This window comes from Helicoverpa armigera, chromosome 28 (genome assembly GCF_030705265.1).
Source record: "Helicoverpa armigera isolate CAAS_96S chromosome 28, ASM3070526v1, whole genome shotgun sequence".
NCBI lineage: Eukaryota > Metazoa > Arthropoda > Insecta > Lepidoptera > Noctuidae > Helicoverpa > Helicoverpa armigera.
Genome location: NC_087147.1, coordinates 3,895,691 through 3,967,779, shown reverse-complemented (window position 1 = coordinate 3,967,779; position 72,089 = coordinate 3,895,691). Strand labels below are relative to the sequence as shown.

Sequence of the window (72,089 nt, the reverse complement as noted above, 5' to 3'; positions counted from 1 at the left end):
CACTGGGGAGGGGTGAAGGGGGGGGGGCAATAATAACTTTTAAATTAATGTGACTTGTTTGTTCGCGGTGCTCTTTGCTTTTAATAATTGCACTTCGTTGGGTATGTACGTGTTTTATTAGTTAGGTCTGGCTAGTTAAATTATTATGATTTCTGGTTAATTGGCCTGATTTTTGGGGATGGCTGCTTAGTAACTGCTTTTTTTTTAAGAATAAAATGTTTTAAAATAGATGCCTACATAGTTTCTCCATGAAAAAACTTTCTTAGGAATGCTTTACAGTTAATGTAGGGTATGAAAAGCGCTAAGGCTCGAAAATCCATTATTGTAGTCATTGGGAGCGTTCGTGATGGTAACGATACATAAAATTACCATGAAATTCTTAACTTAACGAATTCAAACCTGAACCTTTTATAGCAGTAGTGTTTATTGACCAAGTAACTTCAAACTTCAAATATTTATTGCGATTATGAGTGTTACATAGGTGTTATAGAATGTAGAGGTACATACATCATACCCTCTTAGGATGCAGCAATACAATTTTAATTTAGAATGACTTACAAACTATTGAGTTAATCTTAGGTTTCCTATATATTTACTTTTGTATAGTATTACATTCATATATACCTTTGTTATTATCAACCAACGTATTATAGACCAACAAAGCAGTATAAGAAAGTCATAATAGGCAGCAGTATAGGAGTACTTTGTCATCCTCATTAAAGAAAAAACTTAAAGTTTACCAACAAAAATCTTCACAATACTGTCTTAATTTTCCCGACAATTAACACAATTACCCTCAAATATTCCCTTACCCTTTCATTTAGCTATAAGGGTGATTTTTAATCTTTTTCACTGTTTATTATTTACCCCTTTTTAAGGATTAAGTGGTTAATAACAAGCCAATGTTTTGAGGGTTTCCTTGTAAACGATTTTGGTAATGTTATACTTGAAATTAAGGGTTATGCTCAGCATCTGTTAAGTTGGTATGTTAATAAGTTTTTCTGAGTATTTTTGTGTGGTTTAGGAGTTATCTTTTTGTTTGTAAGAAGTTAATTTTTAGGCTTCTGTACCCAAAGGGAATAGAGGAGACCTATTACTAAGACGTGTGTTTGTTGCTTCATCCGTCTGTCATCTGTCTAGGCTGTATGTATCCTTAGACAATGTAAATTTTCACAGATAATTAATGAATGTCTGTTACCGCTTAAAACAAGAAATATGAATTGAAAAAAAAAAAAACTAGAATAAAAACGATTTTGCATATTACAGTAACTTACAAATGAGAATAACATAATATACAAGTTCATTTTATCCCGATGTGGGAATTGCTTCCCTCGAGGTGCAAGTCAAACCGTGGGCGGAATTTAGTAATAAAAATAAACATGGCGCGACATTTTCCAAAACCCAGAAATGAAACAATACTCATTTTCACAGCCATGCCAATAAAACTTTATCCCCCGTTAAATACTTCCCGTTTAGACACAAGTATTATAGTACCAGCACACTGCTGTCTTAACAGTTGACCCGATAGTAGTCAAAAAAATATTTGAACAAAATCTTGATGCCAACCAAAATTTTTAGTCAGTCTGATACCGGCTAAATACCTGTTCTTTGTAATGTGCGTACTGCCATTCTGATTTTTGAGTCCAAACTATCGGCCGACTAAGTTAAGGTTCGTATCTGATAGAAAATGCGCCAAGCGTATCGCAACTGTATGATCGACGCACTAACGTATCATCGGTTAGGAGTGAATGCTAGAATGTTGAAAATTTAAGTGTTTTTATTTACGTCGTAAATTATATTAATAAGTAAATTGTAATAGTCAGCTGTGTTGCTGGGAAGTTTGTTCTTCATCGCTTCTTCTTTCCAGCCATAACACTATGAAGTGGTGAAAGTAGGGTGTTTTGGGGGTGCTGTTATTTTTGTTATTTTGACGTTAAAAAGGGCTAATCTAATTAGCTTATTTAAATAAACGATTTTGATTTTGACTTTGAATGTTTTATAGTATATTTGTTTGTTTTAGCGTTACGCGTCCGATATACGCGACGTATGTATATTCTGTCAGAAATGAACTTCCCAAAAAGTTTTCAGTGTGCAGATACTCTAATACAGTACATCATAAAGAATCGTATGAAATACATGCCATAAAATAAATAGATTTACGAACCTCGTAAAATCCGGAATGAATTTCCAACGAAGTTTTATAACTGTAGGAACTTATGCGGATGTTTTATCACGTTTAGTGTTAGTCCGGTTAACCGGGTAACTGCGTGTGTAGGGTTCAAAGTGGGGGGTTAAACCGGTTGTATGTTAAGTCTTTAAGTTTATGAGTTGCAGGTTCTTTGGGTATCATGTATTTGGTTACAACGGTGGTATGACGTCACCTTTTGGTCTGTCCTTTATCCCTATGTAGAAACATAACAAACTATACAAACTGTATCCTCTATATATATATAAACTTAAGAAACTATGTATAAAATAATATATAAGAGAGTTTTACACATGGTAAGTATTTAGTTACATGGATGGGCTTATGACAGTAAAAGATTGACAAAATAGGTGTCGCGTTCGGTATATCGGCTCTCAAAACAACTACCAATATGCTGACAAAATAGATATATAACTTGAAGAGCTACGGTGCCCCAAACGAACACACACAACCACTCAAACTTAAAAAAAATCCTTAAGCGTTAAAAAAGGGAAGTACCAAATAGCATTTTTAAATCAACTTAATTATCTTTCCTAAGCCTGTAGGTGGCGTACATGGAGAACAAAATAACTAGCGGAGGTGCCATAATGGAAAATCTCCTAAGAAAGTAGCGCGTCAAAATGCCGGAGTGCGGGGGACGAGGCACGTTACTGTCTTCGCCCTTATACGCCTTCTTTGAACCCAACTATTTTTTGTAGTAGCAAATACCTTTGACAAATGTCTCAAAGAATCCGAACGCCTCGTTATTTCACCCATCACTCGTTTTTGTCATGCCCACTGTATGAATTTGACCTAGAAGAAGGCGCCTGACCTAGCTGCATTATGGCATCTCCGCTCATCTTTCCTTACTCCGTGGTGGCTTGAATTACCCGTAGTGATAAAACTGAATTTGCATACAAATTAAGGTAATATTATTTCGCGTGTATTTATTACATAAAAGACTTCTTGTTTGTTAAAGTCAATGTTTTTTCACCTTGGCTAATTTCTTTTGAGGAGTTGTAATAGCATCACGCTTGTTTTCAACGAAGAGTTAAGCAGACTTGTTACTAAGTATATTTTGTGAGCCTTGTTATGCCTGTTAGATTCCTTGTTAATGAAAAGATCCACACATATGTGGTTTTGGTTTAAAATATCGCCAGTCAATATGCCAATAAATATTCCTGAGATAAGCGCATTCAGTCAAAAAAACTCTTCAGCATTAAAGTATTAGTATAGATCTTAGTCCTAGTTAGTTTTTTAACTTTCATAGAAGCATTTATTATAAGTGTAGTATTAATTGAATTATGAAGGACATAATTGTCAGCAGACATTTTCATCAAAATTTCATTCGTATTTTCATCAAATCTCACCATTTCCAGTACATTAAATTTTGATGAAGTCGTAAAGTCATCGAATGTACATTTGACCCAAACGTTTGATTAGACCAATCCCACCATTACCCCCATGCTAATCTACTTCCAAACCATACCAAACTCTTTCAAATTCCATGAAACCCACTAAGAAAATTGCTTCATATACTTTTTTAGTGAAGAAAACTCAATACACCGCGAAGGCGTCTAGCAAACAGGAGTATATCAAATATTGTGACGTCACTTGACGGATGATCGGTTATATGTACTACCGGGTTCTGTATTTGAATATCCTTATAGTGTGATCATTGTTTTATTTTGTAAAATGTTTGGGGAACCCTAGAGTGAGAGTGTTAATTTTTTGAAGGTGTCAGCAGTATGGAAATGATAGTGCTGTGGTGGAGCAATTTTTATAGTGTAATTTAAGAAGGTAAAGAATAGATTTCTTGAAACCCTAAGAAATCGGTAAGTTTTATTCTGTTTTTTTTTTTATTCGAATTGCTTTGCGAAGGTTAGTGATTCAGGCTGTAAAACGGCGCACATTAGACGACGCTCTTTGGCGTATTGATAAACTTTAAGACATTTATGAGAACATACAAAACTAAAAGAGCCCAATAGTTGGCTCGATGATTGATAGGTACTTAGTTTATTTTGAAACCCAACAATCAATGTAATGTGCACAGTACCATTCATCTTGACACAATAGGATCCCTATCAAACTGTTCTCCAACTTAAAATTGCAGTAGGTACACGGTGCTCTAAAACAAACCAAATGTCCTTACAAACACACAGTTTAAAACGCTCCCGCTAGTAATTTCCTCGCTGTACTTCAAGTGATGTTTGCTGTTTAAACATAGGAGATCGTCCCACAATACTGCTTCAATACCTAGACTATCGTATGTAATAGTTACGGAGTAAGGAAGTGAAAGGAGATGCCATAATGCAGGTAGGTCTGGCGCTTTCATCTAGGTCAAATACTTACGGTGGGCATGACTAAAACGATCAATTACGAGTGAACCAACGAGGCAATCGGGTTCTTTGAGATACCTTTTTTTTGGGAAATCATCAAATGACCTCTCCGCAGCGTGAGGGAGTGTCAGACTCTTACTACATACCATGTTCCTTCTTAGACCGTTTATGCACCAGGGCAGCGGTAACTCTTTCTAACAATCCCGCAGCCCTTCTTCCAGACACCTGTCAACGATTTTTGGCATTACAAGAAATTATCGGGTCCAAATAAGGCGTATAAGGGCGAAGACAGTAACGTTCCTCGTCTCCTGCATTTTGGCGTTCTACTTTCTTAGGAGATTTTCCGTTATGGCATCTCCTCTAGTCATTTCGTTCTCCGTGGTAATAGCTCTGAGCTTTGCTGGGCGCCTGGTAGCGTGGTTACTATCTAGTTTATTTTAGAAAGCTCAATGAATTGCTTGCTATATAGAACTAGTTATTTTCTCTGATTTTAATGTGTTGGTAGAAAAGGAGAGGATTGGAAAACTGAACAAATTACAGTTGTATTGTATAGTTAAGATGAGAGTGAAAGTTTTATTATTCTGCTTTTTTTTCCTCTCTAGTCAACAAAAACATTTACATATATAATTTAATTAAATTAATTTTTTAATATATTGAACACATATAAAAGCAACTAATCAGTTCATTATTACTAAGAACATTTCCAAAACTTGACAGAACCATCCTCAATCCTGCGGAATCCATTGGAGCTATACCAAAATCTCATCTAATGTAGATGCCAATTGGGCACCCCAGGATTGGCGGAAAACGAATATCATTGAATTTCCATAGCCAGTAGCAGTAGTGATGGATTTCGTGGAACTGTAGGTAACAGAAATCTGGCGTTTGGATTCTATTGGGGTAATTCACGATTCAGATATCTATGAATTCTGGTGAAATCTTGTTATTGTTAGACTCTTTACTAATAAACGCGAAAGTAAATCTGTTTGACTGTCGTGATTTCATACCAAAACTTTTGATAGAACCGATTCTATTTTAATAATGAAATTGCGATTGCACTTTCGGCGAAAAGTTGCTAAAAAAATAAAAATGCTGATTTAGAAGTGACATTAAAATCGAACAGCTTTTTATTCTGGGAGAAGTAAAAATATACTGACCACGAGTTGATTATTCACATTTCTTACTGGAAGGAATAATGTTTAAACAAATGCGCTACAGGTATCGCATATATCAGAAAAATAGCCTCCTAGAAGTATTAGGATTCCTATTTTCTATAAATTCGATTTCTGTAGCAAAATCCCAGGAAAGGCGATTTGAAAAAAAAACTGTATTTTTTTTAGCCGTTTTCAGTCATCAGGATATACGGCTCGCAAAATGCTCTCCTAAGAACTTGAGCAGCAATGTTCTTCACACCGAGGCCAGTTCAGGCAGCCCCTTATCAACAAAGCTCTTCTATTGGTAAAAGTATCCGGCAGTCTCACCACATATTCTTACTTTTGGCTATTAATTCACGTACCTAATCATTTTTCGCATTGCAGCTGAAACAACAGAACAAAATAACATCGTAAGTGCACTTTTTGAACAAACACTTACACCAGTATACGCGACATTGACACTTGCATTATTTATTCCGTGTCGAGACGGCATGCGGTCGTATTGCGTGCAACTGCCGCTGCTTGAATAAAAATGTTTGTAGTTGTGCTAGTATGTATGTACGTGCTGAGTGTAGCTTGTTGCATTCGGTGAAAATGGTGCATTGTTATTTTTTTTGTAGGTTTTTTTGATTTTGGTTACAAAATACATACTATAGTCGTAAAGTTAGTAGAAAGAGCAATTAGAATTGTCCTTTACAAAGCAATAATTTGTGGAGAAAACTTCACCCATTCAATTCAAATAAGAAAGATCCTTATTTATTGATTTATTTAAGCTGTCTGCAACATTAACCATGTACATACCCAAAATTATAAATCCATAGGCATTCTTCTTAATCAACTTTTATTTTTACCGCCCAAAAAAGTTAAACTAATCGCCCAAATGCCTTATAAAATTATTTAAAAAAAAAATGCTCAAATTGCATTTATCAAAATTTTAATATTCAACCCGAAATTTCTTTTATAAATATTGGAGTCATGTACTAAAGCACAAAAATAAATCTTTTATTTGGCAGTAGTAACACGCAACAGGAGTGCACGGACTCAACTGAGAATGTATAATGTGTCTGTCGGTTTCGTCTAGTGTGGCTACACCTTTACTACGACAATACTGAATAGAGTCTTAAGTGAATACTGTTGTTTGGTTGAAAAACGGTTTTAAGTGAATTGTTTTAATTTGTCATAAAATTTATATATCAAAACTATATCTATGAGTACTTATATACAATTTATATACAAAACTATTGTATGATAATTAAATTAAAATATTAATTTTCAGTGAATTCGTTTCCTGCTTTAAATATTAACGTAAGAATGCCGTCAATTATTATGAAATCAGTGTAGTGGTTTTCACCAATTTTTGCATAGAAAAAAATAAAACTACTAACAGTCGTGTATTGAGGTAATCAATACCATAGCAATTGGATATGAATTGCAGTATACTCAAAAATAACATTTGATTAATTACCGAGTTCGTAACTTTTGTCTAAGTACAAGCACAATTTTCTGTAAATAACTGGTTCGATATATTTTTTTATTGACAAAACACAGTATATCAGTCGCAAAATATAATTTCATGCAGCAATTTTTAAAAAGACATATTCTGATTTTCTTTCATCCATTTCCTGAACTTCCCTAATCGCCTGTTACGATGCCAACATAAAAAAGAAGATGAAATCGCTTATTCAATACGCATAAACGATACGGTGATCCGTTCCCGCTTTCATTTCCAACTGAATGATAATCAACTTCAGTGCTCTTCATTTTTTTTTCAAATCCCCCATTAAACGGTACTCCATGGAGAAAAAAATGACTAGCGGAGATGTCATAACGCAAAATCTTATAAGAAAGTAACGCGTCAAAATGCCGGTGTTCGGGGGACGAGGAACGTTACTAGCTTAGCTGTCATACGCCATTTTTAGAACCCACACATTATTTTATATATCATATCAATAAAAACTAGTCTTTGTCAGATCCGTCTTGATTTGACAAGCATCCCAAACGCCTCGTCAGTTCTAGTAACTGATCACGCCTACCATACGTTACTTGACCTACAAGAAAGTCTGACCTACCTGCCTTATGTCATCTCCGCTAATCATTCCTTCTTCCTTACATCCACATTCAAATAATCGTAACTCATTTTCCTCGTTTAACATCCTTACCTTTTAATATTTCTGAATACAAAGTATACGCTTTCCGCATTATTCATGTAATCCGTCAAGGTATCCTACAATCGGACAGTCGTGAAGAGTGGTGCGGACAAAGACGCTACGAAATGGAATTTTCAAGTAGAAGCACTTGTGAGCGCGAATGTACCGCAGATGGATTACTCAGGAATTGTCGTAAGATGTAAGGTTTTAACTGGGTCGGTGATGTTGGGTGATGATATAACTGTGGATCTAAAGCTTTTATTGTAATCGTTCAAAAAAAAATAAATATTTAGACAAAAATTAATTGATCTGTCATCAATTTTCTAGTACCTATCATATTTAATTATTTAAGTTTACCTATATTATAAAGCTATGTAAATAAATACATAAGATTATAAGCTATATTAAGGCTTTTTACCTTACAATTTAACAGAAATTCACGGTAGATTTTTTTCCTTATTTACAATATTTTTGTAGGTAGCTAAGGTACAGAAAAAATATATGTTTACCTTCCTTCGAACTAAATAGAATTTGGTAGAAGTAAATAAACTTTAGTAGGAAATATTTTAAATAGCACCCTACAAAGGGCAGAGGAACAGAACATCTTGGTGTGATAATTTCATTTTACGAATGATTGTTCTACACTGTTGGGCTTTAAAAACAGCTTTTAATTTTTTTTTGTATAAGGAAAGAAAAAGGTATTTTTATCTAAGTAATTTCATAAAGTTCAAGGTTTTGATTGTATGAACTAATTAGAAACTACTTGACTGATTTGAAAATTTTATATGTGCTGGATACCCTATATTACGAAGAAAGTCTACCAAAACAATTTTACAAATCAGACCAGTAGCTTAGCGCCCTCATAAAAAATATCCTCAGCTTAATAATAGTACGTATATATTACCTACTATGAGCTAAGTTAATTCTAAATAGGCCCTCTTGAAAAAATCCTCTTAAAATCGAAAAAACAATCCCGAATGAATAGAAAATCAGTCACTACGCTAAAATATAACCGTCTATAGACAAAAAGGTCGTATGTTTGTTTGTAGTTTAACTCCCAACTCACTCTGATGGATGGGAGGTCGGTATGTAAATCAAAGTTTAACTATGAACCCCTTTTTTACCTAACGACGGGGGCGGGGGCCTAGTTTCTCATATTTATTGCTTGCTTTTTGTAAGTGGGGGCTTTTGGGAGATAGCTCGTAAAATGTTTGCTGTTTATTTAGACGGTTATATTTAGGATTGAAAAAACAAACGTTAATTTGGTTCTTTATGCCAAAATGTTGGTAAACTTGTTAATCATAGGCCGGCTTTACATTTTTAAGTTTTGCTTACCTAATTACAATTTTATAAATGTCAAAAAGTCACTTATATACAATTTTTCGGAACTTCTTACAATTTATGGAAGTTACTTAATTATTGCGGAAACAATTCACAAGTGTAAAATCTAAGAGAGTCTAAAGCTTATTTTATATTTTTTAATTGGAAGAAAAAAATACAAATTATAGTTTAAGTTAACTATAGCAACCAAAATAAACCAAAATAGGTCATATACCTTACTTATATTTATTTAATGTGACTTACACAACTACGCAAAAAAATACATTTTGAAAACGCGATTTCTATAGCCACACTAGTAGGCTCAGATAACGTACGTTGCGTAATGCGAGAAAGGAAATTAAAGCAATGTTGTGTTGTTTACTTTTATTACTTCACGAGAATTTAAAGTAGGGGCAAAAGGGAGGGGAGAAGGAATGAGGAATAAGATTTGCTTAATTCTGTGCTAAGATTCCGTCACGGTATCACTTTCCGTCGTGCTATGGAGTGACAATCTTCGTCAGTTTATAGCTAGAATGGTTGGAAGTCAAAGCATGTTTTGAAATTGTAATGAACTACGTAAGGCATCTTGCTATAATAGCTAAATTACTACTATAATAGGACTATAATAGGAAAACAATTGAATAGTAAAAGAGAGGAATGGAAGCGGAAAACATATTATGTCGATTCCAAAAAAAACTGGGTGCAGAGCAAGCATTAGTAGAACTGGGAATGTTTTCTCTTTTATGATAAAGTGTGAAATCCATACTATATCCATACATAGTAAAAAAGAATGCTAAAGTGGTTGAAATTATGGAATATTTTTTATCCAGATGTGGGATTTAGTACCCCTGAGATACGTACGAAATCACGGAAGAAGCTTCCTATAAATATGACAGGAGTATCATTGTCATACTTAGTAAGATATATTTTTATTATAATATTTTTTGTGTAGGCTGCCTCTTGACATGTTATCATCATCAGGTAAACAGGAAGTTTCCCCAAAAATAAAACAATACAACAAATCTGTTATTCTTCATATAAAAAAAAAAACAAAACAATTTTCCTTTACCTAACAATTCATCGCCCACCTAACAATAGAATGTGTATTATTCCACGCCACGGAGGAAGGAAAGATAGCGGAGATGCCATAAGGAAGGTAGGTCAGGCGCCTTCTTGTAGGTCAAGCAACGTACTGTAGGCGTGATCAGTTACTAGAACTATCGAGGCGTTCGGGTTCGTTGTCAAATTAAAACCAATCTGTCAAAGACTGATCTTGATTGATTGGTTATTTTATTTTGAACTACTTTATTACGCGACTTCGTTTGCGTGGAATAGTGACTTCCGGCAGATTTTTGGTTTGACCAATAGATGGCGCTATATGTCCGGAATAAACTATCCTATGTTCTTTCTCAAGTTCCAACTTATGTATGTCTGTACCAAATTTCACACAAATCGGTTAAGTAGTTTAGGCGTGAAGAAAAGACAGACAAACATAAGGTAGACAGACAGAGTTACTTTCACATTTATAATATTAGTTAGGATACTGTGTATAATGAGCGGAGCTAGTAATGTTTCTCGTCCCGCGAACAACCTCATTTTGGCGCGCTACTTTCGTAGGAGATTTTGCTATCTCCGCTAGTAATTTTGTTCTCCATGTTCCACGCCATATTATCGGGACCCCAGTCTCAGATTCCAAGGTTCCTCAAATACCCAGATTGTGGTCACAGAATTGCTTTATTAACTTCCAGATGTTTCCAGAATTTAGTGTAAGGTTCTATTGCTAAACCGCTACTTCGAGCTTTGAATTCTTATCAACCATTTAGAGATAATGTTTGGTTTTTCAGCGCTTGGGTCTTAGGTATTTCTATTTGTTAGGTTAAGTGTTTGCTGTAGTTTATTTGAAGTACTAAAGTGTGCTTGTTTTAATCGGTTTGGTGATATAAATGATAGGTGAATAGTGTCACGATGCGTGTTTGTCATGTCAATGTCATGATATACTCAAAAACTATAAATTGGATTTTCTTGCGTTTTTATTACCTACTAAAATGAAAAAGTGATTTTAGAAAAAGATTAAGTTATTCAGCGGGTCGCAAGTTTGTATAAATATGTATTTGCTTTTCACTCTTTTGGTTTATATAATAATGATGTTATTTTTATTTATATTATAATAATGTGTTCGGCGCTGCTAGGAAAGCTCTTTCAGGAACATCCACCGTGGCCGATAATCGATCTGGCCGCCATTACTATTACCTAACTTCAGCCTAAGTTTAGAAGTTATTTCAGACAATGTACTAAAAGTAAAGTAAGTAACACAATTATCTAAATATTGCTCAATTTACATACAAACAGCAGTTGACAATTAAAGTTTAAATGTAACCATTACAGTTAAACTTAGGTTAACGTTAACGATTGTTACATTGTCGTGGCGTAGTTCAGTTTATTATTACTTAATCGTTGTGTTTCGTAGTTAGATGACTTGAGTTTCTTTGTAGTTTGAATGTTTTTGGTTAAATTACTTGCTGAGATGGGGTTAGAATAGGGTTGAGTGTTTTGACTTTAGTTTTGGTTTTTTGGAAGGCACATTGAATGGGTAATGAATATGAGTTTTTTTATATTATTATTTACTAGTAGGTAAACTACATCCGTAAAGAGTAAATAATAAAATAATACATAGTATGGACTACCCGGTCCAAAACTACAAAATCGATAACCAGTCTCATAAAGGGGTATGTTGCCAAGTTATTACGACTGCTTACTTTATTATAGATAAGCAATACTTATACCCAATAGCCATGTTAAAGTATAGAAAATTAGGTACCTTATAACCAAAACCTTTCTAAACATATTTTTTACCAAAACCCCTGATTCAAAAAACAAAAGAGTAAAAAAATCTGAGCCTAACCTCTAACAAAATTCAGCCGGTCAATCATGACGACACTGAATATTGTCGCTACCATGTAACCGGCTTTATATTATATTTTTAAAAACATTTTCATAGGCGTTAGGGCCGCTACACGCTTGCGATAGGCCGCCGACACGACATCCGAAACAAATGTATGCGCATACATTATTATGTACTGATATGCTCGAGGGCGCATAAAATGGCGCTTTGAATTTGTTGCTGTTCATATTTTTTCGTTTTAAGGGTTCATCTTTTTGGGGTATGATGAGGTTTTAGGGTTTTGGGGATTAGATTAAAATGGTAATATAATGGGATTATATCACGTTGTTATATTATGTTTATCATTCAATAAATTATATTGGACGAGTAACTCGGCTGTAAAGCTACTCAATCAGGTGCTTATTTTAAGAACTATTAAAATAAAACATTAGTCACAAGCTTTAAAATTACTTATTAAGTGACCATTTCAAAACCAATTAAAATCCAGTAAACATCCAAGCATATATGTATTTATTTACAATTTCTCTCTTATTAATTTCAAAACCACAGCAGCATTTTACCACCACTGTCGCCGCCAAACCCATGTCGATAGGCTTCCGATCATGACCATGTCGGTTACTTAGAGCATTCAACTAACCGAACGTGACACGCACAAATCTTCATGCAAAAAAGTTTGTCAATTTACGTATTGAGAGCGAGACAACGTAAGTTTCTGCTGAGGATCGAATTAGGCTGGGTTATGCGCATCAGAGCGACTATCACTCTGTGCATGATCTACTCATAATCACATAACTATCCTTGAAATACAGACAATAGTCAAAATCAGCAGCCCCAAAAACGTCTGCCTATTTCCTACGTGTTCTGTGTCATGATAGCTAGATATCTTATGGATGATCTTATAGATGAAAATGAAAATGAATGCGTTTATTCATTACGCATTATGGGTATAATCTTATCACCCATATATTTATACATACGATCACTACAGGGGTGGTCTTATATCTTGGCAATGATGGTATCTTGTTGGGCGTGTCCGGTTGCTTCGGTGCTCTAAGATCGGTTAAAACAAAACAGTTGCGGTCGCATCTCCTTGTCGTGGGTGTGTAGCCGGCTTTATTGCGGTAAAAAGACGCGCGAGTTACACTGCTGTGCGGTAAATAGCATTGGTTTTATGGAATTACTGTTAATTGTAGTTTCATTTTAATTGTGTTTTTAAAGATGTAGTAACAAGTGCATTGACTAAGCTATTGAGTAATCAAATGAATAGGCATCTTAGCTATCATTGGGATAAACGACCATTTTATAGCCAATCTCAGCTTCAGTACCTTATAAAATCTTTCATCTATATATTATTCTTCGTCTGCAGCGGTTTTATGCCAAAACTACTAGTCTTAAATCTGAGAATGAACATAAGCTACTTTTTACCCTCCTACAGTTATAGTTGTTCAAGAACATAGTACAACAAGTTCACAATAAGCATCATCATCTGCCTAGCCTTTTCCCAACTATGTTTACCACCAGTGTTTTACAAGGAGCGACTGTCTATCTGACCTCCTCAACCCAGTTACCCACAGTAAAGTACAAAGCCAAACACAACACTAATTTCATACTCCATACGTGACTGAAAAAGACTCGCGCAGCATCCATTGTGTAGCCGCTATTGTGCTGTTAATCTCAAAATATGCACGCAGACAAATAATTGAGCTTTAATGGAAGATCATGAGTTATGGTTGAGGGGTGAAATGAGGTAATATGGGGGTTGATTTTTGTAGTATGTGTGTAAAGATGGAAAGTCTGTTTATTTGTCTACTTGAACGCGGTAAACTCAAGAACTGATAGTCCGATTTGAAATGTTCGTGCTAATCTCAGGAACTACAGGGCCGATTTGGAAAAATCTTTAACTGTCAAATAGCCATTTTATAAATGCATTTTTCAGTGTTGTAGCCAATTTATTGAGGAAGTCAGTTATTCTTCATATGACCCCAACAGTGTCAGCATTTTTCTTGTATATTATTTGGAAAATTAAATTACCTTTTTTGGTATTTCAGACTTTTAGTGACTAAAGCCCACCATGTTCTTTCTAGAGCCCTCTGTATACGCGGAACGAGGTAACTCTTTCAAACAATACCAGAACCCCTTAATAAACTCAGAAATACTAACCCCAAATAAACAGAAACGTGTCCTTAACTTTAGCTAATTTAAACGTCAACTATTTCACAGTAAAATCAAGAGAAATAGAGGTTTAGGATACACAAACTAAAGGCTTCATAACCTAAATACACTAAGAAAGTCAGTAACCAGCATCTTGTGAGATGAAACTGTTTAGAGGATCTCGTAATCCTTTAAAATTAATGTCTTGAGTAATAACTGGGTTGGTACAGGATGCTGTTTTGTGGAAAGGTTTGTTTTACAAAATATTTTTTGTTTGGTTTGTTTTAAGATGGAAAATTGTTGTAAATTGAATGAGAATCAAATTATATCATTTTACAACTTAGCTGTCAATTTGAATCTTTCTTTACATATATGTATTATCTTTGTTTTGTTGCACAATTTGTTAAATAATGCCAAATATTTTCATTAAAAGAAAATTCTCACAAAAAGCCAGTAACCAATAAAAAGCCATACAATAATAAACAATTAAAATTAATGACAGCGAAATAAAACCGGCCGTCTCTCGGATCGCGGCGGTCGCAAATGAATGAAAAAAATGCCAAAACCAAATTTATTTGAAAACAATAAAACAATGATAAATGCGTCGAATCTGCAGCCGACGCAATTTATGGTGTAGTTCACTATAACCCCATGGATTAAAGGGTTTGTACCACGTATGGTGGAATAGAAAATAGTGGTTTTTGTATTTTCACATGGAATAAAAATTCGACAGTCTTTTTTGTGAAATCTGCAAACGATTAAAATCTAGATTTTTTGTAACATATAAAGTGATTCTAGTGCTAAGTTTTTACTTATTTGATAAGATTTTATTATAAGGACGAAAAATGTGCACGTGCGTAATGAAAAAACTTAAAAATACTGGACTGACGCAAAAGATTTGGTCACTATACCCCAGCATAACATGAATAAGCTATGTTTTTTTTCCGTATACGGGAATTTGCTCGAAGACACGGGTGAAGCCGCGACAAACAGCTAGTATACATAACAATACCTATAGCAAAGCATGTACACCTAAGTGAAGCTTGAATTGGTGACTAATTCAAAAAGTAAGAAGTACATTTTTCAAACACGCTGTACCTATAAAATTGTAGGCCTTATCTAAATATTGAATTGTAAGTGTAGCCGACAATGGACTAATAAAATTATTGAACACTTGATTGGTCGAAAGATAATAATCAATAGATAATAATTAATTGAAATTCTAGTAGGAGTTCTCTTCCTAATTACATAATTTGGGGAAGTTTATTAACTTGTTCAATTATAATTGAAACATAATAGGTACCTATTGTATCTTAACTTATTTTTTTTTGTCATCGAAAAACGACTATTATAATATTAACATATTAAGTTTATTATACTTATAAAACAGAATAACTTTTTTTTTTATATTGAGAGTTTAATGTTTTTCGATAGAGAGATAAATTAGTCAGTAATTTCTTCAAAATTTTATTTTTTATATCTTTACTTTTATTTAATGATCGTAACAACCCCCCAACTTGTATTTTGTTTTTGTGTTATTGTGTTTGTATTTGTATTCTACGTAATTTTAAACGAAAACAAACCTACCTACAATACACAGCGACAATGACATGTCAATCGAAGCTCTAATTAGTACCTCATTAACCAGCCAGTTAGTGCGCGACGGACAATTGATAAACTCTAAGGACCTAACATATAGTCATTATTGTACCTACTATTATGTAGGTGACATGGCCTAGTTTTGGTTCAAAAATATTCTTTTATTTGTACATATAAATTGCAGAACAGATTTTGGTAAAATTATCTACAGGGCTGCCATTTATTATTGTGTAAATATAGGGCACAGAACTCTTCTTATACAGAGAAGAAAAAGTGCCTAAATTACCATGCTAGCTTAAGTCAGATAGACGATTTCAGTGTTTATAAATTCCAATTAAATAAACTTCATTAAAATTAATTCCTTCCTAATCTATACTTCCTTGCTTATATAATTACCTAATGTGTGAATAACATAGCAGTTTATCTATCATTTGCTCTTTGAGGTCAATACTGCTGAACCAATTCAAATTAAAAAAAATCTCAGGCTCTTGACTATTTGATTCGTCAAAGCCTGAGAAAAGATATCGGCTAGGCTACTTTTTACCCGGCTGCAAGAAGTAGTTCCCCATACATCCGAATGAAATAAGAGGGAATAGCTAGTTAATGATAATTTCCAAAACTAATTTGACCACTCGTTTTAAGGGGCGCACTCACTTGCAGTCTCCAATGAGATATAGCCAGAGGTCCTCTCAGGTCCAAGAGTTATAATTCTATCCCCAACACGGAGTAAGGAAAAATGAGTGGAGATGCCATAATGCGGGTAGGTCAGGCGCCTTCTTCTAGGCCAAACACGTACGCTTGTCATGACCAAAACGATCAGTCACGAGTGAACTCACGGGGCATTCAGGTTCTTTGAGACATCTGTCAACGATTTTTGGTATTATAAAAAAAATGGTCGGGTCCAAAGAAGGTATATAAGGGCGAAGACAGTAACGTTCATCGTCTCCCGAACACCCGCATTTTGGCGCGCTACTTTCTTAGGAGATTTTTCGTTATGCCATCTCCGATAGTCATTTAGTTCGCCATGGGTCCCCAACTTGGCTGTCTACCAAGTCCCTAATGTAAAAACCGTCGTAATGGCCTGAAGCCAATGTTCTGTACATCTTTATTGACTCGGAATTTAAGAGAAAATTAGTTTTATACTGAAGTTAATGTCTTGTGCGATCGTATGGCCGGTTTTTGGAGGCAAATTGTTTTTTTTTTCGGTATTGTTTATGTGGTGGTAGTCGAATGTTCTTTTAGGAAGTAATGGACAAACAGTATGTAGTTACGTAAATTAACTTATTGGTTACTTTATGAGCACTTACTTGAGTAATTAGAGCATGTTATTTTTTTTAAGCATCTGTAAACAACCTACTCTCGCCAGATATCTATCTATATAGAAAGTTTTATTGTTTACTTAAACAGGCTATCTTCAGGAACTATTACGCGATTTGTGAAAAAATCTTTCAGTGTTAGATAGCCTATCCATCCAGGAAACTATAGTCCACTTTTATCTGGATGCATGGAGTAGATTCCACGGAATACTGGTGAAATAGTTGATGAAAGTTAGTTGTCATATAACAGCCCTGAAATCGCTATATGAGGTGTTAACACAAAATGGTTTCGTTTCAAAATACTAGATCTTCTTGCTCATTACAAAGATATAGTGGCTAATTACGTATCCACACGTTATTCGAGGTATGTCCATTAGGTGTGAATTAAATTATTATTACGTACGTTAGTGCTTGGAACGGCACTTATGTATCATATGAGAATGGTGTATTGTTTACTTTTGATAAGAGATTTTATGGGGATAGGTAGAGTGTGTGGGTATATGCATCACAACACATTTTTTATATATTATATATTTTTATTTGTATCCAAAAAAACATTTTAGACATTTTCTTTTTTTGTTGTTAAATATTTTTATTGCTGTTTGTTTTAACAATGCGTCTATTTATCTATCCATATTCATCGGCTTAAACTGGGTTCAGGATGCTGATCACAATTTAACTTCTTGGGATGAAGCACCAAATAGGCAGAATTGAATCACGAAAAAGTGATAGCTATTTTAAATCAACGCTGTTAAAATATGAATGTTTGTATATTTGAACGTAAGTTACTCAATCACAGGAAGAAATCACGTGATTCTTACTCATATATTCCTTTCATATTTGAATCTGATTTTGCGTAAATGCGATTTTCGCCTTATGACATAATATGCAAAATACAACGAAAGTAAATAACATGTACCATATTTCCTTTTAACTTTGTCAGTGCCGTAAAACCCATAAAATAAAAGGCATAATTAATACATCTCTTTTGCAAATGTAAAACACGAATATGGAGTAAGAGCACCCGCATACTGTCGACTTTTAATCGGCCGATGGTTTGTTTGGGTCAAATCAGTATGAATATGAATTGTGGTACGCACATTACAAAGATCAAGTATTTAGCCGGTATCAGACCGACTTTAAACTTCGATTGGGAATCAAGATTTTCTTGAAAAAAAAATTGTAAACATTGGGGTCAACAGTCGGCCGACTTTTTAATCGTCAGTGTGTGGGAGCGCGAAATAATAATAAAGCCATATATTTTGGAACCCATAGCCACTTATAAACATAGGGTATTTCGTACCCCAAGGATTGTATATGGAAACAAAACCCATCCTTTGATTTTTTTTGCATATTTTATTTATTTCCCTACACAGAGGCTTTCGGGTGGAATCTTTTGGCGATATTGTTTTTCTTTTTTGTGTGAAATGTGTTATTCTTTTGTTTTAAGAGACGGATTTTGAGAAGTGTGTTTTGTTTCTGCGTTTGCTAATGAAGGTTTTTGGTTTGGTCATTATAGAAGTAGGTAGGTGAGTGGGGGAAAATGTTATTCTTCTATGCTGGAGAAGATTAAGTTAGTTCGGTCGTCCCTATGTACATAAACCATGAGTGAAATTGCTGATGATAAAATAAGTATCATGTAAGAGTAGGATAACACGACAAGAAGAATATTACCTATTTTAATTTCTTCAAAAAGAGCTCGAATACGGGAAGTTTTATCATAAGGTTAAGCAATACTTGGCGTGGTTGGTCTGTGGATGGGATACCATCTTGATTTTGGCCATCACGAGTTCATGCCTTAGGAAAAGGTTAGGCAAATCATGATGGTGAATAAAAATTTCACCAAGCGAAATAAAATAATATTATTTAACTCGAAGACGTTTCCAAAGATATTAAATTAAATATACCTAATCTAATTTGTTAAAATTCGTAGATATTCAGTGGAAAGGATATTGGCGTTGCGAAATCAAAGGAACAAAGTGAGGGTACCGTAATAATCTTATTACAAGGATTTCGTGAAGATTATAACGCTGTGGAATATTGAGATTTAATTAAGTTATTTTAGAGTATAATTTTGTGTGTGTTTTCGTAAGATTATTAATGCATAGTGAGGAATAAGGCTCTGATTTAATCATTTTAAATTACTAAAATCTGTGCGTCTTGATTTTAACGTATTTTTAGACAGTTTTGTACAGGATGCTTTCCATCATCAGAATCTGCCTAGCTTTTTTCCAGAAGAAGATGGGATTATCCAACTGAATACTGCTGACAACCAGTATTTACTTACGTGAAGTGACTGCTTAATTGACCCCCTTAACCTAGAGATCTGAACAGCAGACCCTAAGAATGCATGAAACAATTAAAAGAGACTAGTTCCAAAAGAAAATATTATTTTTACAGTAGGTAAGATTAATACAAAAACATAGTATAACACAATAATTCTACTTTTGCATCCTTCTGCAACAAATTACTCGTGCAACCAAAACTAAAACATTTACCACCCAATCTAGCGTAACAAAGAAAAACTATTAAAATTTTCATACGCGAAACCGCAAACAAATTCAGTATTCTCTTTCCGAAATCCCGCACAAACAAACATACATACAAACAAGTTTACTGTACAATTAGAGTACTTGCAGACTGCAAACTTTTTGTCGGCCGATAGTTTGTTTGGGCTCATAAAACAGTTTGAAGATGAATTACAAAGATCAGGTATTTAGCCGGTACCAGAACGACTGAAAACTTAAATAAATTGTAGCAAGATTTTCTTTAAAAATAAATCTAGTCATCTTGTAAACTGTCGGCCAGTTAACCTAACTATGAAACAAAATTCGGGTTACCAATATTTTTTAGGAAACCTTGTTTTTTGTCAATGTTTTCAGTCAGTCTGATACCTACTAAATTACCTGATCTTTGTAATATGCGCACTACCGTGCACCTTCATACTGATTTACAACCCCAAACAAACTATCGGCCGACTAAAAGTTTGCAGGCTACTAAGCGAAACTTAGTTTATAAACACATGTGTTGTGTACCGAAAATTAAGCCACGCCTTATTCCAAAGAGGAATTTAATCACACGATGAATGGGAAGAATGGAATAGTTTACAAGGCAGACTAACTTTGTGCACGTATTAAGTGTAGTGTTGTGTATAAAACGTAGAAGCGTGTTTTAGAAGATACATGTTTATGTATATTTTGTATATTTAGAGGTTTTGGGTATGGTGCTGTTTTTTAACCTCTGCCAAAGAGGGTGTTAAGATAGTTTGTTACTGTTACGGCATGTTAGTAAAGGATAATATGAACCGCTTTAGATGTATTATTTTGTTCAAATAATTTACGAATTATGACGTGAAAGCCTGACTAACAAACAGAGTTAATATTATGTAGTTAGGACAATGTAATTACTATATACTAGCGGTTTCACCCGCGACCCAGGGGAACATCCGTACCCACACAAAAATAGCATGTCACCCGGGGATAATATACCTCTAGCATCAATTTGTAGCAAAACGGCTCAGAAGTTTTGGAGCCTTCAGGATACAAACAGAGACGTTTTTCCTCATATTAGTATAGATGAATGAAGAAGACATGATACCACAACATAAATAAAACGATAATAATTTGTGCAATAAGGGCAAAAGAATGATGATTGGTGTATAAAAAATATACAAAATGACTTGCGCAAGAAATAAAAAGACCAATCAACATTTCTGGGAAGTTCCAATTGGATTTTCTATTTTCGACTGCTTTTTGATTTGTATTTCCTGGAAATAACATTCGAGTTTGACTGGTATTTTTCGCCAACGTTTATTTTAACAAATGGCGTAAAAAGGCTGGTTAATTGAAAATCTTTTATTCTAGGAAAACTGCTGTAGGTACATATGTCAGAACCTATATTAAGAACAAAAGTAATTAGAGGTATGTTTTTCTGTTGGGCCGTCATATTGAAAGTATTCAATCAATCTAAATTAAATTAAACAAAACGGTAGAAACCGCGGCAAGCAACCAGTGAAACTGTGGCCTAGTATAATATATCCCACCAAAAACATTAAATGTAAAAAAGCCAATCCTCTACGCAATTCCTCCACCGTAAAAAGTTTTGAGATCGCATAGAAGCCAAGTCCTGTTCAACTTTATTTGTAATAATAAATCAATATTTTGTGACCATATCAATAGTTTCGTTCACTTTACAATAATATTGACTTGGCCATGAGCACAATAAACTAAAAATATAATACAGCATATCTTGGAGAGGTGAAAGTCAATCATGAAGTTTAATATCACAGAATTAAATACTTTTAGTTTTTTCAGTTGTTACTAAATGACCGACAGTCAGTATCATCCAAAATCATGAACTGCACATTTACTATGGCGCATGTTTGGTCCATGGTGATCTCAAATTCCAATCAGTCCAATCGTAAAATCATGTCCATATAGAATGTATCAATTCAATGGTATTTACACATTATTTCAGGGAGCGACTATTAACTTGTGCTCATGGCCAAGACAATATTATTGTAATGTGAACAAAACTATTGATATAGTCACAAAATATTGATTTATTATTACAAATAAAGTTGAACAGGACTTGGCTTCTATGCGATCTCAAAACTTTTTACGGTGGAGGAATTGCGTAGAGGATTGGCTTTTTTACATTTAATGTTTTTGGTGGGATCTAATTTATTTTTTGTAGGTCTCCTTCTTCTCTAAGTATATAACAAATTAAATTAACTTACATGCAACTAACTAAATATATAACAAACTAAATATGTAGAACTAAACTAGCACGTAAACAAATAAATTAAACAATTTCGAAATTGTCGAATTTTTTAATCGAATATCTTTTAGAATAAAAGAGATTTATTTCAGAGGTAGATGGCGCTATCACATGAAATTGTTTTTTTTTTAAACTAAAAACCGTAGCGCGATTTAGACCAGGACAACGCCATCTATCGAGCGAGCATGCAGTATTTGTCGCACTGCATTAATATGAAAGATTTTATCATTATTCATTTTATTTTAACCTAGCTTTTTTATTCATATGTATGTATATTTAATACATAATAACAATATACCACACTACGTAACAATAAAACAAATAGTAACATTTTGTACATAAATAAATAACAAAGTTATCAATGCAGTCAAAATTCATACACAATGTTCTTGAAAAACCGCAAATATAAATTTGTTTCCTATTTTTTTATTAAGTTTTAAGGTTTTTATAATTTTCCCTTTATATGTAGCTAATAGCCTATCTTGGTGCCAAATTTGAAGGTTCTAAGTTTGCTAGAAGTACCTTAGACTTTTGATGATCGGTCAGTGAGTGAGTCAGTGACAAAATGGTGTAACTTTGATCGCTCATAACTCGTAAACTATTAATTCAAATTTCTTGTAATTTTGGGACTGAGCTTGTTCTAATACTTACTCTTGGTCATCGAAAACCTAAACTCCTAGCTTTGTTCATATGGAAGATACAGGGGGCTGAAATAGCCGCGAAACGCTTCGAGAAAAGATGGTACGGCCGTGCCCGCTTTGCTCGAGTCTTGGCTGGGGCACTGCCTAGCTTTGTTCATATGGAAGATACAGGAGGCTGAAATAGCCGCGAAACGCTTCGAGAAAAGATGGTACGGCCGTGCCCGCTTTGCTCGAGTCTTGGCTGGGGCACTGCCGTGCCCTCAGATTTTAATGTATTTAGTGCTTATAATATTCAAATATTAATTAAGCATAGTATTACAGTAAGTAACAATTCTATTGAGCCATATTACACAAAACAGACGACCATTTACATAATATTGTAGTGCAATAAATGTAGATTATATCGTCTCCCGAGCCTTTACCCAACTATGTTGGGGTCGGCTTCCAGTCTAACCGGATGCAGTTGAGTACCAGTGCTTTACAAGGAGCAACTGCCCTACCTGACCTCCTAAACCCAGTTACGCGGGCAACCCAATACCCCTTGGATAGAATGGTGTCAGACTTACTGGCTTCTGACTACCCGTAACGACTGTCAAGGATGTTCAATGACAGCCGGGATCTACAGTTTAACGACCACAGAGACATAGCAAAATAGTCAACTGTTTTAGAATGAAAACATAAGTAACAATTCTATTGAGCAATACTCCACAAAACAGACGACTATCTACATAATATTGTAGTGCAACAAATGCAGATTGTAAACTCGACACTACTACAGTGCTCTCGGGGCCGTCCGACTAAGTTGCTCTCTGAATCGACAATGAGCTGTATCGAAACAGTAGCGTTGTGAATTCACACTTACATATTGTTACTATCGGTTGTAGCTTGTCGATTGGTTTTTAATTCTGTGGCCATTCAAGTATTGAAATGGTAATAGAATGACCAAAGCAAGAGGATTTTATGTTCATTTAACACTTTTATTTCTAATATGCTTCTTATCAAGTAAATGGCGCGTAAAGTTCAGGAAACCTGTCATTTAACTTCAAGTGCCAGTCCTTCATTTTTGTGTCAAGTAAAATTAATTTAGGCCTTCCAAGCACTATTAAATTCCCGGAATTTCCTCTCAGAAAATAATACAATAAACTCCTAGGCTCTGTCTATTCACTTCCAAGAATTTCTTAACTCTATTAAAATCAAGAAGTAATAGTTACATAAATAGGGTGGAAGCACCAATTCTCGTCCCACGAAAACGATTTTGCAGAAAGCAAATTTTCTTGAATCCAAATTACTGTGAGTCACCCACATTTGTGTTTATTTACATTTCATTTGAGCGTGGAGTTAAACAAATATTGCTTAAGCATGATATTATTTACTTTAACTGATTTGTTTGCTCATCACCCGTATGTATTATAAGCGATTGCTTTTCGCGGTGTTTGTTTTCAGAAATTGATCATGTATTTTGTTTTTTTTGTAGGTTGAAGGAGGTTTTGCTTATAATGTTTGTTATTATTGACTGGTTATATTTATATTGGTAATCATATTCTGGCAAATAATGTTGTGACTTTGACTTCACCTTTACTCGTAAATATGATTTTGTAGAGTAATGAAGTAGATATTATTTTTCTGTTTTACATTCTATTAGGTTTTTTTTTGGACAAATATTTACCACAAACGGCGAAGAGAAGTTTTGCGAGTAAAGATAGCCAGTCAAACAGAGATTACAAATCTGAAAAAAAGTCTTCACTTCTAACTTATGTAATATTTATTTCATAAAATAAACGCATTTATAAATAATCTCAAACCCAACCCCGATACACCAAACACCAGTACATTTTAAACACAAACCAAACACAACAAAATGTTACCACAAAATAATATTTTCATCTTAAAATGTCAACTGCATTTCAAAGCAGCATCACATACAAATTGACGTTGAATTTCAAGCGTGTTCAAAATCTTACGTCAACGCGTTCTGACGGTGAAATGAAAAAGTTACAAAGGCCATAGTGCAACGAGCCACCGTGCCACGTCAGTCAAACCTGACGACCGATTGTTGGTGTTTCCACCCTACGGATGTAGAAATGAAAGATGGCGTTTTATATTTAAATATTCATTTTTTTTATTATTTTCAAACCTAAGTAAAATTACCAGATAAGTCACGTGTGACTCGGAAATAATGTGGAAATAATGAACTGAGTAATAGTTTAATCCAAACTGGTTTTGAATTACTCTTCTTACATAAAATACGTTTGCTAGTTCAAAGTGAGATTTCGTAAAGGTAAACTTGTATTGATGGATTAAACAAGAGAAACTCGTGGTCAAGTAATGCATACCTACCAAATCGAGAAGAGATTATTTATATCTTGCCGAAACATCCGTGTAAGGCTAAATAGATAAGCACCAGATTAGTATTCTAGATCTAGAAATCGGTTCTTGTAATCAGAACTCAAGAAAGTACTACAAGTAGTCTTACCATGCAACCAATATTTTCTGATAACTCAGTTATACCAATCAGATTTTTTTCATTAAATAGTGAACATTATTAACATCACATCCAAATATTTCCTACATGAATGTACGGAACTCTTTAGTAGACACGTCACGGATTCGAATTGGAGTTGCCAACACAAAAAAATGTGAATCGACGCGTTAGTGGGGACTGAATGAATTCTATGACGTCATTCACTCAGCGGAAAGTAATGTTGCAAGTTTTAAAGAGGGCTTTAATATTGATGTGTAAGAGAAGAATTGAACCAGAATTTTAATGGTAAAATTGACAATTCAGCCAGCTTTAGACTGTGTGAAAAAGAAAAATTTGAATCATCATCCTGATCATTTGAATTCCCAAGTACGTTACAATACAATTGAACAAAAATCTTAAAACTTAACTAGTAATAGTTTTAAACAAAAAAAAAACTGAGTTGACTTTGAGCGCAAAAGCTTAGTGACATTTATCTGTATGTATGCTCATAAAACAAAGAAACAATACCTATATTTTATTAATAATTGCCCAGCTTGTACCCAATCATACGCCGGTCAAGAATTTATTTATCTACGCAACATACAAACAAAATGAAAATAATAAGATACATCAAATACGACAGCAAATTAAAATATATTTTTAATTAATTTTAATGGCCGCCACTGCCTTTCATCTGTCATATTATTAATTTCACTACATTCAGGACGCCATATTGCTTTGTGAATGAATGAATGAATATTTAATATTTGAATTACTTCACCTCTATTTTTTTATTTGGTTATGCTAGATGCAAAATTATTTTGTTGTATTTATTAACATAGCAATTTTAATTACATAATAGACATAGTTGTTATTTGATTTTATTGAATATATAGGCATTTCCTACATAGCAGTATCCAGTGATATTGAAAGCCGACCTCAGTATTGTTGAGAAAAGGCTAGCCAGGTGACAAATATTACTGTACTTTCAATCAGTAAGATTTGTATATGCAGTTCAATTTAATTAAACAAGTATTATAGAACTTAACTTTATAGAGACGGAATAGTTAATTTCTACCTATATAATTAAGCTCAATTTTAAAACTTATCTTTATTCACCATGTACAATCGCACTGTTTGACTTTGGAGATCAGACTTGTCCTATTTTAAGCAATCAAAAAATAACCTTTTTAAAACAATAGTTATTCAAAAAAGGCACTCTTTTCCATATTTAATCTAGTCTGAATACTAAAACTCAATTTGTAGGCTAACTTTTAACTTTATTTCACTAACTGTATTTTCTCTTTACATTTTGTTTTTGGCTATCGAATATTTTGAGATTCCTTTCAGGCATTCAAGTTTTTGATGTAGTTATTTTAAAGTTCTTTCAGGACTGAAGTTTCGACGGCTCCGAATTAAATTGGAAATACCCTTTAAATGTCGTCGGTGAAGAGATAAATAGAATTTATTTGAAGATATTTTTGGTGTTTATTTAATAGGATTTGAAGTCCAGGAAAAATATGTAACGTAGGAAGTTCATCTTTATTAAAATTCTTAATTTGATATAACAGGTTATGTGACTTAGGTACATACATAGGTATAGATATATGACGCAAGTACTTAGGTACATACATAGGTACATACCACTAAACCAAAATTGTTCGCAAACAATACTTAAATGTAGTATTTTTGCAATGAATGTACGTCCATATTTTTTCTATACTTTCAATGTTATCTAAGTTCAGTTACAGCTGAATAAATAGATACTCTTTTTCTTTCAGTAACTTTCGCATTTATAAAATTAAGTTACTAAGTTACACGTCATTATCAGACAAGTCGGTGATAAAACTAAGTTCTGAACAATGGCTGAGATTGAAAGAATACTAGATTCGTAATGGAGTTTAGACATTGAAATGTTTATCTTGATGTGAAGGATATTAGTAGTTTTCTAAGTCTAGAATCTTTTTATGAAAGTCAAAGTCAAATCATTTTATTTCATTTAGGTCTTTACAAGAACTTACTTTACAAAAATTAGTAGTTTAAAAAGCGTGTGCAAAATGTCATCCTAATCGAAGATCGGGCAGTGGGTCAAATAAAAATTCTTCCTATGAAGAAGAACGGGCTTTATTTATTCTTTCTTCTTCATGAATAGTATTTCTGTCATTTGAACATCTTTGGCAGTCACTACGGGTAGCTAGTAAGTCTGACCACCAGTCTGACGTACGGGTATTGGGTTGCCCGGGTAACTGGGTTGAGGAGGTCAGATAGGCAATTGCTCCTTGTAAAACACTGGTACTCAGCTGCATCCCCAACATAGTTGGGAAATGGCTAGGCAGATGATAATAAGCTTGTTTATTATCAAAGTCATATGCAATCAACTTTGATGTCATTACGTTTGTCATTTCAAACTGTGAATTAGTTATTCGTCATAATAACCTCATCAGTTACACGTTAACCTTGTTAGTTACAGTTATGATATCAGTTTAGTTATGTTTACGTTATGGTAATTGACCAATGGAATGAAGTATATTATTTTGTTGAATTTTAAGTTTTTTTTTTATTGTATCGAAATAATCTATTTTTGCTTTAGTAATTTCTTTAAAAATTGTTAAAGACGATCATTAAGATAACTTTATAATTGCGGAATCGTTGTTTTAGTTTAGAAAAATCTTGACCGTATTTATATTTTGCTATTTAGCTTGATGATTTAAAAGTGAAATTCAATATTAAAAGATCATTATTAATACATTTATTCCAATAACCATTCTTAGTTGTCGCGTAAAAACATACTACTGCTTCTACGCCGTAGCAACAACAGTGCTACGCCCGCGTAGTATTTCCTCGTAGCCTAACTAGTTTTGTTTTGTTTACCTATTTACTTGTAATAAGTATTACAAATAATAAGTGTATTGGTCTGTCAAATTTCGGAAATACGGAGGCGTGAAATACTTTCAGAAACAACTAGTCCACTAAGTAGAAGAATAAGAAATCATATTTTTTTCATGAAAACATTTCTAGTATCCTTATATTTTACTTATCTGTCATCTTATAAGAATAATGGATGGTCCCATTAAATCCCAATTCCAACACATTTAAAAACATTGGGGTGACAAATGTACGCCCATCAAAAGTTTTTGAGTTGTCAATGGTTGTCATTTGTTTTGTCCCCCCTTCAACAATCTTGTTACATTGTAGGATGCAATTTTGAAGATTACAGGATATTTTTTAGTGTGAAAAAATATTTTTAGAGTACTGGATCAGATTTTGGCTCTTAAATTGCGATTAAATCTGATTTACTTGATGAAAGTTTGAACATAATAACATAATAGGTATGTATTTGTAATGTAAAAGGCCTATTTTTAATATATTTTATTCAATTTCAATAAATACTTTTAAAATTGTTATGAGTAAAAAACATACCTATTATTTCTTCATGGAACCGTTTTTTGTTACTATTTTCTTAACAAAATAAAAGGACCAGTATGTAACTTTTGTTTTCTTACATAATGATACCAATTAACTTGTATTTTGCTTCTGACATCTGTCACAAACAAAATAAATATCTAAAATCTTGCATTGTTGTGCAAAAGCATTCAATGTAGGTCCATTATCGCTAATAATTCAATAAATAAAAGAATATAACATAAACTAAAAGGCAACTTTATCGAAAGTTAGACATTCAGATAAAAAATAAAAGAAAAATCAAAACTAAGTGACATTACATATAATATTTTATGTGTCGTTAGCATGGAGAACAAAAAGACTATTGGAGATGTCATAACGCAAAATCTCCTAAGAAAGTAGCACGCCAAAATGCCGGTGAGTGAAGGACGAGGAACGTTACTGACCCCAACCTTATCGTCGTCCTAGGAACCCGCCCATTTTTGATAAAACCAAAAATCGTCGCCTCGCGTCTCAAAGAACACGAACGCCTCGTTTGCTCACTGGTAACTGATCGTTTTGGTCTTGCTCAGCGTACAAATTTGACTTAGAAGAAGGCGCCCGACCTTAACATCCTTATGGCATCTCCGGTCATCTTTCCTTACTCCTTGGTTTATACTAAAGATGAGAACTTTAATAAAGTATTTACAATAGTGAATTGTTTGGGACATATTTCCAATAATGATGAAGGGCAAATTTCACATACTTTTTGTATTGTTTATAACTTAGAAGTCCACTAGAAATTGTTTTATTAGGAATACTTACGTAGGTTTAAATTATTTACTTACACGTGTCCAGCCCGAGGGAACTACTTCCAGCACCTGGATCAAATTTCAATTAAATTGGTTCAGTCATTTTGGCGTGAAAGGCAGACAGATAGATTTATAGTCTCAAAACATCGAAAAAACAATAAACCCGATAAGCTAAGAGGGGGATAAATACTCCTTCATAATGAGTCAATTTATAATAGGTTGAAATCTATAAGTTAAAAATATTCCATATCTCAAATTTTCCACTAATTGCCGTAGCTCCAAAGATTCCTTAATAAACAAAAATCTTAGAAATATCATGAAATATTAAAAATAAATCTAACAATAAAACGTTACGAAATAAAAAGACAATTCCAACAGAAATATCACATTTCTAAATAATTTACGAAGGACAGTTTTATGTCAATCTCCGAATTGGAAATATTCCATGAAAAAATGGCTAAGTGCGAGTCAAAATCGCGCACTACGGTTCCGTACTTTGTATAAAACTAGCTTCGGTCCGCAGTTTCACCCACTTACCAAGATAACTGTTCCCGTAGCCGGATGGTGACAAAATTTATCTTATGTCATTTTCCTGGGTACGAGCTATCTCCCCTCTAATTTTCAGAAAAACCGTTCAGCCATTTTTGAGTTATAAAATATATAATATATAAATGAGCAAAATATCACGAGAATATATAATGAATATATTGTGAATATCTATGTTGTATTTTTATCATACCGGCAACAGATATGCAAAGTTTCAGCTGTCTAGCAATGATGATTCAAAAAACAGTCTGGTGACAGTCGGACAGCGAAATAACGCCGCGGTTATAGTTCGCGCACGGAACCCTAAAACCAATATTGTCTTTTTCTCAAAACAAATAACCGAAATTATTTGTTGGGCAATCGATCTCATTCATACAATAAGTGATGGATGATTCCCTTGGTACAGCACATACATAGTTCCACAAGATTGTGGCAACAACCCAATGTTGGATGAGTGACATGATTTTGGTATGATAAATAAGACCCCCGAGGGGGTCATAAATTTGCATCGCTATTTATTACGGAGATATTTCAACTTGCGGGTAGGCTGTTGTTTTGGATTTGAGAGTCTGTTTATGTTGAAGTCCGTTTTGTGATTTTGTTCTTGTGTATTTTAATGCAGATTAGTACTTTTAATGCAAAAGTAATTTTGTTTATATTTTACTAAATGACTGATAAAAAGGATTGATTACTTATTTTTTTCAAGTGAGGCAGCAGTAAAATGTATATGCTATCAATTACGCTTTATTAATTTATTTTTATATTATTGCAAAATGTCGTCTTCTTTGTAGAAACAGGTGCTTAGATTACTTTAAACCAAACAGAAAAGTGAGAGAAATGGTAAATACTAGAAGTGTAACCGGAATTATTTTTATGATACTTACCTATATAATTTTTAACAAGTACCTAAGTATTAATTAAGTACAAAATGTATTAATTTTTACGTCAAAGATTAATTACATATTTATAAGTAATTATAAAACTAAACCTTAATTCACATTAAAACTCATAAAATAAGATGACAGGTGGATCACCAGCATTCATCTACAAAAACCGCATCCAAATCCGTTCATCCGTTTAAGAGCTACGAAGCCACAGACAAACTTAGCGTTCAAACTTATAACACTCCTTTATTTGCATCAGGGGTTAAAAAATATGACCCAACAATTCCAGTACCTTAATAAATTGCAGGCTATAAGAGATTTTAAAAATAAATTTTTCTTTGTAGTCGTAGAGAGGGCTCTAGACAATAGGAAAGTACAAAGCACCGCCACCGGGGCCACTTTGCGGAAAAAAGCCTTTTCTTACCGCCGTGTCACTATTATCCATTGGCTGGTTAGGTCATATTATAAAGGTATGTTGTAGCATAATATAATTATAATGAAAATCAAACGATAAAGTCGATAATAAGAGCAGTTTAAATACAAAGATAATTATCCACCATTTTCAGTTGTCAAAACGCCAATTGGACCAATGTGCGGCAAGTATATGGCAGGTTATAGTTTAGTTATATGGTGCAACGCACTATTAGAATCTTCTTGTGAGATGACGGCAGATAGAAGAGTGTGCAAAAAGAAAACATGCTGCGCCGATCCAGAAATAAAATTGGGATAAGGGCTGATGACGGGTAAGGAAAACTATTCCTTCATTTTAAAATATGTCAAAAATATTATAGTTTTTCGTTTTTGTATTTTATTTTAGCAGAACTTTCACATAGCAATCACACAAAAGTTTTTTCCTTATTTATTTAGAATCCTAGAATTTCCATATATTTAAGTTTTTGATACTTTATTGTCATTGTGATGTCAGATACTTTATTAATTAAAGAACAAAGCTTCAGCCACGGCCCAAGAAGACCACTTCCCGCAACCGGGTAACAAAGTAGCTATAATAATATGCAAGGATTTACCACTTCCTTAATGAAATTAAAAAGCAGCTTACGTTCACAAAAGTTCTACTATCTTTTAGAAAAGTTATGAAAGGAACTTAAGATAACATAGCTTTGTCTAATTAATTAGGTTTCTTGGAAACGACTGGAGACTAACCTGTAATATAGCTAATTAGAGCTAAAAGCTCTTGTGTATGAATAATTAAATTTCTTAATTAAGTGAAGAGAAAAAAATGTGTATAGTTTCTTACGAATTAGAAAAATATATGCTCAGGTAGGATGCACATTCTGTACCATGTTACCAGCCTGCTGAAGGAACTTTGCATTTGATAAAACTGTTTTCCATCAAAAGATGTGATGATGTCCTCCTAGCCGATGATCGGCTACGGCGGCTGTTCTCATGCAAGGAGATAAGCCGACTACGCAGGACATACAGTGCACAAGCATTCGCGCAGACACAAGTGCACTCACTATTCCTTCACTCTCATAGCCCGATGGGACAAAAGATGGGTATCAAAAGATACATATAACATGTCATAGATAAGACAAAATAATGGGAATATTGTTGTTGTAGGTACTCCTTCACTTATAGGAGACCACAACATGCAGCATAATAACAACTAAAACTAGGTTTCAACGATATGACTTAAGAAACGAAATATACATATAGAAATAATTTACGTCATTTTTTAAATGTGGACTTACATTGGCAGATCTCTAACTCCGTTGATTTAGCTAGAACGTTATATTGCCTACACTCGGTTCAGCGGTGTATAATAGCCTAGGTTGATTCTGAGGTAGAGATATAAAAATACATAAGTAAGTATGTCATGAAGGCATCACAAACAAACGTATATTGGCACTTTAATAATGTTATTATTCTTACCTATTTACTTAAAAGTTGGTTCTCTTCAGCAACAATAGGCAGAAAAATCCACCCATTTATAATAAATAAAAACCCACAATTTTTGTGTCATTTTCTATTATCAAATGAAGACATGGAAGTTGAAAAGCGTCTTCTATAACTTTTCATTGTCATATCGACGCCTCCCACGCAGAAGGTCGGAACACATTTTTTTACAAAAATCGTTTTTTTGCACCATTACAATAATCTTAATTATTATTACGTATTACTAAAATCCAAATTTTAATATCTTCTATAAATAGTGAGTTTTTTAATGGATAATGGTCTTAACAACAATGTTCTCCAGCGCATAAAGTCGCGCGGATAGTTCCGACTGTATGCTCCGATCGATTGGAGCGAGGACGGCCAATCAGGGCGCAGTACCGACGTCGTATGTCAATCGTCGTATTCTAGCCGTCCCACGCAAAACGTCGAATCGTTTATGTTACAACTTTATGCGCTGTAATCATACGTGTACTGTGGTCAGTTACGACTTTATACTACTCAATAATTTAATTCTAGGAGTCGTAACTTATTCTTAAGACCATATGCGAGGTTTAAATATAAGAATGAATAAAAGTATAAAGACGTATCATAGACATACGGCTATATGCTCCGTTAAAAAAATAAGATACGATTCTCTGCTTTTCAATTATAGTTGAAAAATCATTAAAATTAACGTTCGAATTGCTTCGTTGGTCTAGGGGCCGCGAGTTTGACTGCCCGCCACAAGTTATTGGGTTTGATTCCCGTATCGGGCAATAATTATTGGGTTTTTCAATTTCGAAATTCTCATAACACGGAGTCTGGAATAGTGCCTAATGTTCGACAACAGGCATAACAATGGGATTAAACTGTGTGGACTGTAATATTCTCCTGTCTCTTACTTCTCTAACCTATGCTTACCCCTTTGGGGAATAAAAGTCGTGATGTTATATTTGAATTATGTTAATTTTCTAAGTCTCTGGTCTATGTATTTGTAACATGTGTAAAGGACAATGCTATTCTTTGTATAGTAGTCGGGCTCCAGTTTTGCCCACAGTAACTGCATAGTGTATAATGTTCCATAGGCTTATATTAGGTCCCAGACCAAAGCATTTCTAAATCTACCCCAGGAATCCTGAGATAAACTGGTTTCACTCTTATTCAATATTCTGAAAAATATGCTTACAAACGAAGTCTTAACTATTCCACTTTTATTACCTTAACTGAATTATATTAATTGATAAATACGAGTTATAGTATACGACAACTTTTTTTTAACCGACTTCCCAAAATGAATCCTTCGTTTACCAACCGATTTAAACAAATATTTTATTGTTTGAAAGGGTTTACTTCCTAAGTGGTTCCTTTGTCATCCGGTCTAGATATGGAAACCCTAAAAAAATCGGGTGCAACTCTCGAAAATTATAGACGCATTTTGAGGAAAACTTCTCATTAGGGTAGATGTCTCAGATACCACAAAGAGGTTAAGATCTGACCTGAAGATGAAGACGACAGAGAAACGAGGGAATTCCTCAACGGTGTCTACTATCTAGCTCGTATTCGAGAGAGAGTTCTTGATAAGATTTTTTCAGTAGATAGCCCATAGCGCAGTTGTCTTGTAAATTTTAACCGAGAATTCAAATATATTGCGGTAATTGCCTTATTTTTCAGGTAATCAGGGTCAGTTTTTATTAGAAACTAATGCTTTTAGAATTTATTTTTAAAATCACAGTAAAAAAAATACTCATTCCAACTTTTTACAGTACTGAATCCTGACAGCCAGATCCTGAGATGAATGATAATGATTATGAACAAGACTTATTTGTCAGAAAAGTCTTGTCCGATTAATTTGTCAGGACCGCTGGAAGCGATTTTAAAAATATTTGAATTTCATGTTAAAGTGCAGTAAAGATCCTATTTAACCACTCCGATTTACTGGGCAAAGGGCTCAGGCTTTGTAAATTGATTGTTCATGTGGAATATTTATTTACAACAACTGGTTTTCATGAGGACCCTCGGGACCAATATCTAAAATATTTTTATTTCGTGTTATGAGTGAAATAAAGAATCTATTTTGACCACTCCCACTACTGGGCAGCTGCCCAAGAATTTGTAGAGTGACTATGTAAGAAGAACATTTGAACTGGTTTTCCTCGGGGCCCGTGGGACCGATTTCAAAAATATTTTAATTTCGTGTTAAGAGTTAAGTAAATAACCTATTTCAACTATTCCCATTACTGGGTAAATACAGTTTATAAAGTGACTGTTCATGTGGAATATTAGAAACTCGCTGTAACTATTTTTCCTCCACATTCTAATGCTTCTTTCTTACCATTTGACTTCATTTCTCTAGCTTTAAACTTGTTATTTATAGGGATTTCGACAGTTTGCTCGTCGCATATAGTCGTAATTCAAAACTTACGTCGTTATTCGTGTTGTTTAAATCAAGTTTATGAACGCATACAGTCGTAACAAGAAGATACGACCTTTTTCAATCAAGTATAAGGTCGTAAGTAAGTAAAACGGGTTTTTTTCGGTAATTACATTTTTTTATAATATCCAGCACCTGGGAATTAATTACTTAATTGTTAATTGACAGCATAATGCAAAAATCTCCGTTGAAAATCTTTCAGAATAAATTTTATCATCACCGTATACAAAAAACGCTCTCCTGTAAAAACGATTTTTTAGCCTTACGACCTTATGCGTAGGAGGCGTCGATATGATTGATCGCTCGCGACAATATTGCTTCTATAGGTAATGTGTGTGCCATAGAAGAGAGAATGGTACAGATGGGACAATATTCATTTTGTTCTGGTTCGTCGTAATAGTTGGATTGTCCCATGTTTATATATTACAACTACTATTTCATCACTTCCACTCATAAAGAAATATGTGGGAAGAGAAAAGAAAAAAAATTGCAATGCATAGTGTATGGATTTATATCTCACCGACAAATAGTTTGATCACTAATTATTATCTTTCTTGATTCTAGATTTTAACCTGAATAACTACTTTGATAGTTTATAAAGGAAAATTGTGATAGTCAAAATATAAAAAGGAAAAAAAAATTGGAGGGTTTAGTAACAGTAATATATTTTTTTACTAGATTCTGCTTGTGGCTGTACCCATGTCCCGACAAAATACCTTTTTGCACTAGGATAAAAAGCTTATATTTTATTTAGATGTATAAGCTATTATATTACTGCCACGTTTCATCAAAGACAAAAAAAAAATATCTAAACCGAAATTCACAACCCGCTATTTCCTATACCTCAGACCACAAGCCCCAGGTGTCTTATAGGTAGCAATCGATCATAGTCAGAAGGTGACAAGTGCCAACATGGACGAATCAATAGGCGTTTGGAGCCACGCTCCGATGGATTGTCCTAAGTGTATTGGCTTTTTAGTATTATATGAAGTACCTTTTTGAATGAAATATTGGTCGTTTGGATGATAAAGGGAAGTTAGGGAACAATTTCTTAACTTAAAATCTTTATCCTTAGTGATATTGTAATGCGAAAGTTATTCTGACTTTCGTGCTTTCATGCCAAAACTACTGAACTCTTTAAATGAAATATAGAATACAGTATAGTTATCGGCACGAATCTTAAAGCTCTGACCTACATCTGCGCAGAAGTGATTTATTAGCAAAGAACCAATCCCGAGTGACGGCTATGATGCGATGCACTGCGGGAAAATCATCGCTTTAGCCCACCCCGCGCCTCACTTCATACCACAAAAGGGACGCAATAAATTACTTCTGCGCAGGTGAAGGTCAGAGCTCAAGATTCGTGCCGATAACTATAATTTGGAGACTAAGATATAAAAAGCTTTTATCCGTGTGTGGGAAGTAGTTCCCTCGGGACGTGAATGGAACTGTTTGCTGTATCTAGCTGTTGTTATAATTGCAGGTAGGTACCTACGTTTGTATATTTAATTGGTCAAATGATTGGTTGAAAGAGATTTAGTACGAATCTGAATTTAGACCAATTAAATTAAAAGATCTCAACAATTTTCAAAGAACCGCACACCACCACCATCTGCCTAACCTCCGGTTATTTAGCAGAATGTATAAATGAAATTGAAATTATGAAAGAATTTACCAAAGAAGGGTGAAGAAGGATATTTCCTTTACACAGCTTGGGATGCAATCAACCGTGCCCCTATATCTTTCCAAACTAACATCTTTACACTTTCAAAAGACCGGAAAAAGCTCCTCCTCCCCTAAGAAATACAATAAAATATCAACAAAATGTAATTCTTCCTGAAACCCCATACAATGTATAAAAATACGGCCTACCTTGGAAGGGTTAAACCATAGAGCAAGGAAAGATGAGCGGAGATGCCATAATGCAGGTAGGTCAGGCGGCTTCTTTTAGGTCAAAGTCGTACAGTGGGCATGACCAAAACTATCAGTAACTAGTTAAGTAACGGGGCGTTCGGGTTCTTTGAGACATCCGACAATGATTTTTGGTATTACAAAAAAAATACGGATCCAAAGAAGGCGTATAATGGTGAAAACAGTAACGTTCCTCGTCCCCCGCTCACCCGCATTTTGGTGCGCTACTTTCTCAGGCGATTTTCTGTTATGGCATCTCCGCTACTCATTTTGTTCTCCGTGAGTTTAACCATTTTGTATGAAAAGAAATAAGGATATCCTTTTAAAGGTGGATGCGCAACTAATACCAAATGTTTCCTCGTTCGGTAACGTGATCGTAACAAAGCTTGTAAATATCCTTATCAATTTCCCAAATATTTTTTTTGGGTTCGATTTTTTATTACATTATTATAATTTCCGCAAGGCAAAATCTTGGAAGCTAACGCTATGACACATGATCATACCATGTCAGGTCACATCAAATAAAAACTGCTTTGTTGGTCTAATAGGCGTATAGCATGACCACAGTTTAAATACAATATCACTACAGAACAAAGAAATGTGACAACCTTATTGCTTCAACGGTGTAGGTAGTTATATCCGCAAATAGGCTTAGTTTCCATACTGTCCATATCTTTACCGTGGCCTGATTGCTGTCCACGGGGTTTCTTTGGGGCTGGAATTGATTTGTGTGTTTTGAGAAACTTTCAGCATACCGCCCTTTAGTCTGGAATATAGTGATTGATATACCCGTGCAGCGAAAAACACGTAATTGTTAGCCCTGCGCCTGATCTCTCTCCGGTGTTGTCAGATTGTCTGCTCAATATCTAATGACTTATAACACAGGACTCACCTCGCTCAGGAGCCAGAGGGTAGTTTCCTAAAAAATAATAATTAGTCCGTCTTGTAGATTGTCCAAAATTAAGCGATACGTATTTTTTCTTTTTTAAATTGGATCAGAACTTGTTAAGATATAGCGTGTTAAAGTTGAGTGTGACGTCACAAGTTGCTACAATTTTCAGGAGACTGTGACGTAAAAGGCCCCCACTCCTAATTTTTGAAGCGTATTATCTTTGTCATTTTATGTTTAATTAAAAAAAGAAAAAATACGTATCCAATATTTTTTGATTATCTAAAAAGCGGACTAAATATTATTTCATTATTTCGACCCTGGAAACTACCCTATTGTACATAATTTTTATGCCAATAAAATATTTATCATTTATCACTTTTTCGAATAAAATCCCCTGTTTACTACATACTTGCCAAGATTCATCATTCGTACTTGAGATGTAGGTGAAGACTAGTCTATTCTATTTAACTTTGAACGATCATTTTAACCAACAGTTCTCTCAAGAAAAATACAATCCGCACAACTAACCACGTCCACTCTTACGAAGTTTTCCCGTTTATGTTTGTTTGCTTAGGACTCGACAGTTCTTTACAAATCAATGAGAACATGGGTTTGAATAAACATGGGACTTCTGTCTTTTGTTATGGGTATTTCTTCTTTGTTTTTTCTTCACTGATGAGGATCGCGACCTTAACTTAAATTCTTCCTTAAAGAGCGGTCGAGACTGTCTCCTGTAATCTTGTGCTTTGCAACATCCGACCTTTGGGTAGTTTTTGATTTTATGATAAGAAGAAACCATGCAATCTGGCTGTCGTTGAACATCCCTGGCAGTAGTTACGGGAAATCAGAAGCCAGTAAGTCTGACACCAGTCTAACTAAAGAGTATCGGGTTGCCCGGGTAACTGGGTTGAGGAGGTCGGATGGCAGTCGCTTCTTGTAAAGCACTGGTACTCAGCTGAATCCGGTTAGACTGGAAGCCGACCCCAACATAATTGGGAAAAAGGCTTTGACGATGATGATGATAAGAAGAAACCACAATAAGAAAGAGTTCATATAAAAAGATCTAAAAATGTACGTTCACCTTGTGCGAACATTGTTGCAAAAATGACCATCATAAAACCATAATTCCTCTTCCCGAAATCTATGTCAAAAAATGACACAGCAAAAATTTTAGAAAAAATATTTCTGACATATTCAAAATGTCATATCAAGCAAGGTAACTTATAACCAAAAACTATGAAATAAAATACAAAAATATCATAACAAAATGCATTTAAGTCATTTCAGTATACACGAATTATTTAGTTAAGTATAATTGATAAATTCTTGGTATATGTTTGAGTACCAAGGAGAGAATATATTTAAAACATGGGATTGGTAAACAGTAAGGATTTTACGTCAAGAAGAAAGGTAGATGAGGCTACCAGTAACACCAGGTAATTAAATAATCCTTTGTTAAAAACATAAGCCAATATTTAAATCCTACTCATATACAAAATTTTAAAAATAATAAAGAATTTTCCACACTTCTACTCAATTACAATTTGTCACAGATGATAATTATGTTAGATCAATGACAACATTGGATTAAAGCAACAATCTTTCCTAAATATTCGATAAGGAGTAAATATTCGGTTTTTTTCCTAAATTCTACTTATCATTTTGTATTCCTAAAGATGGGAATAGCCACTCTATCCTTCACATTTGAGGTACAGATTTACAATTCACATTAGATATAGTTTATTGTATTGTTGTTCATCAATTTTTTTTCTTTGTTTTAGTTTATCCAAGCTACGCTACGTGATAACAGAAAAACCAAAATGGAAAGTTTTCAAAAAGAAAGAGTGAGTCGCAATCAGTATATCTTTATAATGTAATAAAGGTTCTACATAATACTTCAACATCTTACTGCTGATATTTCAAAGTGCTATGTCCATTTCAGGGTAGTGCCTTTACCACAGTATCGTCCTGTGAAGGGATGTCCTTGTGGCAACGCTGGACCTTGTAAGCAAAAAGTGACACCGAGAGGAGTTACCATACATTATCCTCAGAAGTAAGATATATTTTGGTTTCTTAGACCGCTTACAAAAAGAAAACTGGTAGTGACTGTTGATCTAACAGCTCTTATCGGCGCTCTGGTCCATTTTAATAACAATCACATTTGTTTTCCGGTACTTCAATCTGCTTGCTGTTACCAGAATGTTTAACTATTGCCTTTAGATTTGCACTGGCTATGAGTTTTCTTTCTGAATATTTTCCTTACTTACCAACCGATAATCTGCTGCTGCTGCCTTTGGCAAACATTGTGTTTGACCCCTTGTAAATTGTTGGAGCGATAAATATTTGTAAGACAGTACAGGAATATAAAGAAGAGAGCTAAGCCAAGCAGTGATTGACATAATTATGACCTGATGATGATGATGCTTTCATTTTTTGGCCGAAATGACAAGTTTTTCAAAATGACATGGCTTAATAAATGATTTGAGAAATAGAAAATAAAGTTACGGGCCCTGCTATCGCTCAATTTGTTACTAAATAACGGTTACAATTTCAGGTGTAACATTACTATCAAATATTTATTATTCTCGGGTGTATAAATCAAACGCTTGATATTAATACAAAACATTGGTTTCAAATGTTCCACGTGTAAGATTTAATTATAGGTTGACTTTTACTTTATTGGATTGAATTTTTAATAAAAACGTGTCACTGGTATATTTGAAGCGTTATTTAGTAGATCAAGGTCTAGTGGGTAAAGGACCAACCTCAAGTACGAGGGCGCGGGTTCGATCCCAGGTCAGGCAAGTACCAATGCAACTTTTCTAAGTTTGTATGTACTTTCTAAGTATATCTTAGACACCATTGGCTGTGTTTCGGATGGCACGTTAAACTGTAGGTCCCGGCTGTCATTGAACATCCTTGGCAGTCGTTACGGGTAGTCAGAAGCCAGTAAGTCTGACACCAGTCTAACCAAGGGGTATCGGGTTGCCCGGGTTACTGGGTTGAGGAGGTCAGATAGGCAGTCGCTTCTTGTAAAGCACTGGTACTCAGCTGAATCCGGTTAGACTGGAAGCCGACCCCAACATGATTGGGAAAAGGCTCGGAGGATGATGATTTAGTAGATCAAGGTCTCTCGTTTTTGTATAACGTGCAATAGGAGTTTGACTGATTCGTCAGTCTAGTTAGTAGTCGCAAAGAGTGATTGCTGTGCATGACGTCTCGGGTTTCATTCAAGGGCCAGGCCAAAATTGTTTTGTAAGTTTTACGAAACTTTCAGAAAGCAGCCAAGAATTTGTAAGTGGTTGTGTTACACCCATGCTTTGGAGAGCACATAAATGTTAGCCGTCAGTTCTCTCTCCGGTTATGTCAAATTGCCGTCCAATCGGCATACGAGAGTGCACCTGTATCTATCAAATACTAGTGCACTATAATATGTCCTACGCAGTAGTCTCACAATCTGTCTGGATGCCAATAATCATCGGTGCTGATATCGGTTGCTTTTGTTTTCAGAAAGAAAAAATTCTGCGCCTTTGGCACGGATCGACGGTACAAGCCACCTAAAACCCAAAAGAGTTACTTCACTAGGTATGTATTATACATCTATTACTATATTGGTATTTTTTTAACTTACCATGGCAACCCTGGTAGAATTTAGAGTACTTCAGATGGCACATGTGCAGTGTTTTTTTTTTTCAAAAAGCCTTAACTCGCTTCGCTTTCCTTGAGATTGTTTCTCCTTCTTTAACCAAGAATGTGTCCTCTGTGCCTTGTTGCCTTGTTTGGAATGATAAGCAGCTAATCCAGAATGTTTTCTTTTACCCAGATTAGCGTGGAAGTCCCTTTCCAGCGCTTTACCATTCCAAACAAGAATCCAGGCGAATATAAACTTAAGTCTACCAGCGTTGCCTCTGTACAAAGTGAGCCATGCGTTTAAAGCAATAAAGTCCAGTTTGCCTTCTCTAAATAATAAGCTAAGCAATGCTATGAAGAGCATTAAATCTTTGAAGTCAATTAAGAAGAAGCCTCGACGCAGTTTGAGCAAGGAATTCATGTTCATGCCTTTTCAATTTCAAAAATAAGGTGAGCATGACAAAAGTCTTCCTTTGAAGGCCGTATTCAGCAATTTAGAAGTCTTGACTAAATAACAGCGACAATGGTCGTTCGCACTTACCTAAGGTGAAGCACCGCTTGGCGCGGTCAATCAGTGCATGGGTCGATCTTGTCAGAACGGGTTCTTCCGTGATTTGGTATTGAACATCTTTGGCAAGCGTGGTTAGTCAGAATCTAGAAAGTCTGACAACCAGACATAACATGGTTGCTCAAGTAACTGGCTTGAGAAGATCACAGACGCATACAGTTAGGCTGGAAGCCAAACCCAACGTAGTTGGGAAGAAACTAGGCAGGCATTTTAGGCTCATACTATTTGTGGTTTGAAAGTGGATCTAAATCAGACCTGAACTTTAACATCTAGGCCATTAGGTCAGGGTGGTATCAACCTTTTATAGGTCCCAGAGGTATGAAAATAAACTAATATCTTAGAGAGAATTTAATTTAATTTTGTTTTGTTTCAGCCCAAAAACTGACAATAAAGTAAAAGTAATTCGGCGTAAGAGATTTCCTACCTTTAGACTGGACAAGATTTCATGTTATTCGCCATTTAGCAGGTAATTTAGTTTTGCTCAATCACGATTGATACTTTTATTTCCCAATACATATTTTATCCCGTCAAACCATCCATTTACTTTCATAGCTCTTCATAGATTTATAAGCCAACATAACAGGAAGAATGAATGACCCATTATTACAGCATTTCTCAAAATTGATATTTTTAAAGTTCACATCAAAATTTCAAATCAATTTTTTGACAAATTCGCAGAAATCCTAAGACCAAAATAAAAGTCATGTGAAATAGAGTCTACTAAAAAAGTGATAAAAACCTAATTTTTTACAGAAATATATTTTCGAATACTTTTGTGAGTAGTAGCACAGATTATATAATAGTTACTACGTAACAGATAAATCACTCCATACAAAAAAGTCCATACCTACTGTTATAAGCACCTACAAGTTTCCAAACTACCTACAAATTCAAAGCTGCGTTAAAAAATGAACCTTAAAAACTCCTGCGCTCGATTGTTATTTCAATGCGATAGCGCACAGTTCAGTGACCGCGACCGTGCCGACAGCGAGCGTAGGGTTGCCTCTTACAATTAAATAGGGAACAAAGTTACGCGTATTTGTAACTGACTTCCCGAATCAATGGAGGTGCCCAACTACTTTTCGAGCACAGAACACGCAAGAAGCACCGTTGACCGCTGATACATACCTACATACCCAAAATTGGTTTCTGCGCAGCGATATATGCAATGTTCCAAGCCACCATTTAGTTGGACGAGAACTATACCTACTTTACTCGAAATGTTTTTAGCTACAAAACTCGGTAATCATTGCATGTATAACTAAGTATAAGGTATAAGTATCTATAATTTAAGTATCTAAAGTAAGTCGCTTATTTTTAAAATGACAAAGAAGATAAGTATTTTTACTTAAAAAAATAGAATCATATTCATACATAGGTTATAGGTATACAATATTTCTAAATGCCTATACATATGTAATAGGAAACCTTTATATTTTCCTAAAATAGTCACATATACACCTACACAAATCAAAATAGTTCTTCAGTTTATTAGATAATTTTAAAAACCAAATAAAAAACAAACAATAATGTTCACAAATAAAAATAATAAACATAAAACGCGCGCTACGCGAGCGGCTGACGAAAGCCCTGAGCCGCGTGGGGCTACCGGTAACCCAGCGAGCGGTAGGCATTTATCGCGCGTAAGTACGTCGAGTGACAGAGGCCTGGTAGTAGTGTGGATGATAATTGATTCTGGGAATCTAAAAATATGGGTTTTATTTCAGAACCGTCGCGCCCCGGCCTGGGGGTACCGTTGTGAATTGAAATAGTCGTTTTGAAATTATACGAGTAGGTATGTCAAGTTACAATATTATCATGTATATTAATAAAAATATATAAGTTACTTTATATTGTTTTGTTTTATTTACTGAGTCTGAGGTAAAATGGGCATTGTTTTGACCTTGAAAGTATATTAATACAGACCCCTGCTTTATTATTTTTGTGAAAAGCAACGTAGGATTTTGTATGGGTCTAGCACTGTGTGACTATGTACCTAATGTGTGAGATCAGATTTAAGTGAGGTAAGTTTTTATGAAGAAAAATACAGAAACAGCTGAAGATGTTTTTCTTTACGTGAATATGGTTGTTGAAGATCATTTTGCTATAAATTTTCATTTTCAAACAGGACTGCTGACAAGATACGATAAATAAATTAACCTACAGTTTAATTCATAGTATTAATCCAAAATCTACAATTCATACTGAATGTCTTTATTCACAGCTTATTGAGTGAAAAATTACATGAATCTAAAATAAAACACATCGCATTCTATGTTAAATTACTACAAAGACCAAACATTCCAAAACGCCAGCAACCACAAAACAGCAAAAACCACGGCCAATATCCTTAGCTCAGAAGAATAAACTAAATCCTAAATAAAAATAGCATTTCGACGAATTCTGCCAAAGCGGGCTCATTAAGCTGACAGAGTCTATACTAGCAAAGAATTTCTTTAAAACAACTGCAAATGAAGTAGGAACAAAAAAAAATACAGTAAACGAAGGTTTTTTATTTGCCTCCCCTGAACTTTGTTGGGACCAGAAGACGATTTTATTTTGCTCCCGTTCTGAGAGAATTAGTTTTTTGATAAAGGATCTTGTTCATTGTAAAATATTTTTTTCCAGAAATCACGAACTTGAATATGTACACTATATTTACAAACTTAAACTACTTTACTAAATAAAAACGCTATTTACAAAACATAAAAGAACATTGATTAGGCGTCGAAGTATTCCTCCGCATCACTGTCCTCCGTAAACATGCCCAGAAAACTGGCTGCATTGCCACGTTGAATGGCAATGCTAATTCTTTGTCCAAAGAACAAGCGGGCTGGCTTGGTCACGCGAAGCGTCGACAAGCCTTTTTGCGATGTTCTTGTAAAGCAACCAGATATGCTCTCGAAGACAATATTTATATTCTGCTGACTTATGCTAATATGAAATCACACTACTTTGTCCTTGAAAATGTTATATTTGTATAACTGCTTCTGGAACTGTTTACCAAAGGACAATGGGCGATTTCGGTCCAAATGTCCACCACGAACGAGACCTATATGGCTAGATAGCCCATTAAATATAGAACGTTTTTTGTTATGAAAGTAAAAAAAAATATATAATGCCAGAAAAAGTTATAGCCAAAACACATTTGGATTTTTGGACCAAACTTCATACATTCTTGCCCAATCTCCTTTTAAAATGTTTAAAATGTTAACGCCAGGAGTGTTCTCAAAAATACCACTCATTTCATAAATTTGTAAATACTCAATACTCAAAATAACCAAATTAAAAAAACAGCAGTAGAACTGAGGACCTCTTCAATTTGAAATTAGCGAACAATGACCAAAATCATCAAAGCAATAGAAAATTTGAAACGAAAAGTACCACGACCACAGAAGTGGTAAGCAATTAAACGGCACATATATTGAACGGGCTCGAAGCAAAAGGAGCATGTTCAGAATTGTAGCCCCTAGCGGTTGTAGTTAGAGAGATGGGAAAAATTGGACGACTGGTCGAGTGCAAGGCGTACTTGCGTAATTTGAGTTCCATTGCTGGCTCTTCTAGTTTTGTATATACATATGGTACATGAGTATGAGTGTGTACTTCTGCTAGAGCCTTTGGATGCGAGAGTGAGTTCGTTTGGTTGTTTCGAACTGATGTTGATGAAAATATGATAGACTATAGCAAAATTTCTTCCACGTGCTAAAACACCACTGCAGAGATTATCTTACTTGTTTTTACCTGGACGAAATTGCATTTTTATGTTGCCTTGAATAAGAAAATTGTATATATACAAAAAAAAGTAAACAGGTTTATATTTATTACCCCATGAATTTACAAAACAAAAAAATAAATACCTGGAGTGGTTTGAGCGGCAATTCTTTTGCAAAATATATTTGCACAATGAAATTCATCAGTCATTTATTTCGCCAAAAGAGCAATAACGATGGAACACTGAATCATATTAAATGCTTATTGGAGCATTAATACTGATTTTATATTGGAAACAATAAATAATTATGCTATGTATAGGTACTCTTTCGTTTTCAGTGAAGCACTCTAGAGTATGGGTTTATAAATTGTTACTGAGAAATCCCCAAATTAATTCTGTAAATGAATATCTATCTGTCAATGATATCAAAACAAAGTACGGATCAACATTTTCACATAAGGAAATACATAGAGCAGTTCATAGAGTACATAAGGAAATACGTAGGGGAGTTCATAGAGCGTACATAAGGAAATACATAAGGGAGTTCATTGAGTGTACATGGGGAGTTCATAGAGACCGGACCAGTAGTTCCTGAGATTAGCGCGTTCAAACAAACAAACTCTTCAGCTTTTAATATTAGTATACATTTATCCGGATGCCATGATGGTCACATCTTTCAGATGATAAATTGTCACCTAAAATAAATTGCTGAAAACATCAATCGACACCAACCAAATGGTACGAAAAAGCTGAAAAAGAAAAAAAGTCCAATATTAGTCCAACCAGATGTTTCACCATTAATCATAATGTTCAAAATCCAAAATTCCACTAACGCTAAGAAAATAACTGCAAGAAGAATCTTTGTGCGATATAAATCATTTCCTATTAGATTCCTTCAGCGTCGGAAACCCTTGTCACGGTGAGGTATACTGCCTCCTAGCCATGGAGAACAAAATAACTAGCGGAGATGGCATGACACAAAATCTACAATAAAAACCGGCCAAGTGCAAGTTGGAATAGCGCATGAAGGGTTCCGTACTATTATTTAGAAAATGAGCAAAAAAAACACGTTTGTTGTATGGAAGTCCCCCAAAATATTTATTTGATTCTAGTTTTCAGTATTTGTCGGTATAGCGGTTAAAGAAATTCATCATGTGTGAAAATTTCAACCCTCTAACTATCATGATATACAGCCTGGTGACAAACGGACGGACGGACGGACGGACGGACGGACGGACATAGGAGCGAAAACAATAGGATCCCGTTTTACCCTTTGGGTGCGGAACCCTAAAAATGCGGATTTTCCGGAGACGAGAAACGGCACTAGCTCCACCAATACACGCCTTCGTAAGAACCCGTCCATTATTTCCAAAATAAACTCACCAGGCAATTAAAACCAATCTTTGTCAGATTGGTTTTGAGTTGACAAAGAACACGAACGTCTCGTTAGTTCTATTAACTGATCACGCGTGACGTACGTTGCTTGACCTACAAGAAGGCGCCTGACCTACCTTCCTTATAGCATCTCCGCTACCTTTCCTTCCTCCGTGTTTTTATCTTATTGTAAAGGATTATGAAACAAATTGCCTTTACCCAAGTCTGGGGATTTGGTTTGAAGGGTTTTGCTATCGTTTGAAGATGTGCTTATTATTTTGTTGCTATCGTTATTGATTGGGGATCGGTTCTCGATTGAAGAATTTTTTTCCTTTACGTGATATATCAAAAGTATTGTATTTTTTTCGTCAAATGTAAGAGGGGTTACATTGGTGTTTCATTAATCTTGAGTCTGCTTTATTATGCACAAATGTAAAAGTATTATACTATTTTTCTACCACCCAAAGATAGACTGGGAGAATACGCCTAAGGCGTTAAGTCCGCCAGTATACAAAATTGTGCATAAGGTATCAAATAAATAAATAAAAGTCCAAGTTTTCATCAGCCAGCTCAATATTATATTCAATCATACTTAAATGAAATGAAACTTTAAGATATTTTGAAACGAGATCCAATAACATTTTTAAACAGATTTCATTGATTTTGCTCAGTACCTGCATTTGCGATCTCCAGACGAAAATACAAATTATATATTAATTTAAATTACTAATCTATATAATAAATTCCAATAAAATAAATTCACCTTAAGTGTTATGGGTTAGTTAAGTTTTCATAAGAGGTCCTCGTTATTCACGATAAAGGTTGTCAAAAGGATTAATAAAGTAAAATATGAGTTTATCTTATGAAGTATTTGGGGTTTAAAATCCCTAGAAATAGATTAAGTTTAAATTGTGTTTACTGCAGTAGAAGGGTTAATTATAAGTATTATAAAAAATATTATTAAAAATTATAAGTATTTTAGGTACTCTTCCTACTTAAATAATAATTATATAAACAAAATCCTAGTGAGTTTCCTACTATGGATATTAAAATAACATAAGTACATTATAGTTTTGGAGGCTTTATAAAAGTTAATTTCAACACATTTAAAAGGAATAAAAAAATTTATAGTAGAATTCCGTAGAATCGGAATTAACTCTTCCTGTCGGCGACGATGAATAAGTGTAAAAGTGATAACTAAGTGATAAAAGCAGTGATAATCAATGTTTAAGTTTTTTAAGGTTTTATGATAGTTAGTATGTCTGTAGTTAATTAAAAGCTATTTTCTGTTGTTGTTTTTAATTCCTTTAAAGTTTAAGACTAAAATTGTAACATAGTTAAGCGTATCTAAGTACTAATTTTAAGTGTAACTTGTATGCCCTAGTTTAAGGATTAACGTTTTCAATAAAAAACAGATATTGCTGTTGTTTTAATTATAAAGATAGAATACTAAGGTTGCATAATTAAGTACAAATAAGGTTGTTAAGTACTAAGTTTTGTATTTGTAAATAAATATAAGTGAGATGCCTATCTTATGCAACCTAGAAAAAACCCTAGAAATAGATTCAAATAGTAAGTCTAGGGTATTGGTATTTTGAATTCTAGTTTCCTTTTTGGCCACGAGCGGCGCTAGTAGGATGATCGACAAATTAAACCGAATGTTATCGAAACCTTACCTTAACGAGAGCCGTTTGAGTTTTTTAAAGTTTTCTAATTAAAAAGGGATGTTTTTAAGGGTGAATTTTTTGTATAATATAAGGGAAATCGGGTTGCATAGGATAGGCATAGCTGGAACGTTATAAGTATGCCAAATCACCTGAAAACTGCCCGGAAAGATTCCCATACATAGGGCACGGGAACGCCCCTCGCTCCCATTGGCTGCCGCATCGGCCATATGGTGGACTACTTAGCCGCGCTCTAGCGTATATAATGAGGGCATATTTTGGTGATCGGGCAGTCCGAATCCAGCAGCGCTCCAGTTAACAAGAAGAATAAAGGAAGAATTAACCCTGAATAGTGTTATTGTCTGCACCCTGCCTTGTTGAAGAGCGTCCCCGCCAGCAGCCCTATTCGGCACCACACCAATTATACAGTCCACACCCTTCAGCTGGTCCTTCGAGCCGGATAGGGTGAAGATCAAGATGCCTTCGACAAGATCAAGTTCTGCGCAGTCCAAGACCACCGGGGAAAGTTCTACGTCAACAGACTGGAGCATGAATACGCCAAGTGAAACCGCAAGTTCGTCGATAGCAAGTAGATCGACGCTTACAAAGAGGACGCCGTCGCCGCACAAACGAACGCCGTTACCTCAAGCAAAGGGTGTTGTTGGAAAGGATTCATCAGCGGGGGAAGGGAGCCGCCCCCCTCCGCCATCAAGGATAAGCGAAGAATCGGATCCCGTACACGAAGTAGGAAGCCACCCCACGTCCCAGAACCCGGAGAGAAGCGTCGCAGTGAAGGCTCGTCCACAAGATTCAAGCATTCCGCCGTCTAGTGTCAGCGCGTCAGTTGAAGGAAACCCGCAAGCTAAGAAGCCGACCCGCGATGTAGACACGACGTCCAGCCGCTCGTCTCAAAGAAAGAAGGCAGAAGCACAAGCAAGGATGGCGGTGGCACTACGGGAATTAGAAGTAGCTGAAGCCCGCGCAAGGGTAGCTCGAGCCGAGCTGGACATCGCCGTCGCCGAGTCCGACGAGGAAGATGGAGCTGGTGAAGAGTTGTACGAGCAAACCCATGAAGTGGAGAATTGGTTCATCGAGACCAGCGCCGGGCCCAGCAAGAAGAAGAGACCGACCGATTCTAAAGAAGAAAGAAGCGATATCCACCAACTGGCTGAAGCAATACGCAAGCTGTCTGAAAACTCACGTGACGTCACCGCGCCGAAGTACATCGAACTCCCTCACTTCAACGGATCCTGTGAAGAGTGGTTGGCATTCAGAAGATCATTCGAAGATACAGCCGCCTCATTCAGCAACGCACAGAACTTAGCGCGCCTAAGAAGAGCTATACAAGGGAAAGCGAAAGAAGCTGTTCAGAGCCTGCTATTCACCGCTGAAAATCCACGCGAAGTAATTAAGGGATTGGAGTCAAGATTTGGAAGACCTGGAGCGCTAGCATTATCAGAGCTGGAGAAGCTAAAGAATATGTCAAGAGTGAGCGAAAACCCGTGATATCTGCGTGTTTGCAAGTCGCGTGAAGAACGCTATAGAAACAATCAAGGCGTTGAAGAAACCGCAGTACCTCAGCTCGCCTGAAACATTGAAAGCCATAGTGGAGAAGATGCCGCCTTCTATGAAGTTTCGCTGGTTTGCCTATCACAGAAGCAGAAGAGATGAAGACCTTCAAGAACTATTACTTGTTGAAGCGTTCCTGGAAATTGAAGCAGACATGTGTGGGGACTTCGCTCCGCCTGAAGCGTTATCCGAATACAAGAAGGGTTTCAGAAGGCCGGTGAATGTGACACAAGACACGTCGCAAGACAAATATAAGAAGTCGTGTCCAGCTTGTGAGGGTGAACACTATGCAACAGAATGCAAGAAGTTCAAAGAAGCGGATATAAATGAGAAATGGGACATCATCAAGAAAGCAAGAATCTGTTTTAAGTGTTTACGATTCAAGCACTCAAGAATCAACTGCAAGGCGCCTGTGTGTAAGCAGTGCGGAAGATGGCATCATACTCTCCTGCACTCGGACGAGCCGCCTGTACCAGTACAGAAATCAAGTGACGAAAACAAAGGGAAACAAATATATGAAGAGAAGGTTTCTTCAGTAAACAGTACCAAGTCAGAAGAGAGAGCATATTTGAAGATGGTTCCGGTGCATCTCTACGGGCCTAAAGGACAAGTACGTGTACTGGCGTTGCTGGATGAAGGATCAACTGTCACGCTCCTGGACGAGGCAATAGCAGAGACGATTGGAGCTGAAGGAAGTCGCGAAGCTCTGTCTATTGAAACAGTGGGCGGAAGAGTTATAAGGAAAGATAGTTCTCAGAAGATTCAACTGAAGATAAGAGGAGCCCACAGAAGAGATAAGAAGTCCATCACAGTTAGAACAATTGACGACTTGAGGCTGTGTGAACAAGGAATCAGTAAGAGCACCGTGGAGAGCTGCCCGCATCTGAAGGCAATCGAAGAGCAGTTACTCTACACGGCAGAGCGGCCAAGGTTGTTGATTGGGCAAGACAATTGGGCACTTATCGTCACAAGAAGATTGAAGAAGGGCAAGCCAGCTGAACCCGTGGCCTCTCTCACTGACTTAGGGTGGGTGCTGCACGGCTGTGAAACTGGCACGAACACTGTAGTCAACTTCGTACATTATGGAAGAGCGACGACAGAATCAGAAGACATAGAAGAAGTAGTAAGGCAACATTTCCAGCTAGAATCGCTGGGTATCCAGAGCCGACTGCCATCAAACGACAGCGACGGAAGAGCCTTAGAAACTTTGGAAAAAACGACGAAACGTTTAGCAAGCGGGCAATTCGAAACAGGCCTCTTGTGGAAGAAAGAAGACGAGCGCCTGCCTAACAACTACAAGCAAGCCTTTCGTCGTCTAATCAGCATTGAAAGGAAGCTGGACAAAGATAAGGAAGTCAAAGAGTATTACGAGAAGCAAATCCAGAGCATGGTTGAAAATGGATACGCAGAGAAAGCGCCAGAGACGTCAACTGAAGGAAGAACTTTCTACTTGCCCCACTTCGCAGTTGTGCACCCTGTCAAGCGGAAGCCAAGAATAGTGTTTGACGCAGCAGCCAAGTACGAAGGGAAAAGCCTCAACGACGCCTTGTTAGCAGGCCCGGATCTACTTCAATCACTGTTCGGAGTGCTGCTACGCTTCAGAGAAGGCCCAGTGGCTGTCATGGCCGACATCCAAGACATGTTTCTTCGAGTCAAAGTGAGGGAAGGCGACCGAGACAGTCTAAGGTTCCTGTGGCGAGGAAGCCGAAGAACAAGCAAACCCGACGAGTACAGAATGTCGTCGATTATATTCGGGGCAGCGTCATCGCCCGCAACTGCGATATACAGGGTTAATTTTCAACCACCATCCAAATTTTCAGAAATGATTTAGAATCGGTAACCTAATCAATTAATCAAATAAAAAAATATAAAAAATATTAGATGATTTTCATCATTGTCCGCTACTAAAATCACAACGTGTGGAATACACACAGTTCGGTTGTTGAACATGGCGCGCTTGCCTCAAGATTCGGGAAACGCACACAAAAAACAGCATGCACTACGCCCGACATCGTACTACCGGCACTACGCCCCCCTCCCTCATACCCCGCACCCCGCACAGCCCCCGGTCGGCCAAGCGCCGGTGACTTTTTGTTTAGTTGACCGTGACCTAGTTACGTGCGAACGTGTGCCATATTTTTGTCGCTCTCGCTGCATTTTCGATTCCGAATTCCGGTCGGTTATCATCGCACGACATGGCGACTTTTTATTCTAATGCAGAGTATTTTGAAATGGTCAGGTGCTACATTTTAAGTGGCGAAAGTTTAAATGGTGCGCAAAGAATGTACAGTGCAGAAAGTTTACCGCGTTTACAAAGACGAGGTATTAATTCGCGAGTGCCTAATAGACAAACAATTTTAGCCGCAAACCAAAGGTTGTTAGATTATGGGCAGTTTATCACACCAGCCCATGCAACAAGTCGTGGCGGTCACAACGAAATAACACCAGCAGTCGAAAATTCTGTACTCGAGTTTTTCGAACGTGACCCCTGCGCTAGCACTAACGACGCTGCTCGGCGCTTCGGTGTCAGTCAGTATTACGTGGAAGCTGCTGAATTCATCTGGTTATCACCCATACCATTACCAACCAGTGCAATCTCTTCACGATAACGATGGACCCGCTAGAATCGTGTTTTGTGAATGGCTGTTAAGAAACATTAATTGTAACATTTTGTGGACTGATGAAGCATTATTTACGCGAATCGGAATTTATAACAGCCGAAACGAACATTATTGGGCGTTAAGCAACCCCCACGTTATTAGAAATAACTACCATCAAGTGCGTTTTAGTGCGAATGTTTGGGCAGGTATTATCGGTAATGTTATCGTGGGACCGATTTTTATTGAAGGACGCTTGACGGGTACTAATTATTTAAACATGTTACGTGGTGTTATTGAAGACTTAATAGACGAGGTGCCACTTTCATACTACAACAATCATTATTATCAGCATGACGGTGCACCACCTCATTACACAAGTGCAGTGCGTGAGTTTTTAAATAATAAGTATGGCGATAGATGGATTGGTCGCGGAGGGCCTGTCCTATGGCCTGCCAGGTCACCAGATTTAACGCCACTTGATTTTTTTTTATGGGGTGAAGTTAAAAGACGTGTTTACGTTGAAGAAGCACAAAGTGTTGAGGACCTCCGTAGTAAAATAATAAATGCATTTAATGAAATTAAAAATCAAACAGATACTTTAAACTTATTAAAAAATAGTTTAGAAAAACGTGCACGTTTGTGTATTGAGAGAAACGGACTCCATTTTGAACAATTACTGAAGTACACGTAATTTGTAGGTTAATCGAGTTTATTTGGTAAGTTGAATTATTGTAAATAGCTAGTTGATTCCAATTTTTTAAATACGCCATAATAAAAACCAGTGATTTCACATTCATTATTTTATTATGTCGGTCCTAAGCCCGTAAAGTATGAAGGGAAAATTGGAATCAACCCTTTTAAGTAAGACCGCGTAGGTACCTACATCAATCGCAGCGAGCGAGCGAGGTCAATAACCTTGCTGCGTGTCTCTACATTCTGTTTATTTTCGGATATTTTCTTTTGGATGTTTTTTTTTGTTTTTGTTATTATTTGATTATAATGTTTCACATATGAAAATAAATTAATTAAAAGTCCTCGATTTTTAAATTTGGATGGTGAATGAAAAATAACCCTGTATGTGATGAACAAAAACGCGGAAGACTTCAAGGCAACTCACCCAGAAGCTGTGAAAGCTATAAGCAGGAATCACTATATGGATGATTACCTACAGAGCTTCGCGTCGATTGAAGAAGCTAAGAAGATATCAAGAGAAGTTAAAGAGATACATTCTCGAGCGAGTTTTCACTTAAAAGGCTGGGCGAGCAACGACATAAGGGTATTATCAGAAATTGAAGACACGAACAAAGGAGAATCACTGCTGCTTACAAAGGAAGAAAAAACTCTGGGACTGAGGTGGCTTGTGAAAGAAGATAAGTTGGCGTTCAACGTTGGTCTGCGCAACACACCGAAGGAATTATTAGAAAATACAAGAGCGCCTACGAAGCGTGAAGTCACAAGTGCCGTGATGTCAACATTCGATCCGCTAGGCTTCGCGGCGCCCGTGCTAATACAAGGAAAGAAATTAATTCAAGACATATGGAGAACGAAGGTTGACTGGGACGAGAAGATTAACGAAAAACAAAGAAAAATGTGGTCAAGGTACTTAGAAGAGGTGCTGGCATTAACAGGACTTCAGATACCGAGATGTATCTCGCCACGCTGCGGTGAAGGGCAGCTACACACGTTCACGGACGCTAGCGAAGAGGCTTACGCGGCGGTTGCTTACTGGAGGACAGTTGAGCCCTGCGGGAAAGTCCACGTCTCCATGGTCGCAGGCAAAGCAAGAGTATCGCCGACAAAACCAGTGTCGATTCCACGATTAGAGTTGCAAGCCGCCCTGCTTGGCAGTAGATTAGCAGCTAGTATCGAGGAAGAAATGAGCCTGCAAGTATCAAGAAAATTCTACTGGACTGACTCTAGCACCGTGTTACTGTGGATCAAGGCGGAGCCAAGGAAATTTAAAACCTTCGTGGCTAACCGGCTCGCAGAAATCGAAGAAAACACTAAGCCGGAGGACTGGAGATGGGTGCCCACTAAAGAGAACCCGGCGGACGACGCTACAAGGGGAACGCCGGCCGAGTTCAGTCACAAATCAAGATGGTTCCAAGGCCCCGCGTTTCTTCGACAAACAGAACAAGAGTGGCCTCTACACGATTTCAAGTCTGCGGGCAAATTACCGGAGGAAAAAAGCAAGGAGCAAGTGGTGGCTGCAGCAACAGAAGGGAAGGCCTTAATTGATTTACAAAGGTTTTCAAGCTGGGAGCGACTACTGCGCGTCACGGCCAGAGTGGTCACCTTCGCATACCTCTTATTGAAGAAGACCCGTAAAGCAGCCACTACTGCCGTGCGCAAAGAAGACGAGCCTTGGCGACCGCAGAGAAGAGCACAGAAGGACAAGAAGCGAACCCCCAATCAACCAGCCATCACCAAGTCTAAGAAACCTCTACACGCACCTATAGAGCAACAACACATAAGGAAGGCCGAAGAGATTCTAATAAGGATAAGTCAAGTCGATAGTTTTGCAACAGAAATAAGAAGTTTGAAAAAAGAAAAACCCCTCGAAAATGCAAGTAAACTTAAGAAAATCGACGTGTACATCGATGATGACGATATCATTAAGTTAAGAAGCAGGACGATGAAGTTTCGCGGCGAAGAGCGAAGGAAAATGAACCCTATTATATTAGACGGAAAACACAGAATCGCGCAGCTCATCATTCAACATTATCATAAGAAGTTTCTTCACGGCAACACTGCTACAGTCATGAACGAAGTGCGACAAAAGTATTGGATCTTCGGTTTAAGGGCCGCAGTAAAGGCAGTGTCACATGGCTGCCAGTGGTGCAGAACAAGGAAGAGTGTCCCCGCGATACCTCCGACGGGCGACCTACCGAGCGAGCGACTACAACACCATCAGTTCCCGTTCACTTGCACTGCAGTCGATTACTTCGGCCCCATGCAAGTCACCGTTGGCAGAAGGGTTGAGAAGCGGTGGGGGGCATTGTTTACATGCCTTACCACGCGAGCCGTTCACCTGAGCTGGCCCCTAAGTGCCAGCTCTATGATAATGGCGTTGCGACGGATGACCGCGAGAAGAGGAACGCCGAGTACGATATTTAGTGACAACGGTACTAACTTCGTTGGCGCGAACAAAGAGCTAGAGGCGGCCGCACAAGAAAAAGGAATCAAGTGGAAATTTATCCCCCCCGGCAGCCCAAACATGGGGGGCGCCTGGGAGAGACTCGTGCGGTCAGTGAAGACGGCCCTGGCTGCAGTACTCAATGAAAGAAGCCCGCCTGAAGAAGTGCTTCACACATTAATAACAGAAGTCGAACACATCGTCAACTCAAGACCCCTCACCTCCGTCAGTATGGATCCCGACGACGAAGAGAGTCTGACCCCCAACCATTTCCTGCTTGGAAGATCGTGCGGAGCGATGGCGCCGGGAGAATTCGACGACACAGACTTAATCGGGAAGGCAAACTGGAAAACAGCGCAGAGGCTCGCCGACCATTTCTGGCAGCGGTGGGTGAAAGAGTACCTGCCCCTCATCATGCCACGACGGATAGAGGGTCGCGCCACTAACGACCCTCGAGAAGGCGACATCGTGCTCATAGTCGACTCCACGTTACCTCGCAATACGTGGCCCCGCGGTGAAGTCATCAAAACCTACCCCGGGCCAGACGGCAGAACCCGAGTGATGGACGTAAGGACTACGGGAGGAGTGCTGCGCCGGCCAACGCGTAGAATCATCGTCCTGGTTCCCGCTGCATCGTCGCGCTCCGAGGATGGCGTGCTACGCACCGTGGGGGAGAATGTCGGCGACGATGAATAAGTGTAAAAGTGATAACTAAGTGATAAAAGCAGTGATAATCAATGTTTAAGTTTTTTAAGGTTTTATGATAGTTAGTATGTCTGTAGTTAATTAAAAGCTATTTTCTGTTGTTGTTTTTAATTCCTTTAAAGTTTAAGACTAAAATTGTAACATAGTTAAGCGTATCTAAGTACTAATTTTAAGTGTAACTTGTATGCCCTAGTTTAAGGATTAACGTTTTCAATAAAAAACAGATATTGCTGTTGTTTTAATTATAAAGATAGAATACTAAGGTTGCATAATTAAGTACAAATAAGGTTGTTAAGTACTAAGTTTTGTATTTGTAAATAAATATAAGTGAGATGCCTATCTTATGCAACCTAGAAAAAACCCTAGAAATAGATTCAAATAGTAAGTCTAGGGTATTGGTATTTTGAATTCTAGTTTCCTTTTTGGCCACGAGCGGCGCTAGTAGGATGATCGACAAATTAAACCGAATGTTATCGAAACCTTACCTTAACGAGAGCCGTTTGAGTTTTTTAAAGTTTTCTAATTAAAAAGGGATGTTTTTAAGGGTGAATTTTTTGTATAATATAAGGGAAATCGGGTTGCATAGGATAGTTTTTTTTTGGTATGGCATCTCGCAGTTCAGCCTAGGAGGCCGTGTACTGCTTAACCGGACTTTTCCCTGTGGATGCCTAGAATTTAAGGCCTCCAGCCAGGGGCGTAAAACAACTTATAAACTAAGCGACTGCGCTAAGGGTACCCCCTGTGGGGTCGGACCTCGGCTTAGGGCGTCGCTGGGGAGGCAGCAAAGGGACAGGCTGGATCATATGATCATTATTATTAAATGGGGAATTTAAAGCTACTGGCTCAGCTCGCGGGCTGGCTCGATGAGCAAGGGTCGGGAGGACAGAGAACGGGACGTCGCGGCGGACCTCGGCGGCGAGGTTTGTACGAACGCGGTTTGTGCTTGTGTAGGGTGCTAGTGAGTTTACTACTCTCTTGGAGGACAGTTATCTCATCGTCAGGTTCTAGAAGGGCATGCCTAGGGCGGCGAATCCTACTGATGCGGGAGGGAGTGTAATTACTGGCTGACACGATGAGTGAGTTATCGTGTTTCTCAGCGCGTTCGAAGTACCGTATGGCGGCACGCTTCATATACTGGCGGATGGTAGGGATTTTAAGTCGACATGAAGAATCTCATTTCGAACATAATAGGGAGCTCCTGTGATTTTCCGTAAGGCACGGTTTTGAAGGGCTTGCATTCTGTGAAGGAGGCGATGGCTTGCCTGTGCGAACACAGGGCAAGCATACATCATGACGGGGCGTATGCACGATCCGTAGAGGCGTAACTTGGATTTAAGAGGTAATTTGCTCTTTGAATTGAGCAAGAAGTGCAATCTGCCGTACACAAAGGCTGCTCTAGAGCGCACCTTACGTATGTGCTCGGCGAATGAGAGGCGCTGGTCTAAGATTACACCTAGATATTTGGCATGCTCCTTCCAAGGAATCGGCCTACCAAACATGGTGACTGACGGGGCGCGGGAGGAAGCCTACGGCGGGGCTCGAAAAGAGTATGGCCTGGCTTTTGTCGGGGTGGAGTTCGATTCTCCATAGCCTAGTCCAGACACCTAGGGTGTTGCAATAGGCTTGGAGATGTCTCACTATGGCGGCTGGGCTGCGGCCTGAGCAGTAGATTGCCGTGTCGTCGGCGAATAGGGCTAATTGAACATGCTTGTTCTTAGGAATATCGCTAGTGTATAGCGTGAAGAGGATGGGGGAGAGTACCGAGCCTTGTGGGACGCCAGCTTTATAGGGTGGGCCGAAGAAAGAGTGCCGTCTATGCGATAGCGAAAGGTGCGATTCGACAAAAGTCTCGTAAGATGACGACGAGACGGTCTGGGACACCGAGTTGGTAAAGCTTGTAAATCAAGCCTTTGTGCCAGACTTTGTCGAATGCCTTTGCTATGTCGAAGAGAATCGTGCCGGTGAGTTGGCCACGTTGGAATCCGTGGCTCACACCTTCCACGATGCGGTGGACTTGTTGGACACAAGAGTGATGGGTTCGAAAACCAAACTGTTCTAATGGAATAAGACTCTTTGCTTCGACGTAATCTTTGAGACGCTTATAGATAAGTATCTCGTAGATCTTGCCGAACACATTGAGTAAACTGATAGGGCGATAGCTGGACGGGTCTGATTTTGGTTTGCCGGGTTTGGGAATACCGATTACGGTTGCCTCTTTCCATGCCTGTGGGAACAGGTTATGGGTCATGGCGCAATTGAAGATCGCGGTCATGAGCATTACGAGGGAAGCGGGTAGGATTTTGAACACTTTATTGGTTATTCTATCTGGGCCCGGAGCTTTACGGGGTTTGAGACGTTTGATGATCTCTGCCACTTCGTCTGGAGTGACGGGAGGCAAGGGATCGTCGGGGTCTTCTTGCGGTGGTAGGGAGGATCTGCGCTCGACCTCAGCTTCGACCTTTAGTAGGTGAGCCGGGTCGACCGGTTGGGTACTAGGCGAGCATTGAGCCTCGAGGCTGTCGGCCAGACATTCCGCTTTTTCATCGTCCTCGAAGGCGATGGAATTGTCGGGGCGTTTGATCGGCGGGGTGGAAGCTACTTCATCGGATTTGAGTTTCCTTTGAAGCTGCCAGAAGGCTTGATGAGTCGGCTCGAGTTCGCTCAGCGTCTTGTCCCAGCGCGTTTCACGCATCTCAGCAAGGCGTTCCTTTACAGCACGCTGTAAGTTACGCATGTGAGACTTGTTAGCGTCGCAGGAAAAGTACTGTAGGCACGGACAGCCGCGTTCTTCTCGGTCACCAGAGCACGCACGTCATCCGGGAGCTTGAAGCGATGAAAGCTCGTCGCTTCAACTCTACGTGAACACTTGTCCACGGTGGATTGTACGTGCTCGGTGAACGAGCCGATCGCGCCCGTCATGTCAGCGACTGAGTTGATTTCATCGGGAATTGATTCTAACTGGGCGGAGGAGGATTTCAAGCTTTCGCTTAGCATTCTCCAGTCCGTGACAATCTGGGTGGGAGGAGGGCGATCCGGGTCGAGTGGGCCTGAGCGCGAGGCTAGTTCCACAAGAACCGGTCTGTGGTCGGAGGTGAGCTCGTGTAGTACCTCGATCGAATGTAAACGTAAGTTTACGTTCTTGAGGAGCGCTACATCGAGAACGTCGGGAAGGTGGTCGACTATATTAGAAAGTGAGTGGGATGCATCGGAGCGATGACATCGAAGTTGAGGGATTCACACTGATTGAATAGCAACCTGCCTCTTGGAGAAGTAGTGTTGCTATTCCAGGCGGGATGTTTGGCGTTTAGATCGCCTGCTATTATTACAGAGTCGCTCAGGCCTAGTAAGGCTCTGAGATCGTTCGTGAAAAGGATCGGGTCGTAGGACTGAAAGGATGAGGACGTGGGAGGGCAGTAGGCCGATACGAGAGTGATCGACTGGTGCTGGGACATGGCTAGTCGACAGATCGAGGCTTCAATGCAGCTTAAGTCGGGGAGTGATCTCTACACAATGTAGCGATCTTTATAATAGATAAGCGTGCCGCCTTTGTGGCGTGTGATCCTGTCATTTCTAATTAACTTATAGTTAGCTATATTAGGGCCGCGTACACGCGGCTTTAGGAAGGTCTCTTGTACGAGAAGAATGTCTATCTTATGGGATTGTAGGAAGGCGGAAATCTCGTCGCGTTGGCCGAGAATACCGTTGGCATTATAATAGCCAAGCCTAAGGGAATGGGGTTTAATTTTGGATGTATTATCCATTTCTATTTCCTAAAGTGAGGCAGGTTTTGAACTGCCTGGGCGACGTCTGAATACTCCTGCATAACGGAGTAGAGTTTGATAAGGTCGCCATTGCTGGCGACTATCTCCCTCGAAAGTTGTTGAGCTCTGTCGCTCGTGAATACACTGAACGTGCTCAGTATAACGTTCATAGAACTGAGCGCTGATACTGGGCTAGAAGAGGGCGCGACGGACTTGGATGGCGCTTGCGCTTGCGCGGGCTTGGCGGCTATAGGAGCCGCGGAGGGCGCGGAGGGCGCGGAGGGAAGGACGGGAGGACGCGAGGTAGCTCGCGGGCGCCGCGGTGGAATTATTCACCGGGGCGGGAGTTGGCTGGGGCTGAGTTGGCCTCGGGGTTGGAAAGGCTCTCTGATGGTTGAGAGGGTTCCATGGGGAGGGTCGTTGTGGGCTGAGACGCTCGGGAAGTTGAGCGGTAGGTAGCCTCGCTGATGGCTTTCCTTAGCTGGCGGGCGTTTGCACGCTTGGCCAGCTTGGGAGACGTTTTTGGGGCCTTTGGGCAGCCGCGGTAGTTGGCGGGATGGCCTGAGGTGCCGCAGAGTACACAGCTCGGAGGCTCGGTGCACAGAGTGCGGTCCTTGGGTCGCGGGCAGTCGGAGGTGCCGTGTTGGCCTAGGCATTTCACGCACCTAGGCTGGGCGAAACAGTTGCGCTGTGAGTGACCCCACAGTTGGCAACGGTGGCATTGGGATACAATGCCAGATCTATTTGGCTTCTCGATTGAGATGCCGGTTAAATTACACACCGATTTGATGTTAAAAATCGGGTGGATTTTAGAAGGGGATGGCTCGCATACTACGAGCACCATGTCGAAGGCGTGGCCGCTGCGGGCGCGGTGCATCCTATGGACTTGCGTCGCAGGGATGTTTTGTGACTTAAGGTCACTTAAAATGTCATCCGAAGGGATTTCCTTCGGAATACGGGTAATGACGACCCGGAGAGGTTTTTCCTCAGGGAGGGAGTACGTATGGAACGAAATGTTCCTCGCTCTTAGCGCTTTAGTTATTTCCCTATAGTCGTCTGACGTAGGGAGGACGATTTTGATACCGTTGCCGGTATTGGAGGCCGATCTGTAGTTGATCTTACGATCAACACACAGCTTGGACACTTCGGTCCATTTCGCCTTGTCCTGTAAGTATACAGGCGGCGGAGGTTTGCTTTTAGGTGCGCTTTTGGGCTTAGCGGCACCTTGGGAGGAAGCGACCTGCGAGGTCGAGGGTGACGGGCCGGGGGATGCTGTAGACACAGCGGGCGGGCTAGGGAGAGGAGATGCGGCAAGGGCGATGGTCTTGCGCGCCTTGTCGTTGTTTTTGTTCTTTTTCCTCTTACCTCCCAGTACGACGGTGAAGTCTTCGTCGGAGGAAGAGGAGTCAGAGGGCTCGGAGGGTTGAGCATCCTCAGGGACGGGTGAGGCAGAGCGGGAGGACGAGGTGTCCATGCATTCGGCGTCGACGTTTGACGCAGGTGCACTCGCCTGAGTTATTTCCATTGTCTGTGAGACAATGGGATTAGAAACAATGGTCGAGTGCAGCTGGGCATCGACCATTGTATTGGGTATTACCGTTTCCGCTAATGCGGCGGTTTTCCCCGAAGAGACAATTATAGGCTCGACAATGGGGCGCGGCACAGCTGCGCCGGCCTCCTTTGTTGAGCCGTTATCGGTGATAACACAATAGCGCGCTAGGCGCGGGTCCTTGATATCAAGGTTACTAATAATGTCGCCATATTTGGCGACGATGTCTTGGTCCTTGAGGAGGACCTCAAAGAAGAACTTAATTACTTCGGTAGTCATTTTCCCGTGAGGGAAGAGGGCTACCGAGCTAAAAGAGGTGGGGGCCTAATTATAAAACCTAACAACCTATCTCCTATCTCCCCGGGTGGATGGGCCTGTGTAACCCTCCTGCCGGGTATAGGCAGGAGGTGAGTACCTATTGGTGAGCCCTGCTTGTAAACCGTTCGCCAGTCTTATTGTGCGAACGGGCCCTAGCCAGTCTAGTGCGAAGGGTATAGAGATACCCAACCGACACCAGGTGTGTAGCTGTGAAAGCAAACCAGATGCAAGGCACGACTAGGAGATCCCCCAAGGCCGAAATCCGAGCTCCCGTCCAATTGACTGCCTTGCCCTGAAGGGGTTCGGCGGGTGTGATTGGGTCAACACCCTCTCGGCTTCGTTGTCACCGTATGGTTTCAACCGAGAACCACGAAACTGTGGCTTTTACCCAGAAGGGGTCAACTGAATTTACTTGACACAAACGTTTTAGAAACAGGATAATCGTCCGCCGCTTTGAAAAAAGCAGCTTTAGATTGATATATTTGTAGTCGGCAGAGCGACTACGGTGAGCGTTACGTCGGGCGTAACAAAGACAAAAGTCGTAAACGGGCGAGCGCAGAGCGACACGTCCGTACACGACGAGAGTCAGAAGTGGAGTGCATAGGATAACCCAACTGAGGTAGTCGCTGCGCCCCCGCAAGGGGGCGCGGCTGGCGGGCCACGGGGCTATGCCCCTTTCCCGCGGGATCCAACCGCTGCCCGTTACTACGGGCAGGTCCTTGGATTGCCGATATAGGCGCGGCAGGTTAGGACAACGTTTGTGCGACGCTGCCCTATGTGTTAATATGTCGTGTGTTTGTTTGCAGGTGCGCTGGCGGCAGCACATTGCCGCTTCTTCACGGCATCTCGGCGGTCAGTCCCCGCCAGGTGAGACCCCCGGTTACCCGGGGGAGGCCCGGCGGGTGACGACCAGCGACAGAGACGCCGGCTCTGCGCCCCTGCACAACGGGTATGCTAGACCCGCGACTGTAACGCTTCCAGAGCTAGCCGGTCACGCTCCAGCCGACGGGCCGATTATGTATGTATGAGCGGCTTGTATGTGTGTGTACCGCCGCTCAGTGAGTGCGCCACCGTGTGCGCGCTTGCGCGACACGGTATTGCGTGAGTACAATGTTGTGAAGTCGTGATTGTGTGGCGGGTTGCGTCGTGCCTATATTAACCTAGCACACGACGCTCGCCGAGTGTATATCGTGTATGTGGAGTGTCTGTTGTGTGGGCTGGCTGCGTGTAGATGGGTGCAGCCAGCTCGGGTGTCGTCAGTCCGGTGGTGGCGGCGCGTCCGGCAGGAGGTCGCGCGGTAAGGCCTTAGCGTCAGGCGGGCGCGCAAGGGCGCCAGGTGCTTGACATGAAGCCAAGCAGATGCGTCTGCACGCGCGAACATGCCCTCGCTGAGCCGGCGCACGAACTCGTCCAGGCTCTCTATCTTAAGGTCCCGCTGGAGGACGTCATTCCTCACATAGCGGGGAGCTTGTGCGATGAGCCGCAGGCATGCGCTCTGCTGTGAGCGCAGCGTCTTGCGGCTCCCCTCGCTAGTGAGGGCGAACCAGGCTGGGGCGGCGTACGTCAGCACCGGCCGGATGTACGTCTTGTACACCGCCAGTTTGGTACGCAGCGGGAGGCGAGATGAGAGCACTGGTTTGAGCAAGGCGCGGGCTACCCTGCCCTTACCGGCGACCTGCCGGACGTGTGCAGCCATGGTGAGGCGCCGGTCGATGGTGACGCCCAGGTACTTGACCCGGGCCGACCACTCGATCTCGGCGCCTTGTAGTGTCAGTTTGGGTGGTCGTGCGGGGCCGCCCCCGATGATGATCGCCTGCGTCTTACCCACGTTCACCGACAGCCGCCATTTGGACAGCCACTCGGGGAGGAGGTCGAGGACACGCTGCATTTTGACGATCGCGTGCTTCGCGCTCATCGACGTCGTGATGTACGCGGCGTCGTCAGCATACAGCGCAAGTGTCGAGCCCTCCGCCGAGGGGATGTCGTCGGTGTACCGTGAGTAGCAGACGGGCGAGAGGCAGCTTCCCTGCGGCACTCCCGCTCTCACCGGGCGCGCGCTTGATAGCGCGCCGTCGACCACCACACGTATTGTGCGTCCTGAAAGAAAACTGGAGATCACCTGTGTTATGCGGCGGGGCGTATCCGACGTGGAGATCTTGTATAAGAGACCGGGGTGCCAGACCCGGTCAAAAGCCTTCTCCATGTCGAGGAATACTGCAACCGCGTGTTCACGCCTGTTCACCGTGTTGGCGAAGTGGTGCAGTACCCTCGTCAGCTGGAGCGTCGTGCTGTGTTCCGCCCGAAACCCGTACTGTTCTGGGCGCGGCGTCAGGTGCGGGGTGAGGTGTCGCAGCAGGAGCAGCTCGAACACCTTGGAGATGGTGGGCAGGAGAGTGATGGGCCGATAGCTCTCTGGCTTCAGCACGTTCTTCTGCGCCTTGGGCAGCATGATAACGCGCCCTCCTTCCATATGCGAGGGAAGGTCCCCGTGCGCAGTATCCCCGTGTACAGGCGCGCCAGGGCCGCGACCATACGGTACGGCAGGTGGCGCAGCGCTGTGTTGGTGATACCGTCAGCACCGGGGGCCTTCTTCAGCTTGGTCCGGAGGATGGCGCGTCTGACTGCGCCAGGCGCGAAGAAAATAGGGTCTTCCTCAGAGGCTATCGGCGATGCGAAGTAGTCCCAAGGTGTTTCTCGACTGCTGCGACGTGTTCTGCGTCTTGAATGTCGTTCGGGCGGAATTGACGCTCCAGGTGCTCGGCAAAGATCTCCGCGCGGTCTGGTGCGGTGTATCTGAGTGCCCCGCCGCTGTCCAGCAGCGGCCGCACTGGAGCTGGGGTGTTCGACAGCTGTCGGCACAGTCTGTGTATAGACGGCCAGTCGCCGTTGACAGCGTCGATGTGGGCCTCCCAGCTCTCGCTGCGGTGCGCGTTGAGCTCGGCCTTAATTCTCTCCGCGAGACGGTTTACGACGGCCTTCTCCGTCGGGCATCTGGTAACTTGCCACCGTTTGCGTAGGCGCCTCTTCTGGGCGACCAGTTGCTGTAGGTGGCGCGGCAGGGGGGGGTAGGCGGTTGCCCCCTGCGGAGACACAGTTGTCGCCTCATCTAAGGCGCTCTGGATGCAAACGGTGACCTCTTCAGCCAGACCGTCCACGTCCGCGGGGGAGACGATAGGCCGAGTCGGCGTGGTGATCTCCAGTTTCTTGGTAAAGGCGTCCCAGTCGATTTTCCGACGTGGCGCTCCTAGGCGCTGTCTGGTCGGCATTCCTGAAAGGACGACGAGTACAGGATGGTGGTCGGACTGCATCTCGTCGTCCAAGACTTGCTGCGTGATCTGGCACGTGAGCCCACTGTGGACCACAATGTCCAGCACGTCCGGGGTGTGAAGGGTGTTGTCCGGGTAGTGGGTGGGCACTTCTGGGCCGGACACCGTGTACCCGTGGGCTTCTGCGTCCGCGAAGAGCCGTCGTCCCTCTGGGTTCGTCTGAACGCTATTCCACGCTGGGTGCTTGCAGTTCAGGTCGCCGGCAATGAGCGCCGGCCTTGGTGCGTGCGGCGGCAAGAGGGCCCGCAACTCCGCGTGTTCTAGGCGGGTCGCGGGCGGCTTGTAGCACGCGTAAAGGTCGACGTCCTCGCCGGCCACGTGCACTTGGACTCCCAGCGTGTAGAGGGTAGCAGGCTGTAGAGGGGCTATCTGCTGATGGACGACTCTTCTCTTCACCAGTACTGCCAGACCACGGTACCGGTATAGGAATGCCGATTCCTCATCCTGGCGGTAGACAATGTAACCCGGGAACCGCGTCCGATCCGCTGGTCCCAGGTGTGTCTCGTTGATGAGCGCCACGTCGATGTCTTGCTGTTGCAGGAGATGGCGAAGTGGTGCGGCCTTGTTCCGGAGGCCGCGGGCGTTCCAGTGTAAGATCCTCAACGGCCTAGCCATTGTAAAGGGCAAGCACTGCCGTCAGGCCGTCGAGGACCGCTTCTTCGGGGCTGGCTCCTTCCCGGAGTGCCCTGATCACGCCGAGAAGGATGTGTATGGCCCGGGCCGTCCGGCTCTGGCCGCTGGAGTTGCTGGTGTCGGCCGGCGGTGGCGGCGGCCGCCGGCGGGGGCGCGCGGCGTCGCGCTGCTGCAGCGGTTGTGGGCATGTGGGCGCGAGCGGCGCCGGGGGCAGCTCCTGTGCCTCCGCTGCCTCAGCGCGCCGCGTCGCCCGGCGTCCGCGTGGTGCCATCTCCTGCTCTGGGACGGCTTCTGGTGGCTGCGTCGTCTGTGTCCGGGATTGGGGCGCGGCGGTTCCTTGAGGCTTCTTTCCTCTCCTGCCGCCGCGCCTCCTGCGTCGCGGCCCAGTTCGGTTGTTCGCCGCCGCCATCAAGGTGGTGGTGGCGTCTGTCTCAGCGGCCGCTCCGCGTCTATGTGTCGCGGTGCGTCCGGCCGGCGTAGAGGGCGGTGATGGCGACGGTACCCGCCCGCCTCACCTTGGCTTCTTCTCTGAAGACGGGGCATCTGATGCTGCACGCTGGGTGCTCCCCGCCACAGTTGGCGCACGTTGCGGGCTCCTCCCTGGGCAGTCGCGTGCGTGATGGCCCTCGCCGCAACGTACGCAGGCGAGCGGGCGGTGGCAGTTGTGGGAGCTGTGCCGGAATTGCTGGCATCTATGGCACTGGGCCGGTCCGCGTTTTCCGCGCCACGCCTCAATCTTGACACCGCGCATGTTGAGCAACACGGCGGTGTCATAGATGGCCCTATGTTGGGCGTCTTTTAATTATGGCGTGGAATACGCAGCCGGGTCTTCCGCGTCGTGCCTTGATATGGCGGACGTACTCCGGCTGGTATCCCAGCTCTCGTAGCTCCTCCTCGATGTCGGCGGGGTCGGTGTCGGGAGGCAGCCCCCTGATGGCCACCTTCAAACTGCGCTCCGCTGGCAGCGAATAGGCGAACCATGATAGGCCGCTCTCTCCTTCGAGGGTGGTCAGGTACCGCTGGACCACCCTGTACTCCTCCTCCGACTCTGGGCTGAAGCGCACCCCGGCTTGGTAGGGGCGCGCGTGGGGAGGGAAGCCCAGCCTGTCTCTGAGCACCCGGAAATGGGCGGCCCAGTCAGGCATCTTCTCGACTACCAGCGGCGGGTAGCGAGGCTTCTTTTTTGGGGGGGCTGCTGCTGTGGCAGTGGTGTCGTTGGCCGTGGCGGTGGCGGCGGCGGTGTCCCTAGGGGGCGTGGTGCGACGTGCCATCTCCGCGAAGGATGGTTGCGGAACCTCAATACAATAACGTTTGGGGTACTCACCCTCCGCGGCGGCATCGTCGTCGTTGTCCGGGCTGCGCTGGCGGCGCTGTGCCCTCTCGGGCTGGGTCCCCGGCTCGACGCCCTCTTCCTCCTCCTGGTCCGAGGCGTCCTCCAGGTAGGGCGGCGACTGGTCTCTTAGAGGGGAGTACTCCCCCGATGCCACCGACATCTCCGACCCGCTGCGCGAGAAACTTCCCGGCATGGCCGCCGGTGAGTCCTGCGCAGAGGTCCGCGGCGGCGGGGGGGAGAAACTCGACGCAAACCACAGCCGCTGCGGCGTCACCGTCCGCTTGTAGCACAGCGTCGGGTGCGCCGGGGTGGCGGCGGCAGGTACAGAGGGGCCCGGCGCAGGCCGGGCAGGCGGCGCGGCAGGGCGCGCGACAGCACGAGCGGGCGGCGCGTTGGAACGCGGCGGCACTGCGTTCGAAGGCGCGGGGGGCGCGGCGGGGCGCGCGGCGGACGCGGTCGAGCGCGAGGTGGGCGCGGCAGATCGCGCGGGTGGTACGGCGGAGCGCGCGGGGGGTGCTGCTGAGCACACAGCTTGCCCACCGGCTCGCGCACTAGTGTCACTCGCGGCGGGGCGCGTGGCGGAGCGCGCGGGCGGCGCGTCGGAACGCGGCGGCACTGCGTCCGAGGGCGCGGGTTGCGCGGCGGAGCGCGCGGGGGGTGCTGCTGAGCACACAGCTTGCCCACCGATTCGCGCACTAGTCACACTCGCGGCGGGGCGCGCGGCGGAGCGCGCGGACGGCGCGTCGGAACGCGGCGGCACTGCGTCCGAGGGCGCGGGGCGCGCGGGGGACGTGACGGCACTCGCGGGCTGCGTATCCGGACGCGCTTGCTTCGCGGCGGAGGGGCGAGGTTGCGGTGGGGGGGCGCGCACTTGCTGCGCTCGACCCACTGTTGCTGGTCCCGGGGGCTGCGATGGCACCGGGCGGAAATTTGTAGGGCGTTTGGGGACGCTGTGTCTCGCGGCGGTATTTGCTCCACTGCTGGTACTGCCACTGCCAGCAGGGTGGGCGATGTCGCCGCGGGTGCTGGGTCCTCTTCTCACCTCAGCGGGCCGCTGCGGCGCGTCGTGCGACTCGCCACCGAGATCCGGCAGCGATGTCGTTCTGTGCGCCAGCGGTCGCGCGGGGGGGGAGGGGGAGCGCGGGGAGTCGCGACCTAAGCCGCGAACTCCCGGCTTCGGCATGTTGATCTTCTGCTGGGGCGTTCGCCTCCGCGACCATCGGTGCTCCAGCAGAGCACTGGATGGCGATGGTGGCGCCTCCCGGCACTTCGGCACCTGCGGACAAATGCCGAAATGAGTCCGGGTGGCTCCGAGCTAGGTTGGGTCCGTGCGGCTTCCTCAAGCAGTTGCGAGTACTATACGCGGCGAACGGGCCTATCCGCATAGGATAGGCATAGCTGGAACGTTATAAGTATGCCAAATCACCTGAAAACTGCCCGGAAAGATTCCCATACATAGGGCACGGGAACGCCCCTCGCTCCCATTGGCTGCCGCATCGGCCATATGGTGGACTACTTAGCCGCGCTCTAGCGTATATAATGAGGGCATATTTTGGTGATCGGGCAGTGGATAGGCCCGTTCGCCGCGTATAGTACTCGCAACTGCTTGAGGAAGCCGCACGGACCCAACCTAGCTCGGAGCCACCCGGACTCATTTCGGCATTTGTCCGCAGGTGCCGAAGTGCCGGGAGGCGCCACCATCGCCATCCAGTGCTCTGCTGGAGCACCGATGGTCGCGGAGGCGAACGCCCCAGCAGAAGATCAACATGCCGAAGCCGGGAGTTCGCGGCTTAGGTCGCGACTCGCGCTCCCCCTCCCCCGCGCGACCGCTGGCGCACAGAACGACATCGCTGCCGGATCTCGGTGGCGAGTCGCACGACGCGCCGCAGCGGCCCGCTGAGGTGAGAAGAGGACCAAGCACCCGCGGCGACATCGCCCACTCTGCTGGCAGTGGCAGTACCAGCAGTGGAGCGAATACCGCCGCGAGACACAGCGTCCCCAAACGCCCTACAAATTTCCGCCCGGTGCCATCGCACCCCCCGGGACCAGCAACAGTGGGTCGAGCGCAGCAAGTGCGCGCCCCCCCACCGCAACCTCGCCCCTCCGCCGCGAAGCAAGCGCGTCCGGATACGCAGCCCGCGAGTGCCGTCACGTCCCCCGCGCGCCCCGCGCCCTCGGACGCAGTGCCGCCGCGTTCCGACGCGCCGTCCGCGCGCTCCGCCGCGCGCCCCGCCGCGAGTGTGACTAGTGCGCGAATCGGTGGGCAAGCTGTGTGCTCAGCAGCACCCCCCGCGCGCTCCGCCGCGCAACCCGCGCCCTCGGACGCAGTGCCGCCGCGTTCCGACGCGCCGCCCGCGCGCTCCGCCACGCGCCCCGCCGCGAGTGACATTAGTGCGCGAGCCGGTGGGCAAGCTGTGTGCTCAGCAGCACCCCCCGCGCGCTCCGCCGTACCACCCGCGCGATCTGCCGCGCCCACCTCGCGCTCGACCGCGTCCGCCGCGCGCTCCGCCGCGCCCCCCGCGCCTTCGAACGCAGTGCCGCCGCGTTCCAACGCGCCGCCCGCTCGTGCTGTCGCGCGCCCTGCCGCGCCCTGGCCTGCGCCGGGCCCTCTGTACCTGCCGCCACCCTGGCGCACCCGACGCTGTGCTACAAGCGGACGGTGACGCCGCAGCGGCTGTGGTTTGCGTCGAGTTTCTCCCCCCCGCCGCCGCGGACCTCTGCGCAGGACTCACCGGCGGCCATGCCGGGAAGTTTCTCGCGCAGCGGGTCGGAGATGTCGGTGGCATCGGGGGAGTACTCTCCTCTAAGAGACCAGTCGCCGCCCTACCTGGAGGACGCCTCGGACCAGGAGGAGGAAGAGGGCGTCGAGCCGGGGACCCAGCCCGAGAGGGCACAGCGCCGCCAGCGCAGCCCGGACAACGACGACGATGCCGCCGCGGAGGGTGAGTACCCCAAACGTTATTGTATTGAGGTTCCGCAACCATCCTTCGCGGAGATGGCACGTCGCACCACGCCCCCTAGGGACACCGCCGCCGCCACCGCCACGGCCAACGACACCACTGCCACAGCAGCAGCCCCCCCAAAAAAGAAGCCTCGCTACCCGCCGCTGGTAGTCGAGAAGATGCCTGACTGGGCCGCCCATTTCCGGGTGCTCAGGGACAGGCTGGGCTTCCCTCCCCACGCGCGCCCCTACCAAGCCGGGGTGCGCTTCAGCCCAGAGTCGGAGGAGGAGTACAGGGTGGTCCAGCGGTACCTGACCACCCTCGAAGGAGAGAGCGGCCTATCATGGTTCGCCTATTCGCTGCCAGCGGAGCGCAGTTTGAAGGTGGCCATCAGGGGGCTGCCTGCCGACACCGACCCCGCCGACATCGAGGAGGAGCTACGAGAGCTGGGATACCAGCCGGAGTACGTCCGCCATATCAAGGCACGACGCGGAAGACCCGGCTGCGTATTCCACGCCATAATTAAAAAGACGCCCAACATAAGGGCCATCTATGACACCGCCGTGTTGCTCAACATGCGCGGTGTCAAGATTGAGGCGTGGCGCGGAAAACGCGGACCGGCCCAGTGCCATAGATGCCAGCAATTCCGGCACAGCTCCCACAATTGCCACCGCCCGCTCGCCTGCGTACGTTGCGGCGAGGGCCATCACGCACGCGACTGCCCGCGGCCCAGGGAGGAGCCCGCAACGTGCGCCAACTGTGGCGGGGAACACCCAGCGTGCAGCATCAGATGCCCCGTCTTCAGAGAAGAAGCCAAGGTGAGGCGGGCGGGTACCGTCGCCATCACCGCCCCTCTACGCCGGCCGGACGCACCGCGACACATAGACGCGGAGCGGCCGCTAGAGACGGACGCCACCACCACCTTGATGGCGGCGGCGAACAACCGAACTGGGCCGCGACGCAGGAGGCGCGGCGGCAGGAGAGGAAAGAAGCCTCAAGGAACCGCCGCGCCCCAATCCCGGACACAGACGACGCAGCCACCAGAAGCCGTCCCAGAGCAGGAGATGGCACCACGCGGACGCCGGGCGACGCGGCGCGCTGAGGCAGCGGAGGCACAGGAGCTGCCCCCGGCGCCGCTCGCGCCCACATGCCCACAACCGCTGCAGCAGCGCGACGCCGCGCGCCCCCGCCGGCGGCCGCCGCCACCGCCGGCCGACACCAGCAACTCCAGCGGCCAGAGCCGGACGGCCCGGGCCATACACATCCTTCTCGGCGTGATCAGGGCACTCCGGGAAGGAGCCAGCCCCGAAGAAGCGGTCCTCGACGGCCTGACGGCAGTGCTTGCCCTTTACAATGGCTAGGCCGTTGAGGATCCTACATTGGAACGCCCGCGGCCTCCGGAACAAGGCCGCACCACTTCGCCATCTCCTGCAACAGCAAGACATCGACGTGGCGCTCATCAACGAGACACACCTGGGACCAGCGGATCGGACGCGGTTCCCGGGTTACATTGTCTACCGCCAGG

The 72,089-nt window shown here is 41.4% G+C and overlaps 3 protein-coding genes across 4 annotated transcripts; all 3 read left to right on the top strand.

Annotated features, from left to right (window-relative positions):
- The first annotated feature begins 38,945 nt into the window (after positions 1 to 38,945).
- Positions 38,946 to 43,795, top strand: LOC110380859 (uncharacterized). Of its 2 annotated transcripts, XR_007512323.2 has the most exons (7): positions 38,946 to 39,180; positions 39,526 to 39,588; positions 39,687 to 39,797; positions 41,255 to 41,329; positions 41,568 to 41,824; positions 42,316 to 42,408; positions 43,670 to 43,795. XR_007512323.2 is itself a non-coding variant. In XM_049851554.2 (6 exons), exons 1-6 carry the CDS (start codon positions 39,113 to 39,115, stop codon positions 43,707 to 43,709), a joined length of 450 nt encoding a protein of 149 aa, XP_049707511.1. In that variant the 5' UTR covers positions 38,946 to 39,112; the 3' UTR covers positions 43,710 to 43,795. The 2 variants fall into 2 exon arrangements, 1 of the variants encoding a protein (XP_049707511.1); XM_049851554.2 differs by lacking the exon at positions 41,568 to 41,824.
- A 4,401-nt stretch (positions 43,796 to 48,196) lies between these two features.
- Positions 48,197 to 57,287, top strand: LOC135119027 (uncharacterized). Its single transcript, XM_064042342.1, is given in 3 exon segments — positions 48,197 to 50,194; positions 50,196 to 52,044; positions 53,937 to 57,287. Coding segments are annotated over 3 exon segments (5,631 nt in total). The 5' UTR covers positions 48,197 to 49,169; the 3' UTR covers positions 56,694 to 57,287.
- An 11,629-nt stretch (positions 57,288 to 68,916) lies between these two features.
- On the top strand, positions 68,917 to 70,285 carry LOC135119013 (mucin-1-like). Its single transcript, XM_064042262.1, has 2 exons — positions 68,917 to 68,946; positions 69,296 to 70,285. Exons 1-2 carry the CDS (start codon positions 68,917 to 68,919, stop codon positions 70,283 to 70,285), a joined length of 1,020 nt encoding a protein of 339 aa, XP_063898332.1.
- Positions 70,286 to 72,089: the final 1,804 nt, after the last annotated feature.

Excerpts from the sequence above, each read along its gene's own strand:
- LOC110380859 (XM_049851554.2), top strand. The coding sequence starts at position 39,113 with ATGGGATTGGTAAACAGTAAGGATTTTACGTCAAGAAGAAAGGTAGAT. Across the intron at positions 39,589-39,686 it reads AAAGTTTTCAAAAAGAAAGA|GGTAGTGCCTTTACCACAGT; the intron begins GTGAGTCGCAAT and ends TGTCCATTTCAG. Across the intron at positions 42,409-43,669 it reads TGTTATTCGCCATTTAGCAG|AACCGTCGCGCCCCGGCCTG; the intron begins GTAATTTAGTTT and ends GTTTTATTTCAG.
- LOC135119013 (XM_064042262.1), top strand. The coding sequence starts at position 68,917 with ATGAGTCCGGGTGGCTCCGAGCTAGGTTGG. Across the intron at positions 68,947-69,295 it reads GTGGCTCCGAGCTAGGTTGG|GTGCCGAAGTGCCGGGAGGC; the intron begins GTCCGTGCGGCT and ends ATTTGTCCGCAG.